At 41.8% G+C, this 72,089-nt stretch overlaps 2 protein-coding genes across 2 annotated transcripts; both read right to left on the bottom strand.

Moving 5' to 3' along the window:
* Positions 1-5,832: 5,832 nt before the first annotated feature.
* On the bottom strand, positions 5,833-19,308 carry LOC128746460 (aminopeptidase N-like). Its single transcript, XM_053843507.1, has 4 exons — positions 19,095-19,308; positions 8,286-8,569; positions 6,165-8,228; positions 5,833-6,103 (listed from the first exon to the last, which is right to left on the bottom strand). The coding sequence occupies exons 1-4, from the start codon at positions 19,275-19,277 to the stop codon at positions 5,833-5,835; spliced, it is 2,802 nt and encodes a 933-aa protein (XP_053699482.1). The 5' UTR covers positions 19,278-19,308.
* A 970-nt stretch (positions 19,309-20,278) lies between these two features.
* Positions 20,279-45,923, bottom strand: LOC128740018 (aminopeptidase N-like). The gene is made up of 5 exons (XM_053835531.1): positions 45,751-45,923; positions 33,158-33,364; positions 32,802-33,088; positions 30,639-32,735; positions 20,279-20,747 (listed from the first exon to the last, which is right to left on the bottom strand). Exons 2-5 carry the CDS (start codon positions 33,362-33,364, stop codon positions 20,477-20,479), a joined length of 2,862 nt encoding a protein of 953 aa, XP_053691506.1. The 5' UTR covers positions 45,751-45,923; the 3' UTR covers positions 20,279-20,476.
* Between the last annotated feature and the right edge of the window lie 26,166 nt (positions 45,924-72,089).

Consider the following 72,089-nt stretch of genomic DNA (forward strand, 5'->3'; position numbering starts at 1 on the left):
TTTCCGGAGTGATTCGCGATTGGGGCTCAATTGGCCAATTGTAAACAAATTGTTTTATTACACCATCAGCCTTAAAAAGACTGATAATATCCTTTCTTCAGAAGTCCTTTCTTCAGAAGTCCTTTCTTCTGTTTTAATCTTTAGAATTATTTAAAACAAGTTTTTAGTGATGGGCGATAGAAGTGTTTAATCAAAACAAAAGACAATTTGCAGTTTAGCCCCTCGCATTGTTATGAAGTGACATTTGCAAAACGTTTTGTAAACAGGCGATAGTAAAGAGCGAAACACAAAACACAGGCGCATTGTGAACAGGCGAAACTAAAAAAAATCAAAACAAGGCGAAACAGGGCTGGGTGAATCTCATTGTCAAAATGCTTTGAGGCTCATTCCAAGGGGTTCAACTATAAAACTTAGATTTTGAGCTTGAATGCACAAATTTTATGGCAGTATTGTTGTGAAATTATAAGATTGATTTATTCTACATCAATTTATGTCTTTAAACTTGATTTTTGTAACTTTTATTTAAATTATGACTTGAAAATGTACTGGCAAATTATCACAGTGATATTTCTCATGGTTCACACTTTGTTAGTTGCGCCCTTATCGCGAATCACTCCAGATTTACTTAAACAATGGCAATCACAGATCCTTATTGTAGGATCGTAGCAATCATAGAAATGTATATAATGACAAGTTGGCAGAATAAACTTTACTTCTATTCAGACTCCCGTTGTATCAAGACACTTTTCTACAAATTTGGCGACGAGAATAAAACGAAAAAACCAAAACCTGAAACTGGAAGCAGAAGTTAACAAGAAAATGGCATGGCCAATGGTAAATGAAAAAAAAATGAAATTTCTGAGAAGCTGTAGAGTGCTTGACATTAAGTAAAAAAAAAAGAACTCCGAGGATCAGTAGCTATCCTGCGGTACAAAAAAAAACTGTTCCTAAAGTGGAATGGCAGTAGACAATAACAAATCCTTGGCGAACCTTGGATACCGAAAATTCAATTAATCCTTGGCGATCCTTGGATGTTAAAATATATCCTTAGCGATCTTTGGATATAAAGCGTAAAACAAGTCCCTGGTGATCCTTGGATGCGAAAGACAGAATAGATCCTGGGCGATCCTCGAATCTTGTTACATGTAACATTGGGCGAATCCAAGTTAAAATAAAAACATTTATGAAATGCACTCTAAGGTTTAAGTTCAGAAAATATTTTGAAAATAAAAGACCTTATTTAGAAAAGTAATGTCTTAAATTCAGGTAAACCCACTTGTCCCTCCATTCGTTGAGGACGCTGAAGGTTCGGTGTCCGTACGTTGGGAAAAATGGAGAGAACAATTTGAAGCTTACTTGGCATGGAAAGAAATCAACGATCACGATGATAAATTTCGAACACTCATGATGTTTGGTGGTCCCGATATCCGCAAGATAATTTTTAAAGATAATGAAATTGTAAATGTGATTGATAACCGATATCGAGTAGCAATGAATCTACTAGAGGAATATTTTGTACCTCGAGTTTCCAAAACGTTTGAACGCCAAAAATTTCGTCAGATGCAGCCACGAGCAACTGAAAAACTGGATACATTTGTTTTGCGACTAAAACAACAAGCCATTAACTGCGATTTCGGCGACCAAATGGAAAATATGATGGTAGATCAAATTGTGAGTACTACAAAAAACACGAAACTCAAGAGGAAATGTTTGGAAAGAGACATGCGTCTGAATGAAGTGCTCGATATCGGTAGAACACACGAATCGGTGGAACTCCAACTCAATGATTGGAATATACATCACGAAAATACTGGTATTAAAACTATAGATTCGAAATCACCAGAAAAAGAAAATTCAATTTTAAAAGTCACTGACAAGTCTAAAGGACGGAAATGTACTCGTTGCGATGGAAAACACGATGCCAAAGATCCATCTTGTCCGGCTAAAGATCGAAAATGCAATAAATGTGGCAATCTTGGACATTTTGCACGTTGTTGTTTCCAAAAGCGAAAGCGAAATTATTCTACAAATGAATCTTTTCAACCAAAAACGAAGAGGTTTATAAGAGAAATCCAAACGACCAATACTGCGAATACAGACCAAGTTTTTAATTTGTTTCATCTGGGATCCGCAAAACGAACCGTATGTGTAAATATAGGAGGGCGTCCAGTTGAACTCGTTATAGATACTGGCGCAGATGAAAATATTCTATCGGAACACGACTGGGAGATATTGAAAAGCTCAGGATTTGAAGCTTACAATATTCGGAAAGAAAGTAAGAAGATTTTCAATGCTTATGGATCGAGTAAGCCATTAGAAGTCAGGGGAGAAATCGATACTGAACTCATGTATAAAGAAAAATGCATCGACTCTACGTTGTACGTTATTGCTGGAGGAAAATGTTCGTTGTTGTCAGGTGACGCTGCCTGTAAATTAGGAATCATACAATTTTTGAATTCAATCGAATGTAAGCCATTTCCATTTGTAAAAGGTGAGAAATGATTTTCCTATCTACAATTATTTCAATAAAAAAAAATTAATGTCATGAAAAAATAACATGTACATAGGTATTGTTGCAACCGTGAAAATTAATAAGAACGTGTCCCCTGTACGGCAAAGTTTGCGTCGAATCCCATTTCCATTGGAGGAACTAGCCATAGGAAAATTAAAAGAACTCGAAAATCTAGACATTATTGAGAGAGTTAGTGAGGCTTCCGAGTGGGTTTCTCCCATGATTATTAAAAGAAAAAGTCAGAATGAAGTTCGGATCATTGTTGACTTGAGAGAAGCAAACAAAGCAGTCATTCGCGAGGTACACCCATTACCTACACTCGAACAAATAACAAACAAAATAGGAGGAAACAAATTTTTTACAAAACTCGATATCAGTCAAGCATTCCACCAAGTAATCCTAGATGAAAAGTGTCGTTATATTACCACTTTTATTACTCCACTTGGACTAATGAGATATAAAAGGCTTATGTTTGGCCTCTCTGCTGCACCAGAACTTTTTCAAAAAGTCATGGAGACAATTTTTGCAAATCTCCAGTGGTTGATAATCTTTATTGATGATATTCTAATTTGCGCCAAAAACAAAGAAGAACTCCGATATAGAACCAGTTTGGTTTAATGGATAGGATGGTCGAAAACTTTGTTGAAGATTGTCCAGGATGCACATTGGTGTCTACTCCGATTACACATCCCATTGTACGAACCGAGATTCCCGAAAGACCATGGATAAAAGTTGCCGTAGACTTTATGGAAATTCCTGGAGGAAACCATTTACTAGTAATAACTGACTATTTTTCAAGATACATCGAGGTCATTATTCAAAGTTCAATGACAGCGAAACTCACAGTCAGCAAAATGAGGGAAGTATTTGCTCGTTTTGGTTATCCCGAAGAAATAGTGTGCGATAATGGTCAACCTTTCTCATCAGAGGAGTATTATGGATTCTGTAAAAATAACGGAATAAAAATCACACATTCTGTTCCTTATGCCGCATTCCAAAATGGACAAGTTGAAAGGCAAAATCGAACATTACTAAGATCCATTAAAATCAGTGTTAGTATGGGACGCGATTGGAAAAACGATCTACAAGACTTTTTACATTCCTACCGAGCAACTCCGCACTCAGTGACGAATTTCTCGCCATCTGAATTAATGTTTGGATGGAATCTGCGTGATAAATTACCTCAATCTACACGAAAAGTATGTGTGGAAAGAGCCAAACAAAACGATGCTAAATCTAAAGAAAAAGGAAAACAGTATATAGATGGAAAACGAAAGGCAAAGGAGTCTCACATCGACATAGGGGATTGTGTCGTAGTTAGAAATTTCATTAAGAAAAATAAGCTTTCACCTAATTTCAGTCCACAACAATACGTCGTGATCAAACGAAATGGAACGCGACTTCATCTAAAGAATTTAGAAACTGGAGTCTTATCTGACCGACATGTTAACCACACGAAGCGTATTGTGACTCAAAATCCTTTAACGAGTGCAGCATTTGATCCTCCATTCCCTCAAGAAGATGAAAGATCTCTTCATGAAACTAAAAGAAAATCTAGCTGTTCCGTACTTGACGATTCTACACCATCTACTTCATGTTCCCAACCAAATCAGAAAAGACAAAAGAGAATTCCCAACTATCTTAAAAATTACAAATTATACCCTGTTAATAACAACTAATTAAGGCTATTATTAAAATGTTAGAAACTTATGTGAAATTTATATTATTAGAAGAAGGGAAGGATGTAGGATCGTAGCAATCATAGAAATGTATATAATGACAAGTTGGCAGAATAAACTTTACTTCTATTCAGACTCCCGTTGTATCAAGACACGTTTCTACACTTATAAACATACTTATGCCAGAAATACAGTTTACATTAATCTTAGATCTAATGATCTGATAAAGTCCTACGTCACCCTTCCAGCACAACCCTTAGGGCTGTATACCTTGTAATTTTTTAAAGATGGTGGTTGAGAAGCGTATTTCACTGATTCCGTCGTTTTTCTACTATTTTAGTACTTTAACCCTAAACATATCTGAACTCCACGAATATTTTTCGCTAATGGATTGAAAAAGCCTCGTTTGTCGATTGAACAAGATTAATAGTAGAGCAGCAAGCTATTCTCGCTTCAAGCGATCCCAAAACTTTTGCTAGGCGTTCAGTGAGGTACCGATGACAAAGTGAAAGTGAGCTAGACTTAAAGCCAACAGGTCACAGGTTGTTAGGTTCTTCAAAGAGCGGAAGGAAGGGTCTTAGATGCATTTGCATGTAGCCGGCGTCGAACGATAGTGTCAATACGGCAAGCGAAAGAGATGGCTTTTGCGAACTTTATCGTCGCCTCCCACAATCCACCAAAATGCGCATTGATTTTTTCCTGTTCGACATGGCTTTCAAGAATGCTCAAAAGTTTTGCCATTTAGTTGTCGTTGTCTGAGCGGACTGGTACTCCTGGCCTGGACTTGAGATGGACAGGACTGGCACATTATTTTCCAGTTACGGGGCATGGCCTTGTGAGTCGGCAACAGTTGCGCACGACACTTCGTACCTGCTTGGTAAACTGCTAGCAATCGTGTGAAAAGATGTAGGACAAGATGTTTGATGTTAGAGCCTCATTTTCGCAAAATAAAGCCACAACAAAATTTTACATAAATGCGAAATGAGTGGTGATGAAAGTTTCGACCTTCGTATGCTGACACGACCTTACTTTCTGCCGGGGTTGGTTACCCGATCTACTCTAAGATTGCATGTATTCCGGCTCCTACCATGATGAGGTAGGGATAGCAGTTGTTGTAACTAAAGTGAATGGACTTGCCATAAAAAGGGCCGTCAACTCGATTGCAGTAGCTATCGACGCATAACTTTGTTCAATTCAGCGTATAAAGTGTACTACCGTATTCTTTTATCTTGATTGAGGTCTCAAGCTTGTTTTCGAACTTTATTTAAAGATCCTAGTAAAACTCCGGAAGTACAACTTGCAAACTCATTATTTGTTTGTGGATTTCAAGGTGGCGTACGATACAGTCAAGCGTTATGAGTTGTGATGAAAGGCGTAGTACGTGCAAAGGAACGATACCATCACGAGATATTATATGTTACCTTAGTTTGGATAGTTACTACAGTGTGCACGCTGGATCGACCAGATCCAAAGTTTTCGTATTTATTCTAAAGTATGATTTTTTTGTTGATTACATTCGGTTAAATTTTCTGGTGAAATAAGCTAATGTGGAACGCAATAATTAAAATAATTTAGTATTGAAACGTTCCTCTTCAACATGCATTCCGTTAAATAAGTTTTTTTTTCTAATTTTTAACGAGATTATAACCAACCCAACTTAGCCGGATCGTACTGCACTTTCTCCAGTTGCTTCAAAGTGTCCACAAAATCACCGTACCGATCCCTCACCCACTGAATGTTGATATGGGCCAGCTCCAGAGCTTGGCCTACTGCGATACTATTGCTAGCCAGCAAACCCTTTCTGTCAGCGACAAACTGTTCCAACTCTTTTTGTTCCGTTTTTCCGGTTATCTGTCGAGCCAAAACCTTCACGTGACTGGCCAGTCGGGATTCAAAAGTTTCCGGATTGACACTGAAAACAAAATAAATGTTTATGAACACTTGAACTAATTTAAACATCAACCGCAACTCACTAATCCGCCATCCGTTCGATGTTCTCGAACAGAAACCGCCTCGCTACGGCTGCACCCCCGGGTTGCTCCGCAATAGTACCAAACACTACAGTGGTATCCTCCAATCGAAGTCCCGATTGCTCATCCACAGACCAACGCAGCAGCTGTTCCATCAGCGTGACATCCCTGGTACACGCGAGACCCCTAGCTATGGCCAACCTCTCCGAACTGGTAGCGTTCGCTTCCCTGTAACGAGCCCACAAAAAGTTCCATTCCCGTCGTCTACCCTTGCGAATAGCCGTACAATAAACGGTGGATCGTACCGACAGGGGAGTTGGATTGGGACCCCCCTCCCTAAGCCAACGTTTGACCAATTGAACCGAATTCCTCACGCAGTGCTGGATTTCCAGCTGGCAAGCTCGATCGACGATGAGCTTGATTAGCCGTTCGCGGCCCAGTCCCACGTTAGTGGTTGTGGTTTCCGAAAATATGTTTAATTTTTCGTATGCTGGAGACAGGAGATGAGTTACGTATGCTTCAAGATGGGCATGGTTGTTGGTATTGACCAGCACACGGTCTAGAATTTCGAAGTTGGACAGAGCTGCCTTCCATGGAATGTATTCCAGCTCTGCTGGAAGGTAATTTAGCAGAGCGAAAGCAATCGAGTAATCCTGAAGACCTGCCCAGGAAAAGTCCAGTGCATCGTCGATTAACTGAGCCCGATTGATCGTGTCTATGGTGTGGTACTTCGGACCGTTGAGGTTTTTCGCCAGTAACCGATAGTTGTTCTGATCGTACCGAACTTTATACAATCCTGCAAGTTTGTTGTTGATTATGACCCAATCCTGGGCAGTTCCTGCATTGGTCAAAGCGACTGCCGTGTCTTTTGAACACTGCAACCAAGCCTGTGGTTGAGTTATGTTGAATTCTGAATATCTTGAAGTGGAAACCGTCAACGGAATCCACCAACAGGACGGATCATCTACGGTTTGATCATACATAAACCGAGTTTGCTGAAAAGTCGCTGTGCGACTGCTGTAGTTTCGTTCCACGTAAACCACCGGATATCCAGTTTGAAGCGTCCAGCTGTCCATAACAGCTTTAAGATCGAAATCCTCCGGTAAACTACCCGCTTGTCGCGCCTCTTCAGTCAACGCTCTCCACAGATCGTCCTGTGCTGCATTTTTAAACTGATATTTCTGCAAATAACGCGCCACTCCTCGCCGATAGACTTCATCCCCTAAAAACAAATGCATCATACGAACCAAAGCCGATCCCTTCTTGTAAGAAATAGAATCAAAAAGCTGCGGTATCTCCTCCGGATTGACGATCTCCGCCGAAACCGTGTGGCTGCTCTCCAGTGCATCGAATTTGAAAATCTCCTGAACATCCTCAATGACGATACCGTCCAGCGTGCGCCATTCCGGATGCAGTTGATCGACCGCTAGAAACTCCGTATAGCGAGCAAACCCTTCGTTCAACCACAGATCCGTCCACCAGCGCATCGTAACCAAATTGCCGAACCACATGTGAGCGATCTCGTGTGCCACAACTGACGACACAAAGTGAAGATCATCCAGCGTGGACGAGCTCGGTGCGTACTCCAGACCGGCTTCGGTGAACGTCACCAATCCCCAGTTTTCCATTGCCGCGAACAACATGTCCGGAATGACTATGAAATCCAGCTTGGGTAGCGGGAATTTCAGCTTGAAATTGCGCTCGTACAACTCTACGAGTTTGATCGCGATCGCATTGGCGTACTGGAGATTGTCGGCGGCGTCTCTGCGAGACCACGATCGAACGCTGACGTTCGTACTGCCAGAAGCACCGGTAGGTGCTTCTACCGAGCTGTAGTCATTGATCGAATAGGCCACCAAATAGGTACTCATACTGACACTTCTAGCGAAGTGATCAACAACCCAGTCGGACTGAGCTTCCCTACGGATTAGTGGCATATTGGAGAGGGCATTGTACTTCGGATGATGCCCAAGGGCAATGTTGAAGGTAGCCTTCAATTCCGGTTCGTCGAAGCAGGGAAACGCTTGACGGGCGTGGATCGCTTGAAATTGAGTTACCGAAAGCCAACTGAAAACGACCACTACCAATGTTAATTTTTGGTCGAAAGTTCGATCCAATACTTACATTCGTTCTTGGCTCTTCGAATCCAGGTAGCTGCTGCGGTAATAACCGACGACATCCGAACGCAGCTCGGCCTCGAACGGGATGCTCAGCACGTAGCGATGGCCCTCGCGAAACAGACCGTTGGTTACAGTAATGGTTAGGAAGTCACGCCCGGGATCGTATCCGATGGTGAAGATGTCCATCTGCTGCTTGTGGTACAGGTCGGAGATGGTGATCCTATCTTCGCCTATTGTGAGCTCCTTGGCATGCAGCGTGACATCGTTGGAATCGTAGTTACCTATCACCTGAGAATGATTTTAATTATTATAACAACGGCTTTATTCGACCATAAAAGTCTGCTTTTATCCGGTCGAAGGGCTGCTTGTATTCTCGATCGCATGCTTTATGTGTACTATCAGAATGTCAGGACCATTACTTGGAACTGGATTGCAGTGTTTTTATTAAGCTTTTAGCTTCACAGTCTTACAACATTGCATTTCTCTGGTTCTGATAAAATCTCGAACTTTTTTCCTAATAGAACTCATGATCATACCCTGCACAGTTCTTCCCGCACTCGACAGTGACTTAGTTGAGGCGAGTTGCTCGACATGACTTACGTGATCCAGCTTTCCATGAGTGATCATGGCGACTGATGGGTACAGTTCGGTTTTGGCGATCAATGCGGGCGCGGTTACTGCGGTTGCCATGGAAACCAATACGATTGTTTTGCTGGTTGAGTGCAAAGAACTATACATTGTTTAGTTTTCGCAGATCAGTCGAAGAGGAATTCAGTTGAAAGGAACCGAATTTGTGTACTTTTGTGGCTGAAATAACCTCTGCGTTGGGTCAATGTAACAATATTTCAGCAAAGAATATCCACAAAAGGACAAAACTGCGCTTCCGTTCAACAAAATTTCACTTCAATTGGTCAGCGAAAACTAATCAATGTTTACATTTTTCCACTCAACCAGCAAACAATTGCAGTGGCTTCCATAGTAACCGCATCTGCAGGTTGAATGCCAAAACCGAACCATACCCTATACAGTCCCATACATAAAGCTGTGCGAGATTTCATGATATTTCATGTTTATCGAAATTTATCATGTTTAGATGTTATGGTAGATCACCATCAACCATCAGATTTCGGTAAACAGGAAATTTCACGACATCTCGCACAGTCCATTTTCATGTAGGTTTTGTCGTCCATCAAAATCCATCCATTGAATTTCGTTCGATTCTTCTTCAAGTGTCTATTCAGATGTTTACTGACAGTGGTTTGACAGTTGGCATCGTACCTTCTAGCCATATCCCGGATGTAGATGCCAGGTTTGGACCCAACACACCTCAATATCTTTTCCCTCAGCTTTCGGTCCCTAGATCTGGCTTTCTTAAAAGTTCTTTGTCGCCTTTCCATACCTAGGTTCTCCTTATAACCATTTAGAACATTGATTTATACCACTCAGGTGGTTTGTAGAAGATTTTTTACGTCGTTCGAGCAGAGCCATGGCGTGACATTGTGGCGCCCTTGACGAAGACCCGATTTAGCACTCCCACGTTTCTTCCTTCCAAGTTTAATACTTTTTGATAAGATTTTAAGCCGCCAGCCAGATTTTGAATCTACATTAAATTCTGGACCACATTTTTTTTATCAGATTTTATTCCAAGTTTTGTAACAAATTTTAAAACAGATTTGGACTAGATTCTGGATCAGATTTTGGACTACATTTTTTATCAGACTTTGGGCCAGATTTTGGACCTGGACTATATTGAGAACCGCATTTTTTATCAACTTTTGTTGCAGATTTTGGAACAGATTTGGACTAGATGCTGGACCGAATTTTGCACCACATTTTCGATCAGGTTTTGGACCCAGGTTCTAGACCTGGTCTGGACCACATTCTGGATCGGCGTCAGATTCTGGACCAAATTTATCAGATTTAAACCAGATTTTGAATAATGTTTTGGACCACAATTTTATCAAATTTTGGACCAGATTATAGGCTTTGCCCCGATGGTGGAGCACATTTTTGCCAGGTTTTGGACCAGATTTAGGATCAAATATGGGTCCAGCTTCTTAAACTGGATCGAAATATAAACCAGATTTTGAGCGACATTTTTGATCAGACTTTCAACCACCAACCCGACTTCAGGTTCAGGTTTTAAACGAGGACCGTTTTTGAACCTGGACTAGAGACAATACAAATGCAACAAATTTCGAAACATGTTTGGACTCGATTTTGGACCCAATTTTAAACCACATTTTTGACCAACTTTTGTATTAGGCTTTGGATAACATTTTGAACACAGATTCAAGACCGGGTCTGAAACATATTCTGGACCTGCATTAGATTGGGACCAGATTTTAAATAAGATTTTGGGCCACATTTTTGATCAGATTTTGCATCAGCTTCCGGACAAGCTCTTGAAGTTTTATTCCAAGTTTTGTAACAAATTTTTAAACAGATTTGGACTAGATTCTGGATCAGACTTTGGACTACATTTTGTTGTCAGACTTTGGGCCAGATTTTGCACCTGGAGTAGATCAACTGCATTTTTTATCAACTTTGTTGCAGGTTTTAGAACAGATTTGGACTAGATGCTGGATCAAATTTTGCACCACATTTTCGATCAGATTGTGGATTAGATTTTGGATCCAGGTTTTAGGCCTGGTCTGGACCACATTATGGATCGGCGTCAGATTCTGGACCAAATTTTGAACATTTTTATCAGATTTGGACCAGATTTTGAGCCACAATTTAATAAGATTTGGACCAGATTTTGAATAATGTTTTGGACCACAATTTTATCAAATTTTGGACCAGATTATAGGCTTTGCCCCGATGGTGGACCACATTTTTGCTAGGTTTTCGATCAGATTTTGGATCAAATATGGGTCCAGATTTTTAAACAGGATCGAAATATAAACCAGATTTTGAGCGACATTTTTGACCAGATTTTCAACCACCAACCTGACTTCAGGTTCAGGTTTTAAACGAGGACCGTTTTCGAACCTGGACTAGAGACTATACAAATGCAACAAATTTCGAAACATATTTGGACTAGATTTTGAACTCAATTTTAAGCCACATTTATGACCAAGTTTTGTATCAGGCTTTGGATAACATTTTTGACCTAGTTTCAAGACCGGGTCTGGAACATATTCTGGACCTGCATCAGATTTGGACGATTGTATAACATTTCGCCGAATACCATTTCGCGGAAAACCAATTCGCGGATGACCATAACGCGGAATATACTGTTTCGCGGAAAACCATTTCGCGGAAAACATTTTCGCGGAAAGTATCATTTCGCGGAAAACATTTTTGCGGAAAGTACTATTTCGCGGAAAAAATTTTCGCCGAAAGTACTATTTGGCGGAGAACCACCGCTCATTCGGTTTGGAACCCGCAAAAAGCGGCTTCGCCGCTTTGTAGTCAACGAAAGTTAAATCGATGCGAGGACTAGGGAAAACTAACTAGAGGTCAGTAGACCTAGGAAAACGAATAGACCTAGACAGATGTGATCTCTGTGGGGGGGCTGCCCCCCCGCAGTGGCCGGCGCTTCCGACGGCGGGTCACCGGCGAACACTCGCCGTTGCCTGCGGCCGGCTCGCCCTGAATCATCTAGGAAACGTTTGCTACTAACATGGTTTTCCGCGAAACAATATTTTCCGCCAAATGGTTTTCCGCGAAATGGTTCTTTCCGCCAAAAGGTTTTCCGCGGAATAGTATTTTCCGCGAAAGGGTTTTCGGCGTTTTGGTACTTTCCGCGAAATAGTACTTTCCGCGAAAATGTTTTCCGCGAAATGGTATTCCGCGAAACGGTACTCCGAGATATGGTCTTCGGCGAAATGTTATACAACCATTTGGACCAGATTTTTTATAAGATTTTGGGCCACATTTTTGATCAGATTTTGCATTAGCTTCCGGACAAGATCTTAGTGCTGCATCAGATTCTAGATCGGATTTGGAGCAGATTTTGGATAAAATTTTGAACCACATTTTTTATCAAATTTTGGACCAGTTTCTGGACTTGGACCAGATTTCCACGCCACGATTTAGGTCCACATTTTCAACAGATTTTGAACCAGATTATGCATCATATTTGAGTCCGGATTTTGGAGCTGAAACGAAATATAAACCAGATTTTGGGCTACATTTTTGATCAGATTTTAAACCATCAACCAGATTGGATCGGATTTTAAATTAGATTCTGAGCCTGGACCGTATTTTGGATTCGGACTACTGTGTTACCTGACTCTCTGCGAATATGCGTTGTATTCGCGGGATCGTGTTGGTTCGAAAGGTTTCGAAAAATATCGTCCTTGTATCGAAAATATCGTTAATTTTGATCACTAAAAATAACGTACTTAAACGTTATATTTCATGTGCCAGTAGTACGCAATAATTGTATTGTGAAACTGAATTGTTATTTATGTGACTTTTTACAAATTAAATGCAATAACAGAAGCACAACTTATAAAAAATCGTATGTTATCGATATTAACTGCATATGCGTTATAAACGAATAAAACGTATGGTTACGTTTAATTTCAATAATACGCATATTCGCAGTGAGTCAGGTAAACCAGTAGACTGCGGACACCGTTTTTTATTAAATTTCGCTTCTGATTTTATAATGAATTTCGGTACAGATTTGAACTAGATTCTGGACCAGATTGTGGGCTATAATTTTAATTAAATGTTGGCCTTATTTTAAACCAGATTTTGGATCACATTTTTATCGCATATGGCTCGATTTCGATCAAACTTTGGATCGGATGTGAGACTTGATTTTAGACCCCATACAGGATTGAAACCAGATTTAAGCCTGGACCAGATTCTGAAGTACATTTTTTATCAGATCTTGGATCAAATTCTGGATCACATTATCAAACTGGGCTAGAATATAAAGCAGATTGTGGACCACATTTTAAACCAGATTCTGAACCTGGACTATATTTTGAACTTAGACTATTTATTTAGATAGATTTTGGAGCAATTTTGGACTGAACCATGCTTTAGACCACATTTTTGATCACCTGGTGCCATCGTAGCGTGACACCCCCTCGTTTCCTAAATCAGTGTTCTTTCGAAATTTATTATTTTTTAGAATTAGACTGTCATACACGATTCATACAACTCCCTATATCCAATAGTTCGCTACACTCGAGAGAGGCGCCCTTTAGAGCTGGCGCTCTTGGCGGGGCTCAATCTGGCCAACGGCACGCTACGGTACTGCGTTCGAGTTCCATTCTGTACTACTCCGCAGCGTGATGGAATATTTTGACGAACCTTGCACGAGTTGTTCTTCAAAAACATGTTAACGAAGTTATGTCAAATGGTGTCAGTTCCTGCCACAAGAGGCCGTCACCTTGACTCAACCCCCGCCGTGTCTCAAAGAGACTCGAGAGTGTCCTCGAACACATCACTCGATCCTCTGGTGCTCTAGTCAGTCGCGTCAATATGCCCGGAAAACCATGTTCTTGCATTATCTACCATACGTGGTCTCGATCGATTGTATCGTATGCTGCTTTGAAGTCAGTAAAATTGTGATGCGTGGGCACGCTGTACCTACTCCTGACCTTTCTGAAAGATTTTTCGCATGGTTCCGTCGTCGAGAACCTCAATAGTTCTATTTTCTCTGTTGCTGAATCACTAAACGTGCCTGACGTGCATCTGCTTTTCGGAGTCCGGACCTCCGTTGGCGCGCGACTGCTACAGTTTTTTGCAGCCCACGGATTCAATTTCTGCCAGCAATACTCTAATTGACAATATGGCGTTACTAAACATCATCATCATCATCAGCAGCAGCATAGAGCCGGGGTGGCTCGTGCTGTTTCAAGCACTCGTCTCCATTCAACTCGGTCTTGCGCCACTCGTCGTCAATTTCCTAGTCGTCTCAGAAGTCGCAAATCGCTTTCGACCTGGTCGAGCCATCTTGCACGTTGGGCCCCCCTGTTCCTGGTGCCGGTGGGATTGATGAGGACTTGAAGGACTTGAAGAGAACTATTTTCGTCGCACTGTCGTCCGGCATCCTTACGACGTGTCCGGCCCACCGTAGCCTGCTGACTTTCGCTAGATGTACGATGGGAGTCTCCCCAAACAGTGCCTATAGCTCGTGATTCATACGCCTCCGCCACCCTCCGCTTTCAGTTTGTACTCCGCCAAATATCGTCCGCAGCACTTTCCGCTCGAACACGGCAAGGGAGCGTATGTCCTCCGTGAGCAGCGTCACGGCTTCAAGTCCCTAAAGAACTACCGGTCTAATAAGAGTTTTGTACATTGTTAACTTCGTGCGGCGGCGTACGCGTCCTGATTGTAGCGTTTTACGAAGGGCAAAGTGGGCCCGATTTCCCGCTTGGATGCGCCGCTGGATCTCCTTACTTGTGTTGTTGTCCGCGGTCACCAGCGATCCCAAATACACGAACTCCTCTACCACTTCTAGTTCGTCGCCGTCAGGGGTTACCGTCCGTGGGAGGCGCGCGTTTGTTACCTTTAAGCCTCTTCCTTTCATGTATTTGGTCTTCGACGCATTTATTTTTAGCCCAATTCTCCTAGACTCCGCTTCAGTCTGGCGTAGATAGTCTCCGCCGTCGCAAAGTTCCTGGCTGTCATCTGTAAAGCCCAGAAGTTGGCTACCCTTGGTAAAAATCGTGCCTCTCGTTTCGATGCCCGCTCGTCGGATCACCCCCTCAAGAGCGATGTTGAACAGCATGCAGGATAAACCGTCACCTTGTCTCAACCCTCACCGCGTCTCGAAGGGACTCGAGAGTGTCCCAGAGATGCGTACGAAACACATCAGTCGATCCAATGTAGCTCTGATCAGTCGCGTCAGTTTGTCCGGAAAACCGTGTTCGTGCATTATCTGCCATAGCTTGTCTCGATCGACTGTATCGTATGCTGCTTTGAAATCAATAAAGATGTAATGCGTGGGCACGTTGTACTCCCGACGTTTCTTAACATCATGCAGTGGAATTTGAGGAGAAACTGTATGAACCGGATACTTGATCTGTGCTTTGCAGACAAAGGTGCTGTACCCGTGTGCAACCTAATCGAACCATCTGAATCGCTAATTTCAATTGACTCTTTGCATCTCCCGTTCTTCCCCGCGTCTACGATGCTCGGCTCCAATACGATTCAATAAACCGTTTGATGACTGAAAATCTGAAACTGGCTAACTGAAAATCTGATTCGAGCTCAACCGAAGGAATTTGCGATCTGTTTGCTAAACGATTTGGCAATTACATCATCGAGATGTAACGTCTAACCAACAACAGACTGAAGACGCGCTCAAAGATGTTCCCTTTAGTATGATGTCAACGAGAAACTTTGTGTTTAATGATGCAGATATACTAGTAGGCATCAAGAAAATGACACCTTCAAACGTTCCAGACGGATTATCCTCGACTATATTAAAAAAGTACGTCAACGCTCTTTGTGCGCCTTTAAGATCTATTCGGAATCTGTCATTATCACGAGCAGTATTTTCAGAATTTCGGAAGAAATCGATCATGTTCCCAGTACGAAGGAAGAGGTGATAAATGCGACATATCTTATTTTCGCGCAGTGCTCTCACTATGTGCTGGTTTAAAACTTTTTGAGATACTAATTAACTAGAAAGCTTTTCGAATCGCACAACACTACATCTTACCACTTACCAGAGCAGCATGGATTTTTGCCTGGTAACTCTATAGTCACCAAATTCGTACAATTCACATCGGCCCTGGCTGGCTCCCGGGGGTTCAAGTTGATTCGTGACTGATCGTCGACTGTGCGTGAAACTAGGCTCAATAGAATCAAACGAATTATAAATCGTTCGGGGGTCACACAAGGCAGTAATTTAGGGCCATTACTGTTCATCATATTTTTCAACCACGTGTGCTAATGTTTACCGGAAGATTGCAAACTTTTGTATGCCGACAACCACAAAATTTTTTTGGTAATCAAAACCTCCACTGACTGTCAGTTATTATCAAGGAGTCATCGAAAAATTTCACGGCTGGTGTAAATGTAACTTTTTGGTGATTAGCGTAGCGAAATGCTCAGTAATCATTTTTACAAGAAAAAAAAACACCGTACAGGATAGGAAACGAACACGTAGATAGATAAACGTAGTACGTGACCTCGGAGTTATGCTAGACTCTGAATCGAATTTTCGGAAGCATTACAGTCATATTATTGTCAAATCTCGAGGAAATATCGGGTTCATTCTCCGCATCGCAGCTGAGTTCCGTGAACCATACTGCTTGTGCGCCTTGTACTTCAGCCCGTTCCGTAGCTTATGGACAGCTAGGATCGAAAAGATCCCATCTTCTTCGGTTCCTGGAATAACTTCCAACCTCCAACCTTCCCTTGCAGCATTTGGCAATTGGTAAGCAATAAGGTTGTTTGCCAGAACAAAGCTTGAAAGGTGGCTCCCTTCCCTTCGAATTTTCCTTATAAAATGGGATGGCTGACTATCGGCTTTAAGAGAAAGAGTGCCATGAATCAATTGAAAATATGGTTTCAGGTGGGCGTGACAGTCCTTGTGTAGCGTCGGATTAGTTCTTCACAGGATAAAAAGTCGATGATTTTTTATATTTAGTTGCTTGTGCGCATAATGGTACACACGTCGAACCAAATGCCTATGACATCATGTTTTCAACTAGCACATATATCAGCAATTTAACTATCTACACAATCTCTCCATGTAGGTCTTTGCACGTATCGAGATGGATGGTAGCCATTTTACCGCAGCTCTAAATATTCGTAACACACCTTCCCCCTTTTGGAAGAATAATGAGCTCTAGCTCCCTATTAACTCTCTGTCTGTACATAAAAATTTAAGTTGTCTGTACCTTAAGGATGCCAAGACAGAAAACCTAATTATTCCCACATTAACACCACCTAGTGAGCAAATATTATCAAATGCCACACAAAATTTTGAAGATCTTGTGATACAAACGTCACAAATATAAAATTGTGCTTTTTTGTAAATCTATTTTTACTACAACCCATCCCTGCGGTCGACATTTATAATTTTATCCGTTAATCCATTAAATTGTCTTTCCAAAACATCTTAAAACCCGAAAACCTGGTGAACGTCTGCTGAAATATGGTGGCACACTTACACATTTTCTAATGATTGGCGATGATTTCGCATTTTGACAATTTTTACAATAACTATTCTTGGTTATCATTTACAGCAATAATTCGCAATTTCCACGAAATTATTGATAGCACCATTTCATTTGATGGATAATTGTCTTACAATTAACATGTAGACAGCCAGTTAAAATATCGATTAGCTAACGTCCTCTGCATCTTACTAGTTCCTTTCGACGCTCTACTTTACAGCTATTTGCATACTTGACAGATATGCATACTTGATGATACTTGATGCATACTTGAGATTGAAACAGCAAATGAAACGCTCAAATTTACAGAGCTATTAGCGTTGTTGATACTCTTCCCATGCTGGATGAGTTGTAATAGAAAACCACATTTAGCATCATTCTGGGGCAGAGCAACTGGATGAACTGATAACACTGTTGTTCCTTTGAGAAGTAGACTTCTCTGTCTCTAGAATTAAGATATGCAAAAAAAAAGCTTACCTAAGAGGTAAACTTTTCTATCATAGTGCCAAGAAACCATCGAATTGAAGAGCTGCTGCTGGAGCATCCCACTTGTTCAGCAGCCATTTTCGCTTAAATCCTCGTCGGTTGCAGTTCGTCGTTATACTTAAGTTGACCATTCACAATCGGCCAGCATTCTTTAATCGGCATTAACTCCAGGCATTTGGCCGGATTGTACCGCCCCCAAATCATAGTGACGCCATTGTCGTTGTACCACTGTTTTTGGTCGAATTTAAATAGCTTGTCAGGAGCTGGGCCAGAAAAGGCAGAGTAACTTCTTCTGAAAGCACTCCTTTTGATAAATTTCCTGATTCTTGTGTTTCAGAAGTTACGAGAGCACTGTGTCTGGAACGAGGTATAAAATTCTTGTCCAAACATTTATCCGAAAACAACCTTCCAATAGGTTTTACCATTCGCAACGACGTAATCGTATTTTTTCTCGGAAATTATCGCTTCCTTGCTTTAGAGGTTTCATTTTCCTTCACGTTACGGGTGGTCCGATACAATCCGTGCCTTGAAACTTCTCAAATCATCCCGCATCTTTGCATTCTGCACATAGGATTGCAACAATTCCATCGTAGGGTAGAAGTAATTGTTCAGTCTTTTTTACCTCCCAGGAATAGAAATGTTATAATTATTTTTATACATTCTGATCGACAGAGTAGACAATCAATCATCATTGATTGCATTACCTTCTGACTCATCCATTTGCTTGGAAATGTTTCAACTATTTCAGCTTATGGACAAATAATTCCTCCACTACTGAACAGAGACTAATAGGCGTAATTGTCCCGAAGACTCCGACTTGCAGCAAAAGCACAGTGAGCCTTATTTTCCAAAACTTAACACAAACAATTATAGAACCAATATTTCACTTGAGTTCAATTCACGAGTGCCACTAACCTAGTTCTGTCTGGGTTTATAGAACTGCTGGTTTGTCCTGGCAAGTTGACACTGAACAGAAATATTTTTCCTATGAAATTACCTTCTGTTATTTCAATATTACTGTGATTTTAACTCTTGTGTAAACAGTTTGCTGGAAGTATTAATCAGCATCGCCTAGTCTTTCGTCCCCCGTAAACACTTGTTAAAATATAAGTAGATTAAACTAGCGCTTGCTTGTGGGTTAGCCAGACGAATTTTCCAAACGAGACGAAAATTTTCCAAAAGATAAACCCCTAAACTAAGGCAATAATTAGTTGGGAAGAACTCACCGTTATGTTAACAACTCCATAGAATCTAAATCCCTCGCCGTCATCGTCTCCCAGATGGGTAAGGACCACCAGATCGTAGTGCAACGGAATGACCTCACGCGGTAACCGGTAGCCATCTGCAGCAGTAACCGACGGAATTGTCACGTAATAAACTGCGATTACCGACAGTAGCACAGTGAACATTGTTTGTCAGCACAGAATTATCACAGAAAAGCACCTCCTCTCGAGTGTATGTTTTTATACAAAGTAATAATTTTCAGCCGATTTGATGCACCGTTCGTGATTAATTGTTACAAATGTTAAGCGCCCGATAGGACTGTGATCCTTGGAAAATTATTGGCAGCCGTGTTAAGACTATTGAAACAGCGTAGAATGGTTCACACTGGATGATTGATTGTTGAACTCGGCGCGCGAATGAACCGACCTAATCAGGAACTTCGCACCACGAAACGCCGCATTCGCCATTCATCATAAAGGCAAGGCGCCGCGAGCAGACGCCGCCGCGTCGGTCGGTGGCGTCTCGTCGAACGCACCAGGGCGTGACGCCCGAGAAGAAGTTCTACACTCTACACTGCAGTGATATGCATAATTTAACTTATTATCATTGCAGTTGGTTAGTTGGTTCTTGGTTCGTGTGTGAATTTTCCGCCAAGCCCCGGCGAGATGAACCGGACCTGTCTGTCTAGCGCTCGATCAGGCGTGAAATTTGAATGTCTAGCCGTGCTAATGAACTGTGAAATGTCTGTTGTTTTCAAAGGATACGAAGTTGGTGCTGCAACTTCCTAGGTACCGTGTTTTGACTGCATCCTTCCGCTCTGGGTTTTTGCAAAGCACCTACACTAATAATTTATCACTTTTAATTCATAAAACTGATGGAAAAAATCACAGATGAAAAAAAACTGAACCTTAACAACCACAATATTTGTTGTTTTGCCTGTTTGTTTGTCAGCGGCTTACTACGACTAGATTAGACACCGAGTAGGCTGGTAACAAAGCTTGAAATTGTATTTGTCAAACCAAAATCCAACCAATCAAGTTCGATTCGATACGTCAAATTTTGTTCTGCGCTTTCATAAAACCCCGGAACGGGGAAAAACTTAACCTCTATTACCATCGGGCATTCTTTCAAGACGAAGTACGAAAAATCTTCTACGTCTGTCATAGATTTTTTTAAATTTTTCCCAAAAATACATCAAGCAGATCTAGTAGTAGAAAACAAAATTCATATTAGATAAAAAAAACAACGAGACTCTGTGGACGAAACTTGTGATGTGTGTTACTGGTAGCGCGTAGCGTAGGACGGAACAACACGCACGCCCCTCGCACACGAACGCGGTAGAGAGCGCGAAAAAGTGCCCACAATAAAGTGCCCTCTACACCCTCTAGGCTTCGAACAGTTCCATCACATCCAGACTGCTGGAGCGGTAGTTCAGCAGCGGTAGATAGCGCACCAGCTGGTTGTAGCTGGTGGTCTTCCACTGGAGGTTAATTTCGATCATTTCGAGTGCCTGCTTTACACCCTGGGTAGCCTTCTCGAAGACGGTCTGCTTGGTGCCGATTAGGTCCTTCAGTTCCTGGAGTTCCTTCATCGTGGACATCTGCTCGGCCAGGGGTTTTAGGTAGCGAGATAAGCGGGATGTGTCCGGTGAGAGGCTGCAAGGAAAGTAATGTGGTTAGAGAATTTTAATTGACTAGAAAATGCGAAAGAATTGTTTAGTTGACGTGTTTTTAGAGTTATTTGGCAAAGTTCTTAGGTTTGTGCATAAAGTTCCGACACAGTAATATATCTTGGACAATTGAATAGAATGTTAGAATGTTTTACAGTAGCGTACTCGAATTAAGTTTTCAATAAAGTGACTTTTGTTTGGCATTCTTCATAGTCCGATACTTCCTCTGAAATTTTTGATCGATTTAGAAAATTAGCCTAAGTTTACTATAATTACTGATGGCACAAGTCGAAATAACGTCTAGCCTAAATAGTTCATTAATAAAATTATCTAACCTCTAACTTGAAACGGCTAAGCACCAGTCCAAGCGTCCAAAGTCGCTAAAACGGAGACTTGAGATAGCACCCGTATCTCGTAAAAATTAAATGGATAAACCCCCGATACTAAATCTAACGATCCTGTGAGGCAAAGGACAAGCGCATCTGACGACCGACCAGCAGATTCCAGATTGGGTTCTTGGCAGGATCGCCATTGTGAGTTTTCAGGCACTGTAGGGTGTAGGGATATCTACTTTACTTGCACGTCTTACCGTACGAACAGCAGTATCCTTTATGCTGGAGCACTACAGAATGCATGCTCTGAAGGTCAGGGAGCAAATCTATTTAGTCCGATTTTCTCATTAGCATGCGGAGCAAACTGCCCCTAGTCTCTAGCGTGTGAAAAAAATATCAGTTCTGGTTGTAGCTGGGCACTTTCCGCGCAAGATGAGTTTTGATGAGCAAGATGAGAAGACAACAGTAACAGTAACAAAACGGAACATTTAGTCACTATGAAATGCAGATTTTTTCGTCTCTATGATTAAGATCTGGGACAGTACGCGACAAGTGGCTTCCCATTTATCTTCATTTTGATTTTGCGCTTCCCTTTCAAAACTTAATACGACAATGAAAAGTGTAAGGATGTTTTAATTTCAGCTGCAGCTTATAATAAGACGTCACGTTCTGTCCTAGATGATGAAAAACAGATCCAATCTCGTCGAATTGAAGCATCTTTGTGGAATACATGCTTTGCACTTCAATTTAATTTGTTTTATATCAACACACACACCGACCACTACGTGAATACTACGTAAAGACAATAAAAACGCGACAAAAATGTAACTAAAAAGGGCTAAACGAACGACGGAAACGTGACGAAGACATGATTAAAAGACAGTGGAAAGACGTCGAACGGCTGAAAAGATGACAAAGAGACAACATAGAGACGATTACCACAAGTAGAAAAAGAAAAACATGTTGGAAATAACTGAAAGGAAAGAAAAAAAATAGTAAGACAAAAGTAGAAAGACAGTTAACACAGAAAGGACGAGAAAGACAAGAAATGCAGAAAAGCCAGAAGAGACAAAGAGGACAGAAAAGATAAAAAGACAACACACAGAAACAGTGAAAGACGACAAATGAAAAACGAACGACGAAAAACAAAAACGATGAATGAAAACAGGAATACGAAAAACGTGAAACGAAAGCTGAAACCGGGGGATAAGGCAGACGTAAGGCCAATAAGGAAAGACGACAGACAAAAGCCAACAGAAACATGAAGACAAAAATGAATGACAAAAAGATGGCAAAATAAACGACGAAAAAAGTATAAAAATACAATAAACTTGATGCAAAAATGTGACGAAAAAAAAGTTGACGAAAAAACGATGGAGACCCAACGAAAAAACCGAGAAAAATTGAACACAAGCAAAATACAATGAAAAGACAGCGAAAATATGACGTCAAGACGATGAAACATCGACGAAAATTGGACAGCCTCCAAAACAGCGACGAAAAGATCAAAAAAGGCGACAACAATGATACGTTGAAAAAAAGGCAAAAAAAAACGAGAAAACACCAAGAAGGACGACAAAATAAGTTTGGGCGAACGGCTCACAAATCACTCTCACAGGAGAGAGTGTTCAAAGGACCAAAGGACAATTTGACGCCAAAACAACGAAAAAGCCAAAAAACCGACAAAAGTACAACGAAAAGACAGCACAGACAGAAAGACGCTGTAAAGGGTGCAATGAAATGTAACGAAAACACAGCAAAAATATTATGGAAAGACAATGAAATGGCAATAAAAGACGCCAAAATAGCGACAATAAATAAAGACAAGAAAAAAAAGTATCGTCCAAAGCTTGGTTACCTTAAAAAAGACAATCAACAACGATAAAGTAGGCCAAAAAACGCTTAACCCCAATATGTATAAATGAACGTGAGTATGTGTATGTTCCACCATAACTGCGGAACGGTTGGACCGATCTTTACCATACTTGGCATACGTGTTTCTTGACACAAAGAAACCGGCATTGGAGGTTTGACGACAAATAGAAATAGAGGTTTTTGGAGGAAAAATACATGCGTAAGTGGCTATGGAATAAAAGGGGACGATTTGTATATATGTTCCGCCATAACTCCGGAACGCCCTGAATCGTTCTCCATTCGTCCAAAAAAGTAAAAGGGTGACGTTTCTTGCGCATTCAGAATGATAAAAGATGTACAAGTGACTGAGAGACAGGAGTGGGAGGTCTAAGGGTGAGATCAAAATACAGAAAAAAGTTGTATTTTGCATTATTATAATTTCCGATACGAAAACATGTGTGCAAATGCAAATAGCTGGAAGATAATAAATAAGGCAGTGGCCTCCTACAAGAGGGGAGGATTAAATCTTCTAAAAACATATACAGAAGTGAATGTAATTCCGCAACGCTTGGATGATTCTTCATCAAACTTGGCATACATGTCACGCCACTGGCTCGAGGAACGAGTGACTAGTATAGTAGATCAAGCTTTGAAGGAAGCATGCATAAAATTTGATAAGCATATCGCGTAGGACTAAATAGCGATTATGGCAAAAAGAAATGCCTTCACTCAATCGAATCAACTGGGAGAGACTAAGAGTCAATAGATTGGACAGCCCTGCAACCGTCCTGTACTCGAATAGCGGGTTGCAAGTTATAACGCTGTCGAATAAAAATTAGAAGGTCTAGATCTAGATCAAACCCATCCGATAGTACACTGTTGCTACTCGCATAACAGTCCCATTTTCAATGGAGTCTATATGTATGTATATAAAAGTGAGCGTGAGTTTGTTTGTATGTTCCGCCATAACTCCAGAACGCCTTGACCGATCTCCACCAAACATGGCACACAGAGTCCTTGATATAAGGGAATCAGCCCTGGGGGATTGATAAGAAGGGAGGGGGGGGGGGTGTTCATAACAGGGGGGAGGTCATAACTCCGAAACGCCTGGACGCTTCTTCATCAAACTTGGCACATATGTTCCTTGACATAAAGGACTCAGAACTTAAGGGGTTGACAAACGGTGGGGGGGGGCTCATAACAGGGGAGGGGAGGGGGGTCAGGCCATAACTTCTAAATGCCTGGACGCTTCTTCATCAAACTTGGCACACCTGACATAAGGGAATCAGCACTGGGAGGTTGCCAAAAGAGGGGGCCCTAACAAGGGGCTAAGTAAAAGGGGATGCGTTTTTCTTGCATTTAAACCGATTGCAGTTGTGCAAATAACTTTGAGAAAAGAGGGGGTATAGAGGAATATATGGTAAAAAAGACCTTTGTTTAGTTTCCATTATAGTGATTCTCATAGAGCAAACCAATGCATAATTAGCTACGTGACAGAAGAGGGAGCTGACGGGGAAAGAATCGACAGGTAGGGGGACGAAGAACGTGAGTATGCATGTATGTTTCGCCATAGCTCCGGAACTTCTGGACTGTTCTTCATTAAACGTCGTTTGTCAAACGCATGTATTTTAGCATAAAAGTATCCGCGCAGGGGGGTTAACAAAAGAGGGAGATGGTCTCTTACAAGGGGAAAGAAAGGTTCAAATGGGTAAAGGGACGCGTTTCTCTTGCAGTTTGAATGATAGCAGTTGTACAAGTTGCTGGATTTCTGAGGGGGGAAAGGGGGGATAGGGTGGCCATTAACAAAGGGAAGGTTTAAAAATGTTTTTTTTTGTCAATTTACAGGGTTTACCGGGAAGAAGTCAAATTTACAAGCGGCTGGGGGACCAAATTAGGGAAACTGACAAAGAGAGTAGACACATTAAAATGAAAAGAGGGTTTTTTTTGCATTATAAGAATTTTCATTACAATAACAGATGTACAACTGAGAGGTAAAGGGGCCCCGAGTAAGATCGGGTAATCAGCTAGTTTACTATATAAATGGCAAAGTTATACGAGCAACGCGGCAGTACATGTCCAAACGGAATAACAATCGAAATTGGTACGCGGATGATTGCTACTAGTGGGAAATCTGTTGTTCTAGATTAAGGATCAGCAATGGCTTTTTTGCTTGAAGTACACTTCAAAGTTTACCAGAGGACGAATCTCAAAATTAACCTCAAACTGAAATGGACTTTAAAATGGACCCCAAGACGGTCCTTGAAATGAATGTAAAAATGAAACTTTTAAATATGTCTTCGGCTGGGCCTCTTAATACGCCAGAAAGTAGATCCCAAAGCAAATTTCCGAAAAAACAGCACCACGGTCTCAAAGTTTCGCCACATCAATGAGCTCAGAAAAAGGGCTTTCAACTTTTGCCGAATCGGTAAGCTTAGAGTGAAGTAAATAAATGATCAGGTGAGCAGGAATCAAAAACTGGCCTTCAATGCAAACGGGAATATCTTGATAAAGAAAACTATATTTCGGGATGTTCGTAGTCGGTGCGGTTAGCTGCGGGTCAGCTGTGTTTATGTTTGCAAGCTCTGCTGTTTGACATGTACTACCAATACTTATGCAACATTCAAATAAACGTTTAGGTTTTTAACGAACACATGAGATGTACAGCGCAGTGTTTGTCGCACTAACACAATAACGTTAGCCACTTTCGGTTTCTCCTTAAATAGACCCAGAATCGAATGGGATTATAGTGGAGCTAAAAAAGGCCCCAGAATAAACCTTCCTATGATCCTATGAACCTTCAAATGAACCGTTTAATTGACATTAGGTTGGAACTTAAAATGGATCTAAGATGGAACTAAAAATGATCCAAAATGGAGGTAAAATGGACCTAAAATTGACCTTGAAACAAACTTTTACGGGAACTTTTCAATGGAACGTAAAAGCGACCTGAAATTGACCTTTATATGAACATTTCAATCGACCTTTAAACAGACTTTGAACTGAAACCTAAAACGGGCCTTAAATAGAACTGAGTATAGCATCAAAATAGACCTAAAACGTAAAGGTAGACGAACGTAAAAGTAACATGAAATGGACCTTACAATGGGCCTTAAAACGAGCCTTAAAAATTAACGTCAAAGTGAACCAAAAAAGGACCTAAAAATACGCGCAAAATAGACGCAGAATGGTCTTGACAATGGACATAAAAATAGACCCCGCATAAACCTATATATGATCCTTTAAATGGATCTTGAAATAGACCTTAAAGTGGTACTGGAGACTGGACCTAAAATGCAGTTAATAGCAGACCCAATAATAAACTTTTAATAAGGCCTTTAAATGACCTGTGGAATTAAATTTAAAATCGCTATAAAAATATACCATCAAACGGGGTAACTTGCAACAGTTCTCAACTATGAGTGCAAGTGAAAACTTATCTGTAGTACATTTGAGGACATTTAATTAATACAAAGTTATTAGGTCTAGCATAGACCAATTTCACATATTGAGAAAAAATTTGCGATCAATATTGACTGTTGTAGAATTTTTTAACTAATTTGTTACTGGTAACCCCTTAAATGGGGTAACTTGCAACAAGCAATATTTTTTGGAAATTGAACGAATTTAAAGATTTGTATGAGTTTCTTTTGACTTGAATATGCAAATGATAATCCGACTTGCGAATTTTAATGCTTTTGCTATGAATATACGCATAAATGTCCCATGTTACGTTGGTGAAAAAAAGTTATGAGTCCAGAGAAAAATTGGCATATGTCTGACTTACTGAAAGTATCTTACACTCTTCAGGTGTGCTTTAGTATTGTTTGATGCAAAATTAAATGCTAACTTACCTCTTGAAGCTAACGGAACACAGCTTTTTATATCTATCAGCTGTTGCAAGTTACCCCGTTTAAGTACTTGTTTTACGAATAAACAAAACCAGTCATCATAAATCGATTGTTTTGTTTCCTTATTGTTCATTTTACTATAAAAAATGTATGTTAGGCCTCTTTTATTTGAAGTGCCTGTGTGCGACACAAACGTTTTACTGACGAAAAATTGACGATGAATTTGACACCATCTTGTGGATTTTTTTAAAAAACACCAAAACAGCAGAAAATCAACATAACAGTATCTATTACTTCTTTGTACTGTTAACAACAATATTCAGTGACTGATATAGATTAAAAATTGCAGATTAAAAAGTACAGTAAATTGGATCGATATAGTGTTGTTGCATGTTACCCCGCTGTTGCAAGTTACCCCGTTTGACGGTACCTAAAAAATCCCAAAAGTGGTTCTGAAAATAGACCTAAAATAATCTAATAGGAAACTAAAAATTGACCTCAAAGTAGACCTTTAAATAAACCTTTCAACGTTATTTAAAGTGGACCTAAAGATGAACCTAAATGGTTTAAATCGGAGCTAAAATGAACTTCAAATAGACATAAGGTTTATTACCTTTGAGTGGAACGTAAGATGGACTCAAAATGGAATTTAAAATGGATCTCAATCAGAAAGAAAAGTGAACAGACCTCAAATAGTCCTGTAAGTGGACCTGAAAATGAATCTAAAACTTTAAAGATCAAAAATAAAATATGAACCAATCAATAGACCTTTGAATAGATCCTTTTGGAATGGAACTTAACTGGATCTCAAATGGAACTGATCCATAATAGGCCATAGCTGTTAACATAAAATGGACCCTAATAAACCTAAAATGGGCCTCAAAATAAACCTTTATACTGACCATTAAATGGAATTCAAAATGGATGTTAAGGCGAACCTAAAAAGGACCTAAAAATATACCCAAAACGGACCTAGAATGGCCCTCCTCAAAGTAGACTTTTTAATAACCCTTTCAATGGAACTCTAATTGGACCTAAAGATGGACCTAAATGGTTCAAATCGGAGCTTAAAATGGAACTTAAAAAGGACCTAAAATAGAACCAAAATAGACCATGGATGAACCTAAAATTGGCGTAAGATGGATCCTAATAAACCTAGAATGGGCTTGAAAATTGACCTCAAAATGAACCTGAATTGAGCTAACCATTACATGGAATTTAAAATGGACGTCAAAATGAACCTAAAGGGGATCTAAAGTATACCAAAAAAATACCCAGAATGGCCCGGACAATGGACGTAAAAACCCAAAAAAAAACCTTTCGCCGAAATGGAACTTTCAATATAGTCCTTGAAGTGGACCTAAAAATATACCAAAAATTAATCTAAAACGGAATTGAAAATAAATCTCAAAGGTGACCATTAAATGAGCCTTTCAATGGATCTAAAAATAAACCTAAAAAGGGACCTGAAAGTGGACCTAAAATAGACCCAGAAGGGGATTAAAGTGGATTGAAAAAATAGACCCCAGCATAAACGCTCATATGAACCTTCAAATAGACCTTAGAATGGAGCTTAAAACGAACCTAAGATGGTGCTAAAAATGATCCAAAATCAAGCTAAATTGATCCTTAAATTTAGGAAAATGTCGTCGTGGATGGGCCGCCTTTTTGACATTCGCCCATAACTTCCGTTTCAAAAAGAATTTTTAAAATCTAAATATATCGTTGGAAAGGTCTAAGAATAAGCTTTATTTATGGAAAATCTTAAACTGATTGCTTTAAAAATAATAAAGTTATAGACATTTACGTGAAGACAAAAAATGTTGTCATACTCGGGCCACGTTGTACAGGTTGGGCCACCGCTCTTAATCTAAGAAATACGTATTAAAATTCTATGTAGAGACATCAAAAGAAAGAATTTCGTGAGCAACGGCCCTTATAAGTATAAATATCCTACTTTTAATAACATCTTTGCGAAATTTTTGGTGATCTTGTAAAATCAATATTACTACAATCGCGTTTCCCGAAGTGTACTACTGCAATGAAAAATCAACAACAATATAGGTTTTTGTTATACTAATTTTGCTCTATTTCATCACATTTTCCGCGACTGACGTTCTCTAGCGAAAATTGCGCTTCTGTGCTTAAAATTATGGTGGCCCAACCATGACTACACAAGTGGTCTGACCTTTACAATAAGCGCTTTTGTGGCATTTACCCCTTTACCCCCTTACGTCCTAACTGGACGGGATTTTTCAATATCCTTCGAATAGAGCACAACACACTTAATAAAGTTTCAATATTTATCCCGATAATTGCATTTCATGAATCATTTCTTGAAGAAAAGTTAACTGCACCTGCAAAACTTTTTTTGTATTGATTCAATCAGTGAATTCAGTACGCGTGTTTTGAATACACGATTGAAACTCACAATATTGTGAAAAGTTAGCTGTCACAGTAAGAAGTTTTACATTGCTTGTATATACGTATCACGAGTTACTAAAACTGAAAAAATCGTGGTGGCCCGACCATAACAGTGGCCCGACGATAACGGCATTACCCTACATAAAATGGTCCTCAAAATAAACCTTTCAATGGAACTTAGAATGGTCCTTAAAATAAAGCGTAGATGATCGTCTTTCTAGGGGGTTTTAACCGTTGAACGGTCATTCGTCCGAAACACCACCGTCTTTAAAGTCTGACGAACATCCGACTAAAATCGTCCCCAATTCCGACTCAAATTGCCACCGACTTTAAAGTCCGATCCCAAATCAGCCACAAATACGACTTGAAAAACCGAATCAAATCGGCCATTCTGATTCTGATCTGATTCAGATCGGACTATATTGTCCCCAAATCTTGTTGAAATCGACACCGATTTTTATCCGAAATTTGATGCAAATTGGTTCCAAAATCAGTTTGAAAACGACGTAAAGGTAGATTAAAGTGGACCAAAAATCGACTCAAATCGGTTCCAATTTAAATCGAATTCAAATGGGCTTCAAATGAATCTAAATTCAAGTAAAATCGCTCTCGACTTTAAAGTCGGATTAAAGTCCGATTGAAATCAAGCTCTAATCGGTCAAGTCGTCTCCAAAGCGGACTCAAATCGGCCCCAAATCTGAGTAAAATCGGGTCTTAATCCGACTTGAATCGGTCCCAAATCCGACTGAAATCGACACTGATTTTAAAGTCGGATTAAAGTCCGAACCAAATCGACCCAAAATCCGACTCGAGAATTGACTCCAAACCCGACTGAAAGCGGACTCAAGTCGGCCACAAACCAAACCGTAATCGCCACCAACGTTCAAGTCGGGTGATTGTGCGATCAAAATCGGTCTTGAATCCGACTCGAATTGGTACCGACTTCAACATCGGAATAAGTCCGGAATCCGAATCGAAGCTTAGACTCAAATCAAGTTCAAACAAATCTTATGCATCATACTGACCAGCCATCCGTCCAAAGTTGAATTTCAAATTCAATTTTCAAATGAAGTTGATAATTTTGTTCGAAGATATTGTCAGATGGTTTTTGATCATAAAGGGAAAAAGTGAAGACAGCAAGAAAATGGTTTTTTCGCTGATGTTCAATGATAGGAAACCAGCGAGTTTTGATGTCGAATGCAGAAAATAACTTCGTAACTAGTTATTGAATATTTGATGAATGTCCAGAATTGTCTAGAAACTTAATACCAACCTTCTGGTAAAGTTTGTTATTCGAACACAAAGTAGGTTACCCCTGATTACACTTTATTGCAAAAGTTCCGACACCCGTTAAAGATAATAATATAAGAAAAGATTATCGAAAACCTCCACCAACGAACCCATATGTGTGTCACTTACTAGCTGTGAATCTGCTCCACATTATCCAGGAAGAAGCTCTTCGCCAGATGATAGCCGACATCGCCCTTGACGACACCGCCAAACAGAATCGTGGTATCCTGCTTGCGCACACCGGACGTTCCGTTTAGTGACCACAGCAGGAACCGCTCGACCAGCCAAACCTCGCGTGTACACGCCAACGACCCTATGATCATGACCTTTTCCGAACCGACGTTACTGCCGAGGTAGCGCTTCCACAGGAAGTTCCATTCGGCTTCCTTGCCGCTGCGAATCGCATTGCAGTAGACGACCGAGCGCAGATCCAACGGGACGGGATTGCTCGAGTCCGGATCTTCTACGGCCATCCAGCTGGCGAACAGAGCAACCGATCGCTCGACACAATCGCCGACATCGAACTTACAGGCCCAGGCAGCAATCTGCACCAGCTGCTTGGTGGCGTCCAACCGATCGCTGACCTTACGGTTCTCGCTGAAGATCTCCAATCGCTCGTACACGGGTTCAATGATGAACTGAATGTAGCTGCGGAACACTCCGTAGATCGGGGTACGCTTCAGCAGTCGATTGATGGTGTTCAAATTGCTCAACGCCGCCTTCCACGGGATGTATTCCGTCTCCTGCCGCAGGTAGTTGATCATGGCAAACGCAATTCCGTACTCCTGCTGTCCGGTCCACGCCAGATCCATAGCATCATCGATCAGCTGAGCCCGGTTGGTCAAACTGATAGTCGAAAACTTTTCACTGTTCAGTTGATTCACTATCAACCGATAGTTTGCCCGGTCGTACTTGACTTTGTACAGTCCAGCCAGCTGGACGTTGAACAGAACCCACTCGCTTTTGCCGGGCATATTGTCTACGATTTTAAGCGGTCCCTTGCGGAGTTCATTCGCTCCACACATCATCCAATCCTTAGCGCGTGTATTTTCGAAGTCTAGGTTTTCCGAGTTTGCCCACGTCAGTGGAATCCACCAGCAGTAGTCGGTGAAGTTTTGCTGCTGCTCTCGGTCGGACAGGAACCGGACCTGCGTGATGTCCGCCGTTTTCGCATCGTAATCGCGAGTAACCGTTACAACCGGGTAACCGGTTTGCAACGTCCACGAATCCATAACGGTTTTTACGTCCACATCCTTCGGTAGAACGTTATTCTCGCGAGCCTCCTCCGTTAGGGCCGCCCATAGGTCGTTCTGCTCGGCATTTGCATACTTGTGACGCTTCAGGTAGCGCCGCACACCGTCGCGGAAGGTTTCCTCACCCAGAAACAGGTGCATCATACGAATCACGGTGGATCCCTTGTCGTAGGAAATCGTATCGAAAATCTGCGAAATCTGATTCGGGTGACCGATTTCGACCGAAACCGGATGGCTGCTCGTTAGGGCGTCAAACTTAAAGATGCCCAGGGTGTTATCGACCGAATCCTCCTCCAGCGAGTGCCACTCCGGGTGCAGATATTCAACGCCCAAGCTGGCCACGTATGTGGCAAAGCCTTCGTTCAGCCAAAGATCCGTCCACCACTTCATTGTGACCAAATTCCCGAACCACTGGTGAGCCAGTTCATGTGCGATCACCGACGCCACCCGATGTTTATTGCTGGTGGTCGATATGTTGGGATGATAGAGAAGAGCCGTTTCTCGGTACGTGATCAAGCCCCAATTTTCCATGGCTCCAGCGGAAAAGTCCGGTATAGCGATCATATCAATCTTAGGTAGAGGGAACTTTTCCGCAAAATATTCCTCGTAGAAGCGGGTCACCCGAGGACCGACCTCGCGGGCGTAGTCCACCTGATCGATGGCGTCGCGTCGGGCCCAAATCTTGAACACGACGTCACCCTCCAGCTTGGCAGCCGATTCGCGGTACTCAAAGTCGTTGATCGAATAGGCCACCAGGTAGGTCGACATCGGAACCGTGGTGGCGAAGTAGTCCAGCACCCAATCGGCATTGTTTGCCACGGCTTCCGTTCGATTGATCGGCATATTGCTGAGGGCGATGTACTTCTTGTGGTGTCCCAGCGAAACGTCGAAGGTGGCCTTCATTTCCGGCTCGTCGAAGCACGGGAAAGCCTGCCGGGCGTGCGTCGGTTCGAATTGAGTCACCGAAAGCCAGCTAGAAGATAAGAAAAGTACATCAAATGAACGTTTTTAGTTTGAGTCGAACGACAGCAAAACTTACACTTTTTGTTGGGTTTGTTTGTCCACATAACTGCTTCGGTAGTATCCGAGCAGACCGGTTCCCAGATAGCCACCGAATGGAATGCTGATTTCATACCGATAACCTTTTTTCATGAACTCCCCGGTATGAAAAACGACGTAGTCGTTGTCGGTGATGAATTGGGTACGTTTGATTTCCACGCTCTTGGATCCACCATCCGACAGTTCCGTTAGCTTGACATCCCCTTCCGTGATCGTTAGGTTCTTCGAGTGCAGCGTTACATTCGTTGCATCCTCATCACAGATCATCTACCAATTCGAATAAAATTAGAATAACGGAACCCTATTTTATTATGATAATTATTATTTTCAACCCACCCGTATAAGTACACGACCATCGTAAACGAAGCCTCGCTCATCACCGAGATGGGTCAGCACCTGCAGGTCGTAATGTTCGGGACGGAAAGCCTTCGGCAACCGGTAACTGGTGTAGGTGGAGGTCTCACTGACGGAGACACTTGCACCGGCAGCTAGTGTAATAAACACCGCTCCCACCAAGATGACGACACTCGTCCGGGACGCCATCTGAAAATGAAAAAATAATAATAAAATAATTACACACTGTAACGTTCGCTTGTCTGTGGCAGTAATCAATCGGACCGTGGGGAGCCGTTCATTACGACGACGTTATGCATAACTGTAGGCGGCGCGCCGACCGTAAAGCTTTTACACGTTTTACACATATTGGAAAGCACACGGGCCAATTACCGGGCTATTAACTAGCGTGCAGCAGAATTTTATTGTACCTGTAGGAACGCGAGCGACGGGACTCGCGTGACATTTTAATTAATCGGAAAACGAGCACGACTGACCAGTCAGTGCAGTGCAATAAATGGAAACCGAAGCCGCCTGCCGGTAGGTAACATGCGACGACGACGACGACGACGACGACGCCCCAAAGGGCAGATCAGACCAGACAATGTGGGATTCGGCGAAAGTGCTCGCAACACACCTGGCACCTGTGGCTTGATTAGAAGAGAAATTTCTTGGAAACGGAATTCGTCGTACCAGCCCTAAGTATAATTGAAGGTGCAAAATTGATGTACAATTCAACAATCCAACGGTCATTTACTTTATGATTGTTTGTTTTCCTTTGAAACTTGCATGATTGAATAAAAGCTTCTAATGAAAATTATCTCACAGAAATATTAAAAGCGTATTTTTAATTTTATTCGACCAGGCTGCAAAGAAGCAAATCTTATTGTTCCGCAACTATTATTTTTTCATGACTTCATCGGTCTGATGTTAAGGAAAAATGTTTCCAATAAGGTTCGAAAAGAAAAGGATCGGTATTTTTGCGAATTACATTGACAAATATCGAACTTTTGCAATGGGATTTTTTTTATGGCGAATTACGATGTAATCATTCATTGGCGTGCTTAGGCACGTAATCCAGCTTCTGTTTAGAGTTCAATATCATACTGCACCGTCTCACCAGCCGAAAGCTACACAGGCTTGGTTTGAGGACAATTTTCCGGATTTTATTGCTTCGCAAGACTAGCTTGCCTCTTCGCCTAATTTGAACAAGCTGGGCAAACTAGGCAAACCACCAAAGGATAGATGGTGGATACTTTCAAGCAATGCTTAGCGAAGATTTGGGGTGAAATGCTTCAGGATATCGTGCGTGCAAGCTGTAACGCTTTGCAACAACGATTGAAACTTGTAGGTACTTTAACTTTACACGAAATACACTCAAAATTAAACTTTATGCAAGCGTCTAATTTTTGTGACCTTTTTACTTTTCTGACAGTTATTACTACTCTGTGCATAATGATGTGGTTTTTTAATTAAATCTCAGTTCTCTGTTTATAGGGAGAATCTCTTTATCGCGCAATTCAGCGACCAAAGAGAAAACAAATTGGAATACTTATCATTCTAAACTTTTGAACGAATATTTCATTTTGGTTTTTTATTGGCAGTTTGAAATAGCCTCGTCAAAATTTACCACCTATTTGGAATTCGAATGTTCGATTCTCGGCTCCATCGTATGTTCGATTCTCGGCTAGGCGGTGCTGCTAGATAGAGTTAGGATAGGATTGTTGCACTAGCCCCGTAACTGTCCTATACTCTAATAGTCGACTGCACACTGCGGACTTAGCAATTGGATAAAAAATGCGTAATTTTTCAAGGGTGGTGTCTTCGGAGAAGTTTAATAATAAAATATAACGCATCTTTCTGCACTATTAGGGTGACCGTGAATTCACGGTTTTAATTTCGTAAACGAAAGTTGCTTGGCTGTTATTCGCGATAACCCGCAGGCGTGCTTCCAACAAGAAGTTTTCCTTACTATCGAAAAGAAGACGCTAGAAATGATCGCAGGTAGTGTGAGGATTAACTGTTCAACGGAGCAATTATGTGAAGCTATCAAAACATGGCCAAAAGATCTCATCGTTGAGGTCTGAAGACGCATTCCAGTTAACGCAAATCGTTTTGGACGTGCAGCACCGAGCGCATGATTGTTTGAAATTTCACAATTTTTACCAATGGAAATTTGTTGCAAATATTTCTTCATGGCAGAGAATTCACACGCGTAACACAAATCCAGTTGGTGTGTATGGATTAGCTATCTTTATTAAATCACAATCAAAACCGGCACCCGATGCGAAGCTGAACTTAAAATTGGTAGTCAAATATTACAACAGTTCTGGCGAATTAAAACAATACTCAGATGAGAAAGTCGTTCCTTTTACGATGGAACTGCGAGTCGAGGAGCTGTTTTTCGAAAAATTTATCATAGATGATGTTCATTACTGCGACATAAAAGTAACCATTGTGAAGCTTTTCGATTTGCCCGATATGTTCTCTTTCACTTCCTTTGCATCAATCGATAGTATACTGGATATAGCAGACTATTCTAACGGTAATGGTAATTGTGTAGCTTACTTCTTGTACAAATATGTGAAATGATGATAATAAAAACTAGCTTGTTTGATAAAAAAAACTTTTTATTTGGTGCAACAAGAGTGTTCTGCAACTTAATATTCAGAAATGTAGATCAATTGCCTTTAATAGACGTAACCGGCAATTGCGTAACCGAAATATATTTAGTACAAGTATTTGCCATACAAATTATGCTAAATTCGAGCCTTTAAATTATATGTTACTGCCTACAACCAACATTGCGAAAATATTGGCTTTACTATGCCTAAATCAAAATTAAAACAAAACTTTAATTCTATGCGTTAAATGTAAAAAAATGTAAGCAATATTAACCCTTTATTTGTACACTGGGGTCAGTTTGACCCCAGACCACTTTGAGAAGCTGTAACTTTTTTATTTTTCAATGAATTAATCTACTTTTTTCACGGCTAGGTGTGTCTACTAGAGACCTTCTATTATAATAGTTATTTATTCGGAAAATTTCGAAATCGTACGTTTTGCGACAATTCCAACTGAAAAACTTACGTTGTCTGTACATTAGGGGGTCAATTGGACCCCAAAATTCGAACTGCTTTATCTCAACGAAAACTGCACTGATTTTCGAATTTTTATATGTTTTCAGAAAGATAATTTGATGAACTAAATGATAGAATTATAAATGGCGACTTGGCGGGGGGACCTTTTCCAAGGAGGAGTTTTAGTAAAAATAAGTCAGAAAAAATGCATTTTTTTGGATTCGTGACGTTTATATTACGAAACCCTTACCACCTAGAATGATGCTTCCTTCTACAAAAATATACGCGAACATGACATCTTCAAAATTACTTTTGGCGTTTTACAGGATTTGCTCGCTAGGTGGCGTTAATGCGAGAATAATCAACTTTTTTTGTCTTAAATTTTTGAATTTTCTTCGTGTAAATTGTTCTTGATCGCGGAAAAATTGGACACATAAACAAGATCTACAATAAACATGGACTTGTGACAGATAAAACCTATGGCTAATAGTGTGGTTCAGAATTTGATCGCTAGATGGCATTGGTGCCCCATTTATTTTTAAATATTTTTCTCGCAGCTTAGAATACAGACTAGATGTAAGGTTTATTATCTACGGCTTAACTTGTTTAACTGCGACCAATATTTATAAAATGCTTTACGTACACCACCTGGTGGATGAATTCTGATCCGCTCATCAAAGTTTTATCTACCGCCAGACTATGTTCACCTCATATTTTGTCTATCTAATCAACTTTAGCGAGAACAAGAACAATTTACACGAGTAGAACCTAAAAATTTGAGACCAAAAAAGATCAATTTTTTTCAGTTAACCCTCCGTTACTCGCGCTGTTGTATTTTGTACAACGCTTGTGAACTGTTAACTTTATCTCGGTATATCTCTGAATTTCAGTAATAAAGAAAATTGCTGTTTTCAGCAAAGTGATCCGCAGATCTCTCAAATCTTTCAAACGGTGGAAAACGTTTCATAAGTTTTTCACCAAGTGGCCTTAGTATTCGAGTGAATTCTGTTAGGTTTTAGCATGTCTATAAATCGAAGTTGGCGCGAGTAACGAAAGGTTAAACGCCACCTAGCGAGCAAATCCTGTAAAATGTCACAAGTAACTTTGAAGATCTTGTGTTCGCGTATATTTTTGTAGAAGAAAGCATTATTCTAGGTGGGAAGGATTTCGTTATATAAAGTCACAAATCTGAAAAAAGGCGATTTTTTCGACTTATCTTTACTAAAACCCCTCTTTGTAAAAGGTCCTCCCGCTTATCATTTAGTCCACTAAATTGAAAATTCTGAAATCCGTCAAGTTTTCGCTGAGATATAGTAGTTTGAATTTTGGGGTCAAATTGACCCCAATGTATAGACAACGTAAGTATTTTTTTGGACAGACCGAAGGTTAAGTAACTAGCTGATTGCCAAATCTTATCCGGGACCCCCTTGTCTGTCAGCCACTTGTACATCTGTTATTGCAACGAAAATTCTCATAATGCAACTAACAAAACCCTTTTTCTTCATGTGAATGTGTCTCCCGTTTGTCCGTTCCCCTCTCCTGGTGTCCCCCAGCCATTTAAAAATCTGTCTTCTTTTCGGTAATCTCTAGAAACTGACACAATACTTTTTTACATTTTTGAACTTTCCCCTTGTCAATGGCCACCCTCTTCCCCCCTTTCAGAGATCCTCGCTTAATGTCCAGCCACTTGTATAACTGCTAGGGTGATTTATGTATTTTGGAAAGGCTAAGGAATCATTTCGATAGATAAGAAAATATCTCTTTGAAATAAACATAAAAATGAAATGTTTGACAGTAGGTACATAGACTGCAACCCTCTTTGTCCAATGAGGGTATACCGATAAGACACAAATACAGATCGATTTCCAAAAAAAAATGATTTTTTGAACCTCTGCATTCCATTATTTTAAACATTCTAGATACATTTTGGATATTGTTCAAAATATATTTCGGACATCATACATGGCCATACATATATTATGAACATCTGATAAAATGCCCGAAATGAAAATGTGTTATACTTTCAAATAAGAAGGATTCGACACCTATCATTACTATTTGAACTATTCGACTTATTGAATACAGTAATGACTTAATCTTATCGCTCCCGCCACCATTCAAAACCGACATTTTTTTGTCGTTAATTTAATTTTTAAAGAAATGCCGTTGTCGGGACAATTGTTCAAGTGACTTAGGCCTTCCGGGTGGTATGGAAAACAGTGCTGTGTTATCTTACCATGCGGCGCTCGGGTATTATGAAAGCTTCTTGTAAACACTATATTTCGGGATGATAGCCATCTAGCATCTGGGATCATAGCCTCCCAGTTGGCCTCGAGGTATGATGCTGGCCTAATAAGCCAGTCGTCGTATGCTCGAATCTCGGCTGGGAGAGGCTGTTAGAGTCAATAGGATCGTAGCAACTGGCCCTGCAATTGTCCTGTACTCTAACAGCTGGCTGCGAAGTCTGTCGTATAAAAACAAGAGGTTAAGTTTCGATAACGGAATGTAGCACCTAGGCTTTGCTTTGCTTTGCTAGGCATCTAGCATATTGCTATACGCGCGAATACTGAATGAGGCACTGCCTTCTTCCGAGAAGTTAGGTGCTTCAAACCTCGAAGACGGTTGGGGCAGAATACGCTCGGCCATCGGAAAGGCACTAGGCATTGAGCCTCGGAGTACACAAAATGATTGGTTTGATGGGGAACGTCAACAAGCGGTGGAGGGGAAAAACTGCTTGGAAAAATTATCTAAGTACTGCCACTAGAGAGAACCTGGCCAAATACCAACGAGCTAGGAACCAGCTGACAACGATCCTGAGGAGGAAAAAACGCCAAAAGGAGGACAGAGATCGTGAAGAATTAGAACAACTACAGGGTGTCGATTATTCAGCGAAAATAAAATTCCCTGACTTTTCCAGGTTTTTACAGGTATATTTCAAAAAAATCCAGACGCAAAATATCTCGTTAATTTCTCTTTTTAAAGTGTTCATTTGGCTTAATTGGTTGTTTACTCTTAAATTATTATTTTCTAATGAGTTCGTTTTTCCTTTTCATCTCTTTATGCGAAATTTCTATGTGCAAAATTAAAACTAATTCGAACTCAACTAACGCACATCGAAATTAAAGAATTGAGCTAAATAAAAATTGCAAGATGTTTTTTCGGAAATTTCGGACCCCCAAGCCCGATTTGTCTGACCAGCTATTTCGATTTGTTGTAAAAATTTACGCAAATAATTGTTCCTCAGGAATTTAAAAACTTTTGATGACAAATGACATAACGATGAATCGAGCAACGCAGCATCGTTGCATTATTTACTTTTATTCGACCTAGGTACTTGGAGTCTACTTTTGATATTCAGAAAAATTTCGGGTTGGCGATTCTATCGACTCTCTGCTCGCAGTCGAGTTTCAAAGATATGACTGATTTGTTAGACTGAATCAAAATGTTGAGGCTGAGATGGTCTTTCATTTGAATACGCATAAAGCGTAGGTTTTCACTAATGATCGATATGAGAATAAAAATTAAAGTCCGCGTTCTGACTCGTTCAGGTTGAATATCGTAGCAAATTTTTACAGACTGATCTTGGTTCAGTTTGATTAGTCCTCGTTCCAATTACAGACCGATCTCGGTCCGGAAGTCTGGAATTATCTAGAGGCAAAATTTGCTTGTTTTAAATGCTGGTTTTTTTTCTAAATATAAATGAATATTTGTTCTCCAAGCATCGAAGAGTGTTTTAACAATCTTGCTGAATTGGCCGCAGTGAAAACAGAAAAAGTATTCTTCCAACAAAGTATGCACTTTGCGTGTCAACATCCACCAGTCTGATATGAACTTTTTATGTCAATTTCTGTACAAAAGAAGCAAATTTCTATACACCACTGTTGATCTAAATATTCTTTCAAAATCGAGGAATCCAAAAATATTGATAATGATCAATTAGATTGTGAGCCCTTCCCTTTAAACCCAAAACTGATCAAATCGATCCAACCGTTGATTTGTACACAGCAGAATAGCAGAACGCAAGTGAAAATAACATGTCATATTCTATTTGATTTGGGAGCACGCAATGGCCTTAAATAATAAACTTTTCCGGTATATTTTCTTTGCATGCCAAAAATCCCTGATTTCAAATGAAGTTCCCTGACCTTCCCTGACTTTTCCAGGTGAAATGAATTTCCCTGACATTTCCAGGTTTTTCCTGATTTTCCAGGTAATCGACACCCTGAACTATTCCGAGCTAATGACACGCGAAAGTTTTATGAGAAGGTGAATCAAACTCGGAAGGGCTACACACCGAAATCTGACGTGTGTAGGGACGAGGGAGGAAATCTAATCACAAACGAGCGCGTGGTGGTCAACAGATGGAAGCAGTTCTTCGATGAACACCTCAATAGCGAAGTCAGTCGCAGAAGGACCTAGGAGCGCCCATGGAAGATAGTAATGTCCTAGCACCTGATCTTCAAGTAGTCAAACGAGAAATCGGGCTGCTGAAGACCAATAAAGCCGCTGGCAAGGACAGCCTACCGGCAGACCCAAGCAACAATGTGAGTTTTATTGTACTCTTATGCTGGTCTTCAAGACCAATTTTGATCTTAAATGCCATTATAAAAGTCTAATAAAACCCAAATTGTTACTTGGGGAGCTTTATAAACATGGCGGAGAAACGCTACCAAAGGCTGTACAGTGGGTTATTTCAAGGATTTGAGAGGAGGAAAAGCTACCGGAGGAATGGATGGAAGAGTGGTTTGCAACTATCGCGGTATTACGCTGGTAAACGCTGCCTACAAGGTACTCTCCCAGATCCTGTTACGCCGGTTGTCACCGTTTTACTATCCGACAGATCTTGCAGAAATGTCGGGAGTACAACGTGCCCACGCATCACATATTTATTGATTTCAAAGCAGCACACGATACAGTCGAACGAGACAAGCTATGGCAGATAATGCACGAACACGGTTTCCCGGACAAACTGACGCGACTGATCAGAGCTACATTGGATCGAGTGATGTGTTTCGTACGCATCTCTGGGACACTCTCGAGTCCCTTTGAGACGCGGCGAGGATTGAGGCAAGGTGACGGTTTATCCTGCGTGCTGTTCAACATCGCTCTTGAGGGGGTGATCCGACGAGCGGGCATCGAAACGAGAGGAACGATTTTTACCAAGGGTAGCCAACTTCCAGGCTTTGCAAATGACTTCGATATCACAGCCAGAAACTTTGCGACGGCGGAGGCAATCTACGCCAGACTGAAAGCGGAGTCTAGGAGAATCGGGCTAAAAATAATGCGTTGAAGCCCACATACACGAAAGGAAGAGGCTCAAAGGAAACAAACGCGCACCTCCCGCGCATCCAAGCGGGAAATCGAGCCTACTTTGCCCTTCGTAAAACGCTACGATCAGGAAGCATACGCCGCCGCACGAAGCTAAAAATGTACAAAACCATTATTAGACCGATAGTTCTTTATGGACTTGAAGCCGTGACGCTGCTTACGGAGGACATACGCGCCTTTGTCGTGTTTGAGCGGAAAGTGCTGCGGACGATTTTTGGCGGAGTACAAACTGAAAGCGGAGAGTGGCGGAGGCGTATGAATCACGAGTTACAGGCACTGCTTGGGGAGACTCCCATCGTACATCTAGCGAAAGTTAGCAGGCTACGGGGGGCCGTACACGCCGTAAGGTTGCCGGACGACAGTGCGACGAAAATAGTCCTCTTCAACAACCCCACCGGCACCAGGAACAGGGGGGCCCAACGTGCACGATGACTCGACCAGGTCGAAAGCGATTTGCGACTTCTAAGACGACTAGGAAATTGGCGACGAGTGGCCCAAGACCGAGTTGAATGGTGACGAGTGCTTGAAACAGCACGAGCCATCCCGGCTCTATTCTGAAGAAGAAGAAGCATGCGTCGAAACAAGAAGCATTTGATTTAATGTGCTAAAAATCTGATTTGGAATTCTAGGTAGGATAGATATATCTGTTGACTTTTAATTAATAAAACTAACAAGGTTCCGGTACAGGGTACGGTGTAGGGAATCCATCTTCAAGAAGACAATCAAACAGAAGCCTCAAACAACAAATAGTGGCGAGTAGTGGCAAATCCGGACTCGTAAGCTGCACGACTCACTAGGTACTGACGAAACGCGATAGATGTGTCTTGCTCGACGATGAAACTTAGTCGAAAACCGATTTCAAATAAAATCCTGATCCTAAAATGAATCAAGAACGACTGAAGCTGAAGTAGAAGAAAACCAAACCATTGAAGCTGACAAAAAGGTGCATCATCAGTTGTTTGGGATGTCAAAGTGTTTTTGTTGATGAATACTGTCCCAGAAAGTATGGACGCAGTCAGAAACTGGCGCCATGTTGCAATCTGCTTTATATTTAGTCTATTTTATTGCGGCTGCATACTGTTGTTTACTTTTATCTCTCAGCACGTGTGTACTGGTAAATATTTTTCAGTAGTGTTTTTTCTTCAAAATACGTAGGCTTTCAACAGAACAACTTCGGAAAATAGTGCACAAATGATGTGCAGAACCTCGAAAATGGAAGTTGTAAGTGAGAAAGCCGTGCGAACAGCTATCAGGAAGTTCAGTGAGGATAACTCGTTTGTGGGTAAACCGAAAACGGGTCGAAAAAAGATCCTGCCATAGCTTGCTTGGACAATCGAATAAAGAAGACGGTCGAGCAAAAAAAGGAGACTTCAGTACGGGATGTGTCCATAAAGCTTGACCCGTCGAAATCCTGCCTATAAGAACCCATAAGAAGCAGAAGCAGCCAAAAAGGGACCCCAAAATAAGAAGCATCCATCGGGCTCAGTGTTCGAAAGCTGTACGGTACGATGCTTGCTAGGAATTCGAAGTGCATACGACGAAACATACGTGCATTGCGACTACAAATGATTGCCAGGGTTGTAGTATTTTACGGAGCGAGAAGGGCAAGTCGAAAAATTTGGTAAAATTTGCCAAATAAGTCATAATAGCAGACCGCATGAAAATCGGTCAGCAACCTACCCTTTGGAACTAAACCCCTAACATGTTAGGCTTTGGCTCACTCTGCTCTGCAGTTGATCCCGGCGAGGAAAAAGCGAGTGGTGACATTTAAAATAAAACCATGCCCCAACGCGCGTTGATGGCGTAACCGGTAATAACCGGCCTCTGATTCCGGAAACCACGGTCCCCTGGCTCCCTTCAGGCACCACTCTTCACAGCACCACACGCTGATCATAACTCTGGCAATCGTTTGAAAAGCTGTGTCAGTGATGCAGATCTCCTTCGTCATATTATGCCACCGAGACCCGACCGATATTAATAACTTGCGCATAGGTGCAGTTACAATTATGACAGTTCATAGTTGCTGGTTTCGCAAGTCCGCTGCAGCACTGAGTGCTGTGCTGTTATTAGGGAGGGGGGTTCATTGCCCCCATTCTGCTAACTAGCTTATATCGTTTCAAATACTGAGTGAATGCGTGAGCAGATGATAGATTTTTTTTCGACAAATTTCCAGACAGAGTCGCATTGCAAATTATGATCGTTCCGATGGCCCTCGTTCGGCTGCTGGGTGCTGGTGCTGGTGATTCTCCGTAAAAGGCAATTGGCACCGCACCACCGGTGCGGCGGTGGTTAATGTTTCACAACAAAATAACCGATACGGTAAAAACTGCTCGTCATATCTGTGTTTTTTTTTGCGATTGACTACTTAGTAGCTGGCAGCGAACGCATCGCTTAACCGACGCGTTAGCCATGGTTAAGCAACCTTGACATCATTGCTGCTCCGATCAGCCTAATTCTAGATACAGAGAGAGAGGGACAGAAAGAACGTGCGATAATAGGTGCATCACCTGTTTTGTTGAAAACAGGTGATTTTTTTCGGTAAACAAGGTTTAGCACAATTTGCGGAGCAAATTGACCATTTCAACCTGTTTAAGTGATGAGTGAGTCTCTCCCCCTTTCCCACTAGAATTAAAATTTGTTTAACTGATTTGCACATCAGCAGCCGGCTAGTCTCCGCTGCTGGGTACCGATTAACAGCTTTTAATTTATTCGGTTCACCACCAGCCCATGCTGAGTTTGGAACTTTAAAAAGGTAAACAACACAGCTCGGTTCGAGGGGGGTTGAACTTCTCCGATCTGATCTCCGAATCATCTTGAACGGATGAAGAATTTGCACGCCGAAAAGGAGGTCAACGAATGATAAACGGTTTTACAAGTAGTGTTTGCAAATTAAGCTTCATGTCATGTCTTTTTTGGACCCAGACCAGAAAGGTGCAAATCATGTTAACAATCAGTGCCGTTACCGATTGAAGGGTATGATGGGGATTAGTAGTTGCTGTCAGGTTGAAGCAGCCGACTTAATCTACCCTTCTCTCCCCTAAATTGGTTGGTTGTAGAAAAAACATCAACGCACGGGGGGAATTTTTAAAATTAGCTTCTTCCAGCAAATCAATTGTCCAAGCGTGATATGAATACCTACTGAGACTGACCAGACCATCAGGTAACCCCGCCCGATTCGATAGGCGAATGACACAAAAAATGAACCGTGAAACAAGCGGAAGATTCGTAATTTACTTCAAGCAAACAATTTTCATTGTTTACAAAGCTTCGATTAGCCGTGACTCCCTCGGTTTGTTGCTTTTTTTCTTCTACTCCCTCCACACCGCACCGCATCTAGTAGGCCGGCTAATTGAATTCTGCGGTGGCGTCCGACGTCGTTAACGGTGGCCGTCGGCGGCGTGGCGGTGATGGTTTGTTTTGCCGGTCCGGTGTAACCGCGCGGATCAATTTCACACTGTTTGCCACAGTGAATCGGCGAATCATGTCGCGTTCAAGTCTTTGGCCTGTGGTGGGCCACAGCCCCGAGTGAACTTGACATTGTGCATACAAAGGAGGGGAAGCTTTTATTTTATAGCGTTCTGCGTTATGACTACTAAAAGGTTATAGTTTCATAGCCTGCTAAACGATTTGCGGCTGTCGGTGCTTCCTAAATGCATGTGACGAATGATTGCTGATTAGTGGAAAAGTAAAAATTTATTTTACTCAAGGTAATAGGAACATTAAACCGACAATAAAACTGTTAAAATTGACTCTCAAACTATTATATCTTAGTTATATTATATCTTAGTTATACAATAACAAAACCATAATGTTGGATCGAAAAACCTGACACTTTCCGGTGGCCCGGAGGGCCGAAATTCAGTTTGACTAATGGTCTGTTTATGTTTCCTAATTAATACCTGTTTTTTGATGAACGTAGAACCGATTTGTCCTCTGTTAATTAATTTGTAAGTCACTTAAAAGATAGATATGAGTGGAAATATAAAAACAGACATCACTTTATTATACCACCCATAAATTTGGCACTTTCACACCACGCAATTCATTTTGTACTGATTCTATTGTTGTCGCCTACATGTTTGAAACAGCAGCTGTTGCTGCTGTTTGCATTAGGTTTTTTTATACGGTACAACTTCTGTTAAACAGACACAACACCAAATTAATTTTGTAGAAAAAAATGTCTCTTACCAGCAACAGTTGTGAAAAAAAAACAACACTAGCTATTATCACACCACACCACAGCACACGCCTACTGCTGTGTGAAAGAAGTTGTCCGGGCGGGCGGACGGACAGAAATTCGGAAGCCTTTCTCCTTTCTTTCGCAAACCGGTCAACTGATTGTTAACGCTATTAACTGATCACTTTAGGTTTGATCCACAGAATTTATCCGAAACAAAGTGTGCAACCACAACACCACTACCACGGAACGATCTGTCTCGGTTCGGCTCGCGAACGAGACTGCTGCTATCGGATAAAACAGGTGAGAAATTTATAGTGTCGTCTGAGTTGCCTCCTGCCTGCCAGGCCTGACTCCTGCTTGCGACTGCTTTCTGTGTTATCTGTTTATCGCATCAGCAGCACTTGGCAGAGATGCCAGCGCAACGGCGCACGGCGGGCTGGCTTATATTGTCTTAAACTTCGAACGGAAGGTCCAGTTGGTTGCTTCATGAATCGCGATATTCGATATTGAATTTCATATTGACCGAATTCTGAATAAATTTTCAAAATCAAGTTTTCTGATTTTCTGTACCTTTTCTTGGAGTTCCATACTTTTTCCTCAATTTTGACGTATTACGAAAAAGTAGGGAGTCATTCAAAAAAAAAAATAAAGATTACGAACGAAAAGTTGTCAGGTTTTAACGACAAGGTCGTCAGAGTCCATTTATGGCAGTCAGCACGGCACCGAATATCACCTTTCCCTTCCCTTCTTCAGTGTACCAACATGCTCCCATAGATTCGGGAAACCATCATAAAAATTTAAAATTAGTTCTTCTAACCTGCTAGCTGTAATAAGATCTTGCAACTCGAAGCACTAAACATTGCATTCTATAAGTTCTATTACTTTTTCGGTCATTAATTACACTTAATATTGAGATTAGTGACCAATTAATATTCTTCACTATATTTTCACTTTTTCACCGTCGGTTTTTCATTAATTTTTTTTTTCAGCCGTTTCAATCGTCAAATCACTTGCGAAACTTAGCTTGAGACACAAAAAACTTTAATTTACCACCACAACTGTTATTTACAATCATTTTGCCCAAATTGTTCACTTGAATTGATCGGAAAAACTTCACTTCGTTTCGATTGCATTTCCGAATCCGCGACCGTCGTTGTTGTACGTTGCCAAGGGAACGGACGTTTATATGGAGTGATGCCAGCGTAAACATTTGAGCATGAAATTGAACAATTATTTTTGCTATTAAGTTAAAGGTCGTAGGGTGTCGATATTATATTTATAAAAGTCACTGATAACATTCACCGTAAACAACATTTTATGTGATAGAATTACTGAATTAAAATAAATCCAGTTCCAATTTAAATTCAATTTTAAGTCCGGTTTCAAGAAAAATTTCAAAATCAATTTTGAGCCCATTTTAAACTCCGATTTTATGTTTATTTGTATTTATTAATGTCCGGTTTCCAGACCAATTTAAATTTTAATTTTAGGTTTAATTTTTGGATACTAAACATACGAGCACTCCCTTCAAAGAGATCTAAATCTCACTGGGGGTGCTAACCAACAAAGTTAGTTAGATTACCCGGTAAATTGAGAAAAGAACTAAGTGTAGGAAGTACATTTAATCTATTTAATCTAAAGGTTCGCTTTCGTGTCTAGTTTCCAGTAAACTATTGCGCTTAATTTTATGGCACTTTGTGCTGTCCCCTCTGGCGATACTTTCGGCCACCGTTCTTCCGGAAGATAGAGGAAATCCGGAGCCCAAGGGGGACACTTGTCGCACTTCGTCGCTTGATTTGCAGCATTCATCTTCGACGGTACATTGTTCCACTCGGCAGTCTCAGTTATCGACAGTATTTCACCCACCCTAAAGGCGACAAACTGTCGATATTTCCGGTGATCGGATTTGATCTAGGTCAGCTCTGCTTAATAGTCACGGAGTGGCTTTCACAAATCGTTTTCGCCAGCCTCGCTCCCAATAGCGCACCTTACAGCTCCGGTCGTGAAACTGACAAGGCTTTCAACGGAGCGACTTTTGCCCTGGTCACGACCAAAGAACAGCGAATCAGCGCTACACAGGCGTACGCATTCTTGCTCGCATCCGTGAAAATATGGAGTTTGAGTAGTACCATCTGTCTATGCAGACCTGCCCAAGTTCTTTCATCAGAGCAATATAATAACTTCAAGCCGTAACTTCAGTCAGCTTTCTAGAATTCTGCCTGGGGCTTACTCATCCCAAAGCAATTGCACTCGTCACGCTTCTTGAATTATAGAAAAAGTGGATCAAAAACTGCATTACACATCGAAGAATGTTCCGCTTGCTGGTCGGAGTGTTTTCCAGAACCAAATCAACCACGTAGGTGCACTTGTCTTTCCCGGGTTCCCAAAGCATACCAAGGGCTCGTTCGGTTGTATCTCCTGTAGAGAAAGACAGCGTCTTGGTGGACAGCGCAGCTGGTTCCCTGACCTGTCGAAGGACTTCTTGCAAATTCGATAACCCGTTTCTGATGATGAAGCTCTCTTTGCTGTGAACTGTAGTTACTTCGATCGCAATTTCGACGGCTTCCAGGTGGTACTTTTTGGTGACCGCCTTTGCCGCCCGAACGTACTGTTTCTCTGCATTCAAGTTTTTAATAAACTATGCCTGGGGTGGCGAGCAAGTGGATCCGAAACTGCCCTCTTCCAATATAATATATACCTGGATGGCTTCGAACGGATTACAACAAAAGAGGAACTTCTGGTACAGTCTATCTAGTTGCCCAATAAAGAACTGATGAGACATATGCTTGTTGTCAGCGCTCACCGCCACTTTTGGTTCTCGAAATCCACACAACACCTTCAACAGAGAAACTAGGAAGTCTGCACCTTTTAGGAGTACACTATTGAGAAATATTCCTTTTATCATGGCCTTTTATCAATGCGCTGTATGTACTGGTTCGAATAGCCCAAGGCGAAACTCTTGCTGATGATATTAGAGCAGTGACCGTAAATGGCCAAGTGAAACCCAACTCTGCGCTAAAAACCCTCGTACCTATTCTTCAAGATAATATTCTAAGAGTTGGAGGTCGTCTCTGACAAACACCCGTATCAGCCGATCGGAAGCACCCGATTATCTTGTCATCAAATTATCCGGTTACCAACCTAGTTATGATGCAGTAAAGAGAAACCACGAGAAACTCTTGCATGCCGGACCTCCGCTACTGATAGCCAGCATTCGCGAAAGGTTTTGGCCATTGCGAGCCCGCAACCTGGCGCGGAAAATAGTGCATCGCTGTGTGAAATGTTTTCGCTGCAAACCTACGATTTTCGAACAGCTAATGGGAGATTTACCTGCCGAACGAGTAACTCCAACCTTCCCGTTTTTACACACTGGGGTCGATCTGTGTGGACCAGTATACTACCGTCACTCTGGACGAAACCAGCTGTAATCGAATGCGATAATGCAAAAAATTTCGTTGGAACCTCTCGAGAATTAGCGGTTCTGGCCAAGCAGTTTTCTTCCCAACACCACCAACACATCGTAGCCTCACACTGCAGCGAAAGGGGCATACAGTTTAAATTCATTCCTCCACGTTCTCCAAATTTCGGGGGAATATGGGAAGCCGCAGTAAAGTCCTGCAAGAGGCACCTGAAGGCTACTATTGCAACATCAGTCCTGTTAAAGGATGACCTTGAAACTCTACTTACGCAAATCGAAAATTGCCTAAACTCCAGGCCGCTTACACAGCTCTCTACCGATCCAGATGAACTAGATGTTCTTACACCTGGTGATTTTTTGATTCATCGACCATTGGAAGCTATAGCAGAACCATCGTACGAAGGCATACCAGTTAATCGTCTAGACCGACACCAACAAAATCAGGAGCTTTTACGCCGCATCTGGAAACGCTGGAGCACGGACTACCTGTCGGGGTTGCTGCCGCGTGCCAAGTGGACCAAGCAACGTAACAACATAGCAACCGGAACGATGGTGTTAGTAAAAGATGACAACCTCCCTCCGCGCTCAAATGGCAGTACGGCTGCATCACCCAAATTGTTCACGGCGACGATGGTAACGTGCGAGTAGTAACAGTAAAAACCAAGGATGGCAAGTTTCGACGCGCTATCTCCAAGATTTGTGTGCTTCCCGTGAAAACATCAGCAGCCGATGAAAGTCATCCCTCCGATATGTAACCACGTTTATATTTGTTTGCCATCAGGCAAGGAATGTGCATGTACCACATAGAATTAGTATTGATAATTCACATATATTTCTTGCCAACTCATCGAAATCATACATCGGTTCACCTGTAACGAACAACCAACACGGTTGGCTTCTGAGTAATACTGCACTATCTACTGGCGTCGAGCTGTATCAACCAACCAACCATCGAATACTTCCTGCACTTAGGATTTTCGTCAGGTGAAAAAGATTATTCTGTCAGGTGAGTTGTTCGAGTTTAACACTTTCTTTCACTGGATCCTACATAAATGCTTCGCTCCGAGGTACAATCGCAATCATCACCAAACGAAGCCAACGAGCCCATTCTGACGACAACTGTACGGAATCCGTACGGTCCATTCATCCGAAATCATAGGGAAGCCCATTCATCGATACAACAAACATCCGTATGTAAACAAATATCACAAGCAGCCACGCTGAGTATGAGACGAACAATAGAAGTCAGCTGATTACCTCATGGTCGTTGTGCAGAAATGATGAAGAAATGAGAAATGATTGCTACCTACAGAAAAGTTGTAGCTAAACTATTTTCGTGAAACTTTTGTGAATACTGAAGATTTCTCTCTCTTACATGAAAGTAGTTATAGAGCCAAACTCTGAGGGACACTCTTAAAAACAGTTTTTTTTTTCGATCTAGTTCTTTAATAACGCTTCGTAGGGTTTTCAAACGTTCTAAGAAATTATTAATCACATTAAATTGCACATTCTTTTTGAAGACAGTAGAGCTCTATCTTTTTCCCTTTAGAAGCTATCACTTATTTTTTTATTTTTTACATGTAATCTTTAAGGGAGTTTAACTCGGGGGAGAGTTTAATTATAATATGTAATCTTTTCACTCGGTTAGCAAATCGGGCTGCAGACATTCTACATTCGAACACAAATTCCATAGAAGTAAACAGGCGTACCATCGTAGCGATTAATGATCGCTACCGCAAGATTCTTCCTGATACCCGGAAATCAAGCAGGGATAAAAGATGTGGGCAATCGATGTCGCCAGCGAGCAGTTTAACAACGAAAGTGGCTTGCTGGATTTTTCATCTCCGAGCGAGCATTTCGAGACTAAGCAGTTGACATCTATCTGGATACGCTGGAAGGTTCCAGGAATAATGCCACGGAAGATTCCTGAGAGCGAGCCGTATGAATCTGTTTTGGACTCGCTCGATCCTTAAGCTCCACGTTACGTCATTCGGTGTCTATATAATGGAAGCGTTTTCAAAGATCGGCCTAACAAGAGAACAATACAATGCCTTTAAGCAATGCGGATCCGTAAAATCCTTGGCAATTTTGGAGATGAGGCCGTCGGTTTGTCTTGGAAATGATAAGCTTAGGATCCAGTAGAATACCAAGGTCCGTTACATGGTCCACTGGATTCAGAATAGTACCATCGATATGGTAATCAGACATAATCGGATCTGAAGACCGATGAAAGGTTATGACGTTGCATTTTGCGATACTGATAACAAGTTACGATCCTGTTACGCCGGCTGTCACCGATAGCACAAGGTTTCGTAGGGAATTATCAGGCGGGTTTCATGGGGGCTCGCGCAACTACGGACCAAATTTTTACTATCCGACAGATCTTGCAGAAATGTCGGGAGTACAACGTGTTCACGCATCACATCTTTATTGATTTCAAAGCAGCATACGATACAGTCGATCGAGACAAGCTATGGCAGATAATGCACGAATACGGTTTTCCGGGCAAACTGACGCGACTGATCAGAGCTACATTGGATCGAGTGATGTGTTTCGTACGCATCTCTGGGACACTCTCGAGTCCCTTCGAGACGCGACGAGGGTTGAGACAAGGTGACGGTCTATCCTGCATGCTGTTCAACATCGCTCTTGAGGGGGTGATCCGACGAGCGGGCATCGAAATGAGAGGCACGATTTTAGAGTAGCCAACTTCTAGGCTTTGCAGATGACTTCGATATCATTGCCAGGAACTTTGCGACGGCGGAGGCAATCTACGCCAGACTGAAAGCGGAGTCTAGGAGAATTGGGCTAAAAATAAATGCGTCGAAGACCAAATACATGAAAGGAAGAGGCTCAAAGGAAACAAATGCGCGCCTCCCACGGACGGTAACCGTTGACGGCGACGAACTAAAAGTGGTAGAGGAGTTCGTGTATTTGGGATCGCTGGTGACCGCGGACAACAACACTAGTAAGGAGATCCAGCGGCACATCCAAGCGGGAAATCAGGCCTACTTTGCCCTTCGTAAAACGCTACGATCAGGATGCATACGCCGCCGCACGAAGCTAACAATGTACAAAACCATTATTAGACCGGTAGTTCTTTATGGACTTGAAGCCGTGACGCTGCTCACGGAGGACATTCGCGCCCTTGCCGTGTTTGAGCGGAAAGTGCTGCGGACGATATTTGGCGGAGTACAAACTGAAAGCGGAGAGTGGCGAAGGCGTATGAATCACGAGCTACAGGCACTGCTTGGGGAGACTCCCATCGTACATCTAGCGAAAGTTAGCAGGCTACGGTGGGCCGGACACGTCGTAAGGATGCCGGACGACAGTGCGACGAAAATAGTCCTCTTCAACAACCCCACCGGCACCAGGAACAGGGGGGCCCAACGTGCACGATGGCTCGACCAGGTCGAAAGCGATTTGCGACTTCTGAGACGACTAGGGAATTGGCGACGAGTGGCCCAAGACCGAGTTGAATGGAGACGAGTGCTTGAAACAGCACGAGCCACCCCGGCTCTATGCTGCTGAAGAAGAAAAAGAATGGGATTGACTGATTTTTCCTCTTCATATTCAGAAAACACCAAAAGGATTTTGGATTCCGACGCAAACCAAACTTCACCCTTAGAACGTGCGACTTATAAAGTGCAGCATTTAACTTTCTATAGTTGTCACTCACACTCTTGAAATTGTTCTTTAACACTACTGATCTATTAGTTCCCAAACGACGCAGCCAACGGTTGCGGTCCCTTTTCGCTTTACCAAGAAGAGGAGTACTGCAAGGAGGTGAAATTGGTTTGGAACGTTTGAGTTTGGCCATTGACGGATAACATCGCCGAACAGGGAGGCCATACCATGAACATTCACGCAATTGTGGACACAGTCCCAATCTACAGCTGATAGGTAAGAAGAAAATCTGTCGAAGTCGATTTCCGGAAATTTTCCGGAAATTGAGTTCTCTCCTTTCGTTCATCAGTCGTTGGTAGCGGCTCCGAAAATTCGCCACAAACGTTAATGCAAATATCTAGTGGAGGATGATGAATATCTACAGGTAGTAGGGGATCCTCGGAAGTGGTACCCACAGTACGGCTGGCCTCAGACACAAAAACTAAATCTAGAGAGTGGCCGTTGTTATTCAGTTGTGTAGATTTACTTGATTCATGGCCAAGAAGTTTATGTCATCGACCAATGCTATATTTGCTGGAGTTAAATACGACAAGTTATTAGCACACTAATGTGCTCTTCTATTAAATCAACTGATCGGCTTTTGTCGGGAAGAATGTAAATATTGTATATCAGGAAACGATGACCCCGTATCGTAGCAGAGACACATTCTTGCTCCAGACTATTGCCGTTACATGTGTTAATGCGGGAACAACCAAGCCGCTCGGCAACAGCAATTAACACACCGCCAAAACTATGATTGTCGCAGTTAACACTGGATCGGTCGCAACGGAAAACATTGAATGAGGTACCGAAAATCTGCAGTGAATTGATGCTGTCATTTAACCCAGTCTCCGTTAGCATAATTACGTCGTAGCCACATTCTGATTACATTATTACGTAGCTTACATTCTGATAATAAGCTCAGTTGAATTCGTATCATAGAATCGTTCGTTTTGTTTCAAGGACGTAGTCCGATATCACACTATCGTTTTTGCTAGGTGTTCAGAAATGTGTGGAATTGCGTGCTTAAATTTCTATCAAGTTGCGTTGTAGGTACAACGATTTGTTTCGACAATAACATGAAGCGCTTTGTAATGATGTAAAGAACATGTTACTACATTGCAACTAAATTGAATTTTACTGCCATGTCAAATCTGCCAATTCCTTCGAACAGAAGATTGGGGTGGTTTCTTGGGGATTGGGGTGAAAAGTCTTAGATTGGATATGGAAACACTACTTCTAGGTTTTTAAAAAGTACTAACATTGCGATGGATTACCCATAATAACATTTTAACAAATGGTAATTACATCTCAATTGTTACACCAACGCCAACGCCCCTGTTGCACAAACTAAGAAAGCAGGATAAATAAATTGCAAATTCTGCTTTAGATATGCGTCTCTCTGTGGATGATCAACTTGAGCAGTAATCGCAAAATTTGGCCACTCAGCGGATTTAGTCGCCACTAGTGGCAGTCTATGTTGTGGTTGTTTAAATATGTGAGTTCGTGTAAGTTCGGCCAGTGCGTGATTTTATGAGCGGTACAATCCGAGAAAGGATCACTGTACAATCGAGTCGTCCATGATATCGACGAAAAGTAAACAAGAAAAAAAGCAACAGTAGAGTCAGCATAGTAGCCAGTTTAGTTAGACGTCAAACATCGACAATTGCAGAAATTCAATTTTTCCGGTAAGATGTGAGTAAGGATGCTTTTGCAGCCTACAATTTAAATGATAAATAATTTTTCTTTTTTCGTTTAGTGTGATGGCGAAATCAGTAAGCGAATTTACATATCCACTACCCGTGGCGGATCGCGAGGAGCAGCTGTTTAATAACGAGTATTTATCCGATATAACCTTTTCGGTGGGCGACAGCGGAGAACGATTTTATGGGCATAAACTTATCCTGACGCTGGCTAGTGAAGTGTTTTATGTCCAGTTCAATGGTCAGTTCGAAGAAGCTAAACAGAGCGATCAGCCGATCGTTGTGACGGACATAGAACCCCCCATATTTCGTGATGTTCTCCGTTACATGTACTGCCACAAGATAGACCTTACCAAGGAGAATGCAATCGAAGTTTATTATGCTTCTCAGAAGTATCTTCTCAAAGATCTAAATGAAAAATGCGAACATTTTTTTGCGTCAAAAATCGGTGTAGAAAATGTCCTGGAAGTGTTCAACGAAAATAGAAAGCATGAATTTGCATTCGTAAACGAAAGTTGTTTGGCTGTCATTTGCGATAACCCGCTGGCGTGCTTCCAACAAGAAGTTTTTCTTACTATCGAAAGGAAGTCGCTAGAGATGATCGCAGGTAGTGTGAGAATTAATTGTGCTCCGGAGCAATTATGTGAAGCTATCAAAAATTGGGCGAAGGATGATGAGTTGAGGTCTGAACATGCATGCCAGTTAACGCAAATCGTTTTGGACGTGCAGCACCGAGCGCATGATTGTTCGAAGTTTCACAATTTTTATCAATGGATATTCGTTACCAGTATTGATTCAGAGCTGCAAGTTAGCAATCCGTACTATAACCCAGGTTTTGGAATATATGGGTTAGGAATCTTCATTAAATCGCAATCACCACCGATTGCCGATGCGAAGCTGAGCTTAAAATTACGAATCGAATATCACAACAGTTCGTGCTTAATCAAACAACAGTCAGTTGTGAAAGTAGTTCCTTTTACAATGGAACTGCGGACCGAGGAGGTCTTTTTCGAGAAATTTATCATTGATGCAGTTCATTACTGCAAAATAAGAGTAACCATTGTGAAGCTTTCCGATTTGCCCTATATGTTCTCTTTTAGTTCATTTGCACCAATTGACAGCATACTGACAGTATCAGCATCAAACTATTCTAACAGTAAAGGTAATTGTGTAGCTTACATCTTGTACAAAAATGTGAAATGATGATAATTAAAATGGTTTGGTAAAAAAACAAGCTAATAAAAAATTGTTGTGTTTGAAGTACTGTTCTTTACTGATTTCTTACTATGATAACTAGGTAAATTTTAACAAATTCCTTTGTCCTACATAAAAGACGACGCGTGCTATCATGTAATGTTCTAATTCAGCGTTAATTCGTACTAACAGCGGCGGCACCATTACCCGGATGGACTCTCTAATAGATTGTTGGATTTACCCGATCTGTTCAAGTTAACATAATTTAAAATTTAGAAAAGACCAGTTCTGCCGACAAAGGATCACGAACGCATCAAATGCAATCGCAAGCTGCTGTTGCTCAGCAGCTGTATGAAGCTCAGCGTCAGAGAATTTAAGTTAGTTTCTCCGATTCACAGTGACTCACTTAAGTGGTTCGCAAGTAAACTCAATGAATCTACCCGCTATCGGAAGGGTAATCGGAACTCCGAGTGATAGGAATATGAATTCTATAATGAGAACAATTAAGTACCTAGATCAGATATAAATTTGAAATATCACCATAACTATGAAACACAATCCGTCTGGGAAAATTTATCATTCACAATCACGCCCGAATTGAATCGTGGCGGAACTTGGAAAAAAATACCTTATAGGCGTACCTTATAGGAAAATTCGTTCAGACCATACGGACACAGAACAGGAACCACGTTTGCGCGCTTTCAAACTATCTACTCTGCGAGTGAATTGAGCGGGGGAGCGCGCTGTCTCGCGATTGGCTGACGCTGAAAAGGGCGCCAAGAGAAAGTGCGCCACAGTCTCTCGTGATCAAAATCAACGTGCCTGGCGACAGGGATGCCAGCTTTTCTGCGTTCCCGCGTTTGAGGGTGGCCTCAGTTTCCGATTCGGTTTCGCCGATGGTACGAATAGATTTGATTGTTCAAGGAAGATTTGATTTTATTATTGTTAAATGAAGGCAGATTGCTCTGAATTTTGTTCCATCGGGAAGATTCGAATATGAATTTGTCACGAGAAATAGATAAAAAAAAGCAATCAACAACATAGAATCTGAACCTTTAGACACCGTTAAATAGTTTTAAATGTGAACAAGAGACCGAAAATACAATCGCCTCGTCGAAGTCCCCTGCGAGTTTCAAACGGGACTGATAACGCGCCCAATATGATCCTCACACAGCTGTGTACACCATCCTTCGCGGCCTTGTCTTGTCTTGTCACCTTCCCGGGAAAGCCGTTTTCGTCCAAATTTTCCATAGCTCTTCACGGTCGATAGTACCGTAGGCGGCCTTGAAATCTATGAAAAGGTGGTGCGTAGGGAGTTGGTATTCGCGACACTTTTCCAGAAGCTGTCGCCGCACAAAGATTTGGTCCTTCCGCCGAGCGCCCGTCTAACAAACCGGCTTGATAACTTTACACGAGTCTACTTACTAGCGGTGATAGACGGCGAAAGATGATCTGAGAAATTTATAAATTTATAGCTTTAAAGCTCGTCATTTAATGAATCATTTAGCTGACAGAACGGTGACTTTTCCTATTTGCCGGTGACAACATTCTTTAAAGAATTTTACCCCGACTTGCTAAACGCTGTAGGAGACGTGACAGGCAAACCGATCTGCGATGTCTACAAAAACGAACGAAATTGATCAAACCCAGTACAATTGTGCAGGATGAACGGCGGCGGATCATGAGGAGGATATGGTACCTTGCGATAGATGTAATCGTTGGTACCATCACTCAGGTGCAAAGGCTGTTGCAACAATCAAGCACCGTAAGTGGCAATGCAAGGAATGTGTGTTGTCGACTACTATCAGCGAGGCCATATCGGTGTTGGAAAAATCTGGTAATAACTCTCGATCTGCTCGGGTTCAGCTACAGCTGCTGCGTATTGAAGAGGAAAAAAAAGGTACAAGAAGAACTATTGGCGAAGAAACAAGAACGCGAACGCGTTCGTCAGCAAAACGCTTTGCAAGAGCAGGAAAAACTACTGATGTAAAAGCAGGGGCACGAACGTCTTCGTCAGGAACAGGAAAGTATTCGTTTTGAAGCATTTAAGGAAAAGGAGAAGCTGCTAGCCGAGAAGCTAGTACAGGAACGTATTCGACAGGAGACGGCCTTGAAGGAGAAAAATGAGCTTCGAAAAAAGTACTTGAACGAAAAATATGCTGCACGCATCAAAGCCACAGCAGAAGGAAATGGAAGTGAATGTCGTTTTAGCCAAATCAGCGGTTCGAGTAAAGTGAGACTTTGAATAGACAGTCATAGGAAGCAGGTGGCGGGGGCCAAATTCGACGCCGAACCAGTCCCAGTGACCTATCCAGTCCCGTCAAATGAACCTAACGAACAGAAGGCTGCAAATGAAGGGAATCAATTACAGCATGCTGACGCAAAGTAAACCTTCGGCAGAGGAAATTCCGAAGTATACTGGGACGATAAAAAAGGTACCAAATCCACCAGCACAGGTCACGTCAACGCCAGTTATTAAGAAACCGATAGCACCAGCAGCAAGATCAGTGCAAGTGCATCAGTCAGTCAGATGCACCGCAAGTAGTGTTACGTCCAAATGTGGAAACGGAACAAGTCCAACAGCAAGAACATCAAACAGAAAAACTAAATCGCGAAAGTGTAGCACCGCACCCTAGGCCAGTCGATAGACCGTTTGTACCGCATCATACAGTTAATCAATGTGATTCCAACGTACAATTAACTGCCAGTCAGGTGGTCTCTAAGGAGTTGCCGGTGTTCACGGGAAATCCAGAAGAATGGCCATTGTTTGTGAACAGTTACCGAAACTCGACAAGCATGTGCGGTTATACTTGTAAAATATTGATTCTTTCTCCGATCCCAAAATCACTAGCGGAAATCGCGAACCGGCCTTCGATTTTAGTAGTGGACTGTATAAATATTTGGCACACGCGGAAACTCTCGGAGGTAAGCGAAAACACGTCCGGTTTAGAAGAATGTGAACAAAGGAATAAATTTATTTCTGGTGTCTGGTTGTTACATGAGATATTGACGCTCATGGAGCGGATTTCAAAAAATGAGAGTAGAAAGCAAGTGGAACACAGGGTTGTCAAAAAACAGTTTTACAAATAATTCATTTTTCTTTATCGGTATTGAACATTCCGGCCGCCAAAATGGATTATTGATTGGCGACGACCTCTGGTTTTGAAGACTGGCTTTCAATCGCAGCTGGATCCAACTCTACCGGTAGTAGACAGAGTTTGCCGACTGCACGTTTCGTAACGCCTTGGCTGGTCTTGACTGAAACCACGCGGACAAGCCCATCGGTACCTGGATGAACGTCCACAACTCTTCCGATAGCCCATTTCAATGGGGGCAGGTTTTCATCTCGGAGTAGAACAATCGAATTGCGGGAGAGGTTTGCTGTTGTGTCTGACCAACGATAACGATTGTGCAAGGTGCTCAAGTAGTCGTTCTGCCAGCGCTTCCAAAACTGTTGCGTCAGACACTGGACACGCTGCCAGCGCGACTGACGGTTTTCTGGTACATCATGAAGTAACGGCTCAGGTATAGCGTTGAGAGGCTTCCCAACCAAGAAATGGCCAGGAGTTAACGGTTGCAGATCCTGGGGATCCTCAGACATTGCAGTAATAGGTCTTGAGTTGAGCATTGCCTCAACCTGGATGAGCGCGGTTCTGTATTCAGTTTCTGTCAGCATCGCGTTGCCGACGATTCGTCGTAGATGGAACTTCATAGACTTCACTGCCGCTTCCCAGATGCCACCTAGCGACGGCGATCTAGGAGGAATGAAATGAAACGTGATGTTATCCGTAGCGCACTCTCTGGTTACAAGGTCCTTGTGTTGTTGAGAAATGAACAATTTGCGGAGCTCCTCAAGTTCTCGTTGAGCGCCGACAAAATTTCGCCCGTTGTCACAGTAGATGTTGTTCGGTTTACCACGCCTTCCACTAAAACGACGTAAGCTTGCAATGAATCCTTCTGAAGATAAATCCGGAACAAGGTCAAGGTGTATAGCCTTGACAGCTAGGCAAACGTAGACTGCTACATATGTTTTCACGGGAGCTGATCTTTTGTTGGGTGCGCGGAGGTACATAGGGCCGGCAAAGTCGACCCCAACATTCTCGAACGGAAACGCCCTGTTCACGCGTACTGGCGGAAGGTTTCCCATTAGCTGTTCTATAGTCTTCGGGGAGGCACGAGCACAAGTTACACAACCATGAACAGTAGCACTTGCAAGATTCCGACCATTCAGGGGCCAGAAGCGACGACGTAATGATGACAAGAGTAAGTTAGGACCGCCATGAAGTGTTTTCAGGTGTTCAAGCGATGCGATCATTCGAGTGAGTTGATGATTAGCTGGGAGGACCAAAGGATGCCGTGCGTCCACGGCGAAAGCTGAATGATGAAGCCGGCCGCCAACTCGGATTACGCCATCGACGAGTTGCGGATTCAGGAACTTCAGCTTGGATTTTCTACTAACAGGTTCACCACGGACGAGCTGCTTCATTTCAGGACCAAATTCTTCTTCTTGCACACGACCTACGAGCCCGATTAATGCGTTGTTAAGTTCCGACGGCGACAACGACCCGGTAATGCGATCGATTTCTTGGCGGCGAGCGTTCTCGCGAAAGCGGCGACACCACGCGGCGACACGAACGAGATGAGTCAGGCTTGAATAGCGATCGATAATTTCATCCGATGTGGTTAACACAGGCAGTGCGACAACTTGCCGAAATTCCGAAACATCTGAGATCTGTTTTCTTGAAGCGTACTTTGCTGGCCATGGTTCATTCACTGTTCTGATCCAGGCGGGTCCATGCCACCACAATACATTTTCTATTAGGTTTCGCAGGCTAGTTCCTCTCGACAAAAAATCGGCAGGGTTATCTTCTGAAGGAACGTGATTCCAAATAGCTGTTGCGGTTAGCTCTTGAATTTCGGCTACCCTGTTACTCACGAAGGTCTTCCATGTAGAAGGAGGTGCAGAAATCCAGTCAAGCGTTATTGTCGAGTCTGTCCACAAGTAAATCGGAGCGACTAGCGATGTACATTTCATCACATGTTCCAAAAGATGCGATAGAAGTAGCGCAGCTGAAAGCTCTAATCTCGGGATAGATTTGCTGCTCAGCGGGGTAACTCTAGACTTAGCAGCCAGCAGTTGGACGCTGCATTGATTATTTTCATCGATCGACCGTACATAGATACACGCTCCATACGCTTGCATTGAGGCATCGCTGAAGCCGTGAATCTCCAATCTGTGAGGTGATGTGATCATAACCGAACGAGGAATTCGAAGATTGTCAATGAGGAAGATATCTTGTTGGTACAACATCCACTCTTCGACGAATTTCTCAGGAAGCAGTGTATCCCATTCCAGTTGACACTTCCAGAGAGCTTGCATTATAATTTTAGCCTGAACAATGCTTGGACCTAGTAGCCCTAGCGGATCAAACAGGCTGCTCATTTGTGACAGCACTGTCCGCTTGGTGAACGGTTGGTTTTCTTTCCATTTCGGTGGTTTAAACGATAGTTGATCTGATCCAGGTTCACAGCGCAGTCCTAGCGCAGTGACCGAGGCATCACGATCGAGTTCTAAGAGCGTGCGAGTTTCACGTAAGTCTTCCGGAACGACGTCCAAAACTTCTTGACAGTTCGACGACCACTGTCGAAGTGGGAAACCACCAGCTGCAAGCAGTTCAATCATATCTGTCACAGTTATCTTTAGGTGTTCCTTATCATTAGAACCAGTGAGGAGATTATCTACATAAAAATCTCTGCGAGCGATCCCAGCTGCAGTGGGGAAGCGATGTTCTTCGTCAGTGGCGAGCTGTTGCAAAACGCGAGTTGCTAGGAAAGGAGAGTTGTTTAATCCATATGTAATTGTAAGCAATTGGTACACTTTCAAAATGGATTCAGGTGCATCGCGCCACAGTATGCGTTGCAATGGCTGATCTGACGGATGGACAAGCACTTGTCGAAACATCTTTTCGATATCGGCTGTTACGACGAAACGGTAAGTCCGGAATCGTAGTACTATCTCTAGTAGCATTTGCTGGATGCAGGGACCAGGAACGAGGACATCGTTGAGAGCTAAACCGGACCGAGATCTACAAGAAGCATCGAAGACGGTTCTCAGTTTGGTTGTAGCACTGTCGAGTTTGAGGACACCGTGGTGTGGAAGAATAAATTGTGGTTTGACGTTCAAATCAACTTCTGAAACTTCGCGCATGTGTCCAAGCTCGATATACTGAGCGACGAAATCTTTATAAAGCTCTTTTTTCTGTGGATCTAACACACGGGGTCGGTCACTCGGCACAGCCGTTTTTATGTTAGGCGACTTGAAACGAACCGAACTGTGCCGGTGCTGTACCGAAAGTGCCGAACTGGAAGATTTGTTAAATTATTTAAAATCTGATAGATCTGGCAACCGTGCGAGATGATTTTGACAACTGGCAGTGCTCCCATTTCATATGTAAAATTGAACCGGAGGTGTGTAAAGCCCTATAAATGTTATTTTTATAAGGCTTTAGAGGTGTGCCGTTTAATATCTCTGCAGTGCCGGGGCACTATGTGCTGAGTGTCCGACCCCTTGATCTAACATCAATGAACGCTCTAACGAATGGAAACGTCTAGTAGCTTGGTACATGTTATCATCTAGCTGGTGGACAAGATCTTCCCGTTTAGGCAAACGGACAACATAGCGACCTTCGGTCGTCCTTGTGGTGTTAGCAAGAAAATGCTCTTCACAAAACTTGTCAGTGATTGACCAACCCTTGGTATCACGAACGGTCTCCAGCTCCCAAAATTTCTGGAGGATATTTTCCATTCGTACTGCACTGCTCACAAAGCAAGAGCGTTGATCAGTGTGATCATGGTCTCGAATGGTACATGGTCCAGATACGATCCATCCGAGAGTTGAATTTTGCAAAACCGGCATCTGCTCACCAAGTTCGATGCGACCGTAGCGGAGGGTATCGAAAAAGAACTGAGCTCCCAAGATCAGATCAATCTCATTCGACACGTGAAACGTGGGATCAGCAAGACGCACTGTCTTAGGAATATGCCATTCTTGGATGTTAAGCGTCGATCCCGGTAACTTGATGGACAGCGAGGGGAGTACTAGTAGTTGCGGCTCTACGACATACGGAGAAACTCGAGACGATACCTTGATGGTAACGGATTGTGTAGCCTTGGTTGTTGACCGACCTATTCCACATACAACTACAGGGACAGGTACACGAGTACGTGGAAGTTGTAACTTGTCACACAGAGCATTTGTGATAAAATGGCTTTGGGAACCAGAGTCAAGCAAACATCGAGCAAGATGCTTGTGACCCCGAGCATCGATAACTTCTACAAGTGCGGTTGGAAGAATCACAATAGATTGTGCAGGATCTTTGCATGCCACCATGGCATAGCGCAGGCTTTCAGGAACTGATGACACTGTAGATTGCTGTTGTGGATGCGAATCGTTTGCTGTGGACAGCCGATGCGACTGGGTCTGATTCTGCAATTGCGTTGCAGATGCGGGTGGCAACCGTTGCGGTTGGAACTGGGACTGCAATTGTGTTGCAGGCATATTTATAGTAGGCTGCGGCCTTGGTTGAACTGGGCTCGAAGCAGAGGCTTGAGCGACGAGAGCGATAGAGCCAGAAGCAGGTGGCCCAGCAGAGGAGGGTTGTTGGATGAATTGGGCACCATGTAGTAGAGTATGATGCTTCTTTGGGCAGCGGTTACAGGGTTTACCTGGGCATGACTTGGCAAAATGATCTGTACTACGGAGACAATTGGCACATAACTTCTTTGCTCTTACAAGCTCGAAACGTTGTTGCTCAGACAGTTTCTGGAAATCTGGACAATGGTACAGGAAATGGCACTGCTGACACTTTTCACACTTCTTGTTTGAGTCTTGTACTGGTGAAGATGATGTGGCACTCAGATAAGCTGTGGATTTTGTTAACTTAACTTTACCATCACGCTCTCTATTGGCACTAGAAAGCGGACCTACACTCTGCAGAACCCTGGCGTAATTCTGTAGATAATTGACCATAGATGTGTACGTCGGTATTTCTTCGTTCTCCTGCTCCTCATCTGCATATCCACCAAGCACGTTAGCGACATTATCACTATCCAGCCGGGCACAATAACTTTCCCATTCCTTCAACGTATTCGGATCCAAACGCGTAGACAATTGGTAAACGAGCAACGAATCCCAGTTGTCCGTGCTTTCACCTAATCGCTTCAGGGTCAACATTTGATGTTCGAAACTGACGACCAGGTTTAGCAACTCATCAGCAGATTCTTTTTTCATGCTTGGTATCTCGTACAATGCCTTAATATGACAGCGAATTAATTGCCGTTTGTTTTCGTAGCGCAATTTTAGAGCCCTCCACGCATCGTGGTAACCATCCTCACTAATCGTAATTGAAGCGATAATTCTAGCAGCATCTCCCTGAACTAATCCTTTAAGATATTGGAACTTATCGATGTTACTAATTTCATCACGATTGCCGATGGCGGACTGAAACGCATCTCGAAACACACACCAATCTGTTAATTTCCCACTGAACCGAGGAAGATTTAATTCCGGAAAACGAATATGACTGATGGGTTTCATAACTTGCTCCGGTGGACTGACAGACGGAATCGGGGTACAATGTTTAGAATAAAACGAACGAAGCACGTAGTACTTTGCGTCGAACTTCAACAAATCGTCAAAACCTTTATCGCCGTACTGCGATTCGAGAGTGCAAACTATTCGACGATATTCTTTAGCAATCTCCTCAAGTCTTTCCGACCAAACTCCTATTAACTCTACATCCTGCTTTTCTTTTGCGAGCTTAGCAAGTGTCGTTAAATATTCCAGCGACTGCCATAAGTGTTCTTTGTTAGTACGCAAATACTCTGCCTCTCTACTTGTTTCTTCTACTTCTTCCTTCTTCATTTTGCTTTTAACGTGGCTCTACACGGTATGCGAATACAGATACGAACGAATAATTCTGTTACCGTGTCAACACACGGGTTGAGACGACCGAACCGAGAAACGATTCGACGACGAACGAACGATGCCCTAACCGGCGACGAAACCAACGGTAAACGAAACGGGCGTCGTGTGCAAGAGAAAAGAAGAATTGTACTCACTCGTTGCTGGTTGCTAACGACGATCCTCTCGGTGGCTGGGGAATCAAGCAAACAGGGGACCAGCGTGGAAAATGGAACGCCGAAAAGCAAACAGGAATTTTGCTCTCTTCTCTCCGGATGCCGGCGTCGCTCACCAGCGGCGGCAGAAAGGTTCACAAACACTAGCACACGACGATTTTTCTGGAAACTACCGTTACACTTTTCTATGGATTGCAAATGGCGTCGCGCATTTCACTAACCCAATTCAGTGGGCTTAAATTCCTAAATATCACACTTTTCGGCAAAAATTGCTACTGCGCAATTGACTTCCAGACGAACAAACAGAGGAGCAGTAGATCTACTGCGCAATTTCCCGTTCCTGCTCAAACAGGAGTGAACACGTTTCGCTGATTTCCCACTTTTCACTGCGAGTGCGGCACTAATTCGACCAGATCGAAATCCGGTTCTGAAGGATCATGTAAAATATTGATTCTTTCTCCGATCCCAAAATCACTAGCGGAAATCGCGAACCGGCCTTCGATTTTAGTAGTGGACTGTATAAATATTTGGCACACGCGGAAACTCTCGGAGGTAAGCGAAAACACGTCCGGTTTAGAAGAATGTGAACAAAGGAATAAATTTATTTCTGGTGTCTGGTTGTTACATGAGATATTGACGCTCATGGAGCGGATTTCAAAAAATGAGAGTAGAAAGCAAGTGGAACATAGGGTTGTCAAAAAACAGTTTTACAAATAATTCATTTTTCTTTATCGGTATTGAACAATACTAATGCGGAAAATTTAATGAGACTGCAAAGGTGTCTGAAAGGTGCAGCCACGGAAGCAGTACGGAGCAATTTATTATTACCATCTTCCGTTCCTCAGGTGATGGACACACTGGAAACATTGTTCGGGAGTCCTAAACGACTGGTCCAGTCATTACTCAACAAAGTTCGAAAGGCACCACCACCGAAGTCTGATAAACTGGAGACTCTTATTAATTTTGGCTTAGTGGTTCGGAATCTTGTCGGGCATTTGAGAGCGGCTAATCAACAAGCACATCTAACTAATCCAACGTTACTACACGAGCTAGTGGAAAAGTTACCAGCAAACATTTATCTGGAATGGGCAATGTTCATGTGGCGCGAAACTATAGTCGATCTTGGGACTTCCCAAGTAACAATTTCAGGCTGATCAAACGCTTTCATAGCTGATTTTATTCAACCTGTGGCTGATCTATGGTTTAGGCTTAGAAATAAAAACCTTTTTTCAGCTTTTAAACATCTAAATCTGGTGATTTTATCAAGCTTCAGGCTAATTAATAGCTGCTTTCGAAGCTGCAATGAAGCTTAATAGAAACTTTTTTGCACTTTTGAATAGCCAATTTGCGCAATGCTGTCAATTCTATTTTTAGAACGAGAAATAGTTTTGCAATCTACTTTTCCAGTCGCTTAATCAACGCTTCATCAACGTTTATGCCGCCAAAAAAAATCTATTTTTAAATTTAAAAAAATGGAAAGCGTCATTTTTATATTTCGCCGAGAACGCGATATTTTTAGTTTCGAATAACTTTAATTCGTACAAGTAGTAAGCTATCTATCTAATTAAAAATGCATGTCTTTTTTCCGGGAATTGAACCCGCCATCTTTTGATCCATAAGCACTCACCGTATGATCCGCCCCATTTGCATCTGCAGAACAGACAGTGAGAATATCTTTACACCTGAAGCCTAGCCCGTCTAGCGTGAAGCAGTCGATAATGTCGATAACTGACAAACTTTTGCTGTCAGCCGAATTGCGAAATTCTATGATCTGACAGTATATGTGCTGTGAGCCGAACGAAAACTTGGTAGAAGTTTGTAAAGCCACTTTAACACCCTTAAGCAGACTTAAAGTAGTTTGAAAGCTGTGAACCTAATGAAAGCTTCCACTCTACATTTTAACACCTTTAAGCAGCCGTAAAACGGTTTGATGTTTATGGTTGTTTAGAAGCAGATTGTTTAGCAGAAAAATCCGCTATTAAGCTTTTTTATCAGCTTTTGGGAGATAACTGGTTTGAAAAACTTAAAGTAGCTTAAACATCGCTTATTTAAACGCCATTTGAGTGCTTACTTTATGCAGCTTTGATCACCTTAAACCAACCCGTAAACAGCCATTGCTCTTGCAATTCAGCTACCGTTGTTACTTGGGTTTCTGCGAGCAGCTTGTGTGGTCACTACGTTCTGTCCAGATCCATCCAGACCAGGCTGAAATGGTAAATCGACTCCTCGGGACAAAGTGTTCATGAACACTCACTCGCAGTACGACGCAAGTAAGAAGGTTGCTCCTGGTAAGCGAACAAAAAATCAAGAAAAACCACGTTTTGTGTGTCAGAGTACTAGCCACAGGGTTAGGTTTAAGTCTCAATCATTAGCAGATCGTTGGAAAGTTGTAGAAGCGAATCAAATGTGTAGTAGATGCTTGGTTGCCCACGGCAGATGGCCGTGTAAGTCTGCACAACTGTGTGCAGTGAACGGCTGTAGACAGAATCATAATCCGCTTTTGAATCCAGGCCGACCTAGAGTAGGTGAGAGAGCAGACACAAATTATAATTTTCTTTCAGTCGTTTCTGTACACCAGCAAATACAAAGTAGGGTAATTTGCCAATGGTCGCACAGCTAAGCCACTCAATTTTGATTTATTATGATTTTTCTCATACAGATTATTCCAAACTGATGAAATTTTTGAAATTTAACGTAAATGCTTAAGAAGTTCACCATACATGGTAATTTTTAGAGAATAAGGTAACTTTTCCTTAAAAAATAAGCGAATTTTTGCAACGCTTGAATGCCCAATCATTAAACAGTGCCACAGCCTCATCGTCCTATAGTTGGACAGTTGTTATCCAATGGTTGGACAGGCATTCTTTCAATGTTTCTCATCAGAAAATTATAGGATTTTTTGTGTGTTATATTTAGATTTATTAACAGTGTGTTATAGTTATTAACAGTAAACGATTAAAAATTGCAATCATACCAAAAATTACCATTTTTTTTCTTATATTACGAGCCGTTTTCTTAACAGGTGTTTTCTTTTCCTTTTGATCTTTCAATCTTTTCTCTTTCAATTCCTTTTTCTTTACGAGTTCTTCCTCTCTTTGCTTTTTCTTTAAAGCACGCTTTTCCAAATTCTCCTGTTTCTTACGTACCATTTCCAGTTCTTCAATTTCTTTTTCGTTCAACTCTTGAAGCTTGCACGTTTTTGCGTTTGGGTGTTGATGGAAGGATTAAATGCGGTTGAAATGCTGGTTTTACGATGCAGTACATTCGTATTTGTTATGTTCCCAAGAATAACTGAATTTTCGTCAGAGTTTCTACCGACATTTAAATTCTCTTTTGTTGGTTGTGTTTTCTCCCCTGTCAACGTGGTAGACTCTTCTGTTGGATTTGAAATCAACCATCAAAAATTGATGGTACAAATTGAAACGAACTTTGTCAGGGCCTTGGAAATTGTGTTCAATATTGTCATTACACTCGAGTCTTTTTTTACACGGTTTGTTTTTTTTGATTACTCAAGAACGGTGCAATTTAGGGACCATTTACAAAATACGTGACGAATGTCGGGCCTCTCCCAAACGTATTGAGAAATAAATGAATGGTCCCTAAATAACCCCGTTCTCAATATTCGAAAAAACAAACCGTGTAAAAAAAGTACTTGAGTGTATATGAACTTATTCTCTCGGGGCCAATCAATTGAACCGCTTTTTCTAAATCATTTTGATCAACGAGTACGCTTGAAGAAATAATCTCGGTTGCAATGGGCTCCGATCGCGATAGGATTGGATAAGAATACAGCGAGTGTAATCAACAGCATCTGCGTCGAATGAGTTTAGACCGCATCTTCGAAACCCTGCATGTATCGTAGCAACAGAAATACCCCGGTGCATAGCTTTTTGAAGCAATGATCCGAACTGCTCGATAGTAAAATTTTTGTCTTCATTTTGCAGTTTCCACTCTTTCATACAGCTATACCAACTTCCTTTTAAAGGTTTGAAAATAGCAACGTCGGCTGGTTGCAAAATACGTGTTGCGTTTATTTGTTTAGACCCAGTAACACCGGAATGTTCACAAACGTGTTCTATAGAGTACATGACGGCCGAAGATTACAATGACCTTGATGAACTTGACGAGCTTGATGAAGTTAAAGAGCTCAATGAGCTAAGAAATGTTATGGTTTTTTTCTTTAAACAGTTCTTAAATAAAAAGTTTATTCTTATATATGGTTTTATGGTCATAGGGTTATATATGGTATATGGTTTAATGCCAATTATTCCTTTTACACAAGCGAATTTGTTAGTCGTTAGCTGATTCTGGTTGATCTCCTTTGATTCTCCATAAATGTTCTAGCAAATCATCGCGAAGAGCTTTGCATTCTGTAGAATTTTTAATTTTAAATCTCTCTGTACAATAATCTGCAAATCCCTTCCTTTGAGGTGGTATAGTAGCTGCCTCTGTAGATTCTTGCAGAGAAGTTCCATCATTTTCGAATTGCTGATATTCAATGCGCATATTATGTAGAATAATGCAAGCCTGCATAATCGAACTCAGTGGATACGCTCCAAAGTCGACAGGGATATTTTATTATATGCCAGCTTTGTTTTAAAATTCCAAACGCACGTTCAATATTTTTACGACAAGATTCCTGAATTTTCGCAAAATGCTGTTGTTTTGCGTTAGACGGATTTGAAAAAGTTTTCACGAAAATTCCCCAATCCGGGTAGATTCCGTCAGCTAGAAGATATCCTCTCGTTCGTTGAGTACCATATAGTTCATATGAAATATCCAGAAAGCCATCCTGTAAATGTAATAATATTGAGTATACGTGACTTTGTGTATAGCTGTCATTAATCACTTACGTTGATTATTCGATCCAGTAATGGAGAGCTATCAAGGACATTCAGATCATTCCAGGTACCTGGAGAACCAAAAAAAAAACAATGCCATATATGACAGTTTTTCGACGTAGGACTACGTCTTACGGCAAGTTTTGAGATAGGGTGTCATTCCCAAAAATCGAAAAATGCGAGCATCACGAAAAATGAAAGGTTTTGAGCGCTAATAGCTCAGCGGTTTTCCGATCGATTTTCAATATTCTTACACCAATCGATCGGAAAATCTTCTAAGAATTGACCCAGATGAAGAAAATTATGGATTCTTGATTTTGAACTATTGAAAAATTGAAAATAATGAACCTATGTTTTACCAGAATTCTCGCTTCGTGATTGGTTGGAAGATTCTTTACGATGATCTAAACCTATACCAATTTGATATCTGTGTTAATCTCGGGAAGTAAGCCAAAACAAATGACAAAGTTTCCCCATTTCAACAAGATTTAACACCGCGGTTCAACCTAGAGCATTTTGATGTCCTTGCTTGGGAAGTACGCCAGAGAGTGTGACAAAGCCCCCTCATGCCAACAGATTTCTTACGAACGCGATTAAACCTAGTCCAATTTGATGTCTGTGTTAGGGAAGTGTGCCAGAAAAAATGACACAAGTTCGTTGTCCCAACAGATCGCAAATTCTTTACTGCGAGACGATTAAACCTCGGCGAATTTGATATCTGTGTTGGAAAAATGTGCTACAGCTGTAGTGTTCGGTTATAATCAGAGGTTGGAAAACTCGCAAAATGAAAAGATACGCCGAGCATCGGCAAACGGTTTTGATGATAAAACAGCTACGCAAGTGGTTCAATTCGCCTATAAAATAATGAGCAACATACACTCACGCTTCATAGCATCGCTGAATATACGAGTATCGTGAGCAACGCAAAAGTGCGAATTACCGCCTTCTGCTGCTTGTAAAGCCACTAACACTACTTAAGAACTATTCCCTTTTCATGGTAATATTATTTTGAATACTTTCCGGCATCCCCGGGCATTCTATATCCGATAAATCGAACACACTTACTTACTTAATTGGCCTAACGTCTTATGACAAGGCCTGCGCAGTATAATTTCTCCATCTGTTTCGGTCCATGGCAACTGATCTCCAGTTCTGCGGGCACCCAGTGCTCGCCAGATCTCGCTCCACACTCAATGTTCAATATTCAATTTTTGAACGAATTCTGATGTTCACATTGAGGTTCTGTTCCTGATAAAATTCAAAGCTGATGCGTGCATTATCGGCGAGGCAGGCGAATAGTGTATGTTCATGAGGGATGTTCATAGATTCAAATGATCACTTTTTCGCGAAATCTCCAACCACAGGTTATAATACGACTCTGTATGAATACGCATGCTTGCCGTTTCATTAGAAGTGTAGTGAAAAGATGTGCTGTTGATCAAATAGGATTGAATTGGTAAAATCCCTTCAACGTGGGAAATATGGATAATAAAAACAATCTTTAATTTCAGTAAGGTAGCAGGAAAGCAATAGTTTGTATTCTTGATTTTGTTAAATTGTTTTCAACTGCACAAGCTTTTGAGAATTGAACGTATGCAATGTTACTACTCGGATAGCAGCAAGGCATTTCTGCATGCCGCTTAAGCCGAACTTACCTGCTGAATGACATCTCATTTGAAAGAAATCATTTTTATGTTCCGGTTTTGAAGCTATTTCCAAAAACATTACTTTTGGCATTCTGAATCTTCTTATGAAAGTTTTTTCGGAATACAAGGGATTACCGTCAAATTAATGTGAAATTATTTTTTCATTGCTTAACTTAAAGTTCCTGGGTATATTTCGTCGGAATCCTTTGCGCTTGGCAGTTGCCATATCATCTGAAAAATAAAGTTATTGAGTTGCATATTACAAATTGCTTCAAACACGCGAAATGCAAACTTGCAGACAGCATATAAGTAGAATCCTAGCAGCGAACTGTCTATTATTCTTGCCAATTTATTGCGATTCATAGCTCGCAATAAGTTGACATAAATATTTGGCAGCTCGCTGCTAAGTAGGATGTTACTTGCAAACTGTTTACAAGATTCTAGCATTTCGCGTTTTTGATGCAATTTGCAATCATTTACACAACATATTTACCTGTATCTTCCACGAATTGAAGGATAATCTCTTCCACGTTATCATCTGAATGGATAGCATCCTCATACCATTCATCATCCATTTTGATATGGTAACCGCTTTACCAATTGACAACAAAAAGTGTTCAACCGACGTAGAATACGATTCGAAAAATCTAGCGGCAAGTTGAAGTTGAAGGTGTATTGTTCACTGTTCAGCACTTCGGATGAATTGTCTTAAAAATTAATTTGCAGTGATTATTAACAAAA

This window comes from Sabethes cyaneus, chromosome 1 (genome assembly GCF_943734655.1).
Source record: "Sabethes cyaneus chromosome 1, idSabCyanKW18_F2, whole genome shotgun sequence".
NCBI lineage: Eukaryota > Metazoa > Arthropoda > Insecta > Diptera > Culicidae > Sabethes > Sabethes cyaneus.

Excerpts from the sequence above, each read along its gene's own strand:
- LOC128746460 (XM_053843507.1), bottom strand. The coding sequence starts at position 19,277 with ATGTTCACTGTGCTACTGTCGGTAATCGCAGTTTATTACGTGACAATT. Across the intron at positions 8,570-19,094 it reads ATGGAGTTGTTAACATAACG|GTGATAGGTAACTACGATTC; the intron begins GTGAGTTCTTCC and ends AATCATTCTCAG. Across the intron at positions 6,104-6,164 it reads ATCGAACGGATGGCGGATTA|TGTCAATCCGGAAACTTTTG; the intron begins GTGAGTTGCGGT and ends TTTTGTTTTCAG.
- LOC128740018 (XM_053835531.1), bottom strand. The coding sequence starts at position 33,364 with ATGGCGTCCCGGACGAGTGTCGTCATCTTGGTGGGAGCGGTGTTTATT. Across the intron at positions 33,089-33,157 it reads ATGGTCGTGTACTTATACGG|ATGATCTGTGATGAGGATGC; the intron begins GTGGGTTGAAAA and ends TCGAATTGGTAG. Across the intron at positions 32,736-32,801 it reads AAACAAACCCAACAAAAAGT|CTGGCTTTCGGTGACTCAAT; the intron begins GTAAGTTTTGCT and ends CTTATCTTCTAG.